Genomic DNA, 72,089 nt, shown 5'->3' with positions numbered 1-72,089 from the left:
CTTGAGAGAGTGGTAGAGAAGAAAGCCTATAGTTCTTTGGATGAGTTCTCCAGCTATAACCAAATACAAGTGCACCCAAATGACAAGCATAAAATGAAAATGAGAAATGGAAGAATGGAGTGTGTTTGCCTACACAGTCATGCCATTTGGGATAATTAATATGCTTGCTACCTTTTAGTGTCTTATGTGTGCCATTTTCATCAAGGACATGCTTAGAAAGTGGCTAAAAGTATTTGTTGATGATCTGTGTATTCATTCCAGTTGGGAGGAAAACCTAGAAAAACTCCACATAGTCTTTAAACAATGTAACACAATATTAATGAGTTTGGGAATCTCCCAATTCCCATTGTTTGAATACTAAAAAGGTGGCACCTAGATAACATGCCCATAAGTTTCTCAAAACCATATGATGTGACCTATCATTCGAAAGATGGCCCCAAATTGGTCCATTACTTTCCATGTGCACATTGATGCATCAAAGTTTGCCATGGGAGTTGTTTTGTGCGAACCTAGAGAGCATAACATGGAATACCCAGTGAGCTTTGCAATCAAACAACTCACTCACACGGAAATGAACTACTCCACAATAGAGAGGGAAGGGATAGCTATGGTGTTTACTTGTTTACTGCTAAGAAAATTCAACACTACCTTCTAGCTACACCCTTTACTTTCTTTATTAATAATCAATAATTGCTTTATCTTGTGAATCAACCCTATGTAGTGAGGGCTGAAATGATGAACGGGTTGCCTCTTACCCATCCAACCTCCAATCCTCACTAAGAGAACTAAAGAGGGGCACCACCTAGCCAAAGGGAGGATGGGCTAGGACATCCATTTTCTCAAAGAGAATCAAGAGAACCAAGACACAAATTTACAAGAGAGAATATATGTACTAGACACCATATTGAAATATAAGAGAGAGAGAGATGAGAGGAGAGGGAGACAAGAGGAGAAGAGGTAGAAGAAGCTTGCCATTATGCTACATGGGATGAGAAGATGAGAAGAGAGGGAGATATTAGGAGAAGAGGTAGAAGAAGCTTGCCTTATGCTACATAATAAAAGAACTCACTCATAGCTTCCCTCAAAGAGATGAGGGTATTCTAGAATGCTCTCATGGACTTGTCATCGTCCTTCCCTTTCCTTTTCTCAAAGAGAATCAAGAGAACCAAGACACAAATTTACAAGAGAGAATATATGTGCTAGACACCATATTGGAATATAAGAGAGAGACATGAGAAGAGAGGGAGACAAGAGGAGAAGAGGTAGAAGAAGCTTGCCATTATGCTACATGGAATGAGAAGATGAGAAGAGAGGGAGATAATAGGAGAAGAGGTAGAAGAAGCTTGCCATTATGCTACATAATAAAAGAACTTACTCATAGCTTACCTCAAAGAGATGAGGATATTGTAGAGTGCTCTCATGGACTTGTCATTCTCCCCCCTTCTCTCCCTCCATGGGCTCTTTATATAGCCTCCATGAGGGATTAGATTAAGCTAATCTTCTTGATTAACATAATCCTAGATGATGTATGGCATCTTTGAAAATATGGAGCATAGTGGATAGGACAAGTCCCCACCTTGGTCATCATGCAAGAAGCCAAGGGTGGTGGTAGACAAAATAGATAAATGGAGCTAGATTACAAGAGGTGGGTGGCCAAAGCACATTATTATAATATATTTACAAGAAGGATAGAGTGGAAAGTTGGTGTGGTGAAAGAGAGAAGAAAATTGCATGTAGCCAGCAGTCTGCGCCTTCGTAACTTCAAATCCGTGAGGAATTTGAAAAAAGTTTCTTCTGCAACTTTGTAGACCAGGTCGAAACCGATCGGCCTCCGCGAGAATTTTCTTGAAATTAGCTTTTTCTTGGGAGTTATTGAGATTATAAAAAAGGCTTCCAAAAGCTGCTTTGACTTTAGTATCCCATATGTATATAAATACATATAAGCATGTGACAAAAGGGGTCCATGCTTGTAAGCTTTTGTGCAAGATCCAAATAACACCATGATGTGGATATTGACTTGTGTGCAAGGGTGAGGTGTCCTCTAATGATGGTGATAGATTCCAAATCTTAGTGATGCAGACGGGGCCCATGTGTAGTTGGAGGCTAGTCCTTTGAAAAATCTATGCATTCACTCAACTCCTAGGTGTAATCCATTTTCATCTTCACTAAGATAACCATCCCTTTGACCCTTTACATTGACATGCCTTCTAAGAACTTGTTCCTCCCATTTGCTAGAGTTATCATAATCGAGAAGCAATGTAGCATACCTAGTGCTTGAAGAGTAAACCCAGAGTGATATGGTAGGCTCTTGATAGGGGCTTTGGCCAAATTTTGTGGTAATAATCCGGGTTGTAAAAAACCCGGATCAGTAGCAATAGGACACATTGCTTGATGGTTACTTCTACTATTATAAATTGATTTCCCTATGGATTTATGAAAGGGCAAATAGCATTACATAGTAGACCATATGGCTCGCATAACCATAGGAGAAGTAGTTGGACAAGGCATTGTAGATGACCCACCCAATGCACATCTTTTTAGAATGTCTAGGGAAAGATATTTGTTTAGAGCAGACCTTACACCTTATTCGGCAGAAAACACAGTCCACATCCTAGAACATGGATTACGTGATCATCCAATTGAGAAGGCTATGCTAAAATGTCTCAGATTCAACTCTATCAATTGATTGTTGGCCAACTCCATAAATTAGGACAGCATGGACTATTGAGGAGATGTGCCTTTTAGCATGAGATGCATGATATGCTTAGAGAAGATCATAATGGAATTGTTGGAGGACACTTCAATGGAGACACTATAGTACCTAAGGTGCTCCAATCACAATTATGATTGCCAACACTATTCCATGATGCAGCTAAGTTTGTGAAGCACTATAATGAGTGCCAACAACCAAAGTTCCTATTCGTTAAGGATAAGATGAAGTTGACCCCAATATAGCACACCAACCATTTAAATAATGGGGGATTAATTTCATTGGCCCAATTAGCCCCCTGTAGCACGATTCTCATGAGTGAGGTACTTATTCATAGCCATAGAATATCTCACCAAGTGGGATAAAGCTCTAGGGAAACTCAAAAAAATGAAGCTAGGACCACTGCCAAATTTCTTTGGGAGAAAATGATCTCATAGTTCAAATTTCTTTGGGAGAAAATGATCTCATAGTTCAAATGTTCCATATAATTAATCAATGATCAAGGCATACACTTCATCAATCAAAGTGATTACCCACACTTCTTATCCACTTTCTTGATAACCCATAAAAAATCCTCACCATATTACCTTGAAGCCAATGGTCAAGCTGAAGCCATAAATAAAATCCCAGTGACTATCCCAACCAAGATGGTCTCTGTCTCACGCAACGACTGGGACAATAATCTAATGGAAACATTATGGGCTTATAAGACAGCCTACAAAATTTCCATAGGATAGATACCATTCAAGCTTACCTATGAAATTGAAGCAATCTTACGAGTTGAGTTATTCATTTCTCGGGTAAGTTACTCATGAATATATGTGTGACGTGGGTTCAAAACAATGTATTTTTAAATTACCATTTTTGAAAAAATTTACATATAGAAGTGTGTAATGTAAAGGGATTTCTTACAAATTGAATAAAAAAGGGCTATATTTTATTTAGTAAAATTTCACAGATAAAAATATTTATAAATAGGGCTTGAACACGTGATGTGGAGGATATACATATAGTAACTTCCCTGAGCTTCATTTCAATCTTCAGAGTAGCAATCGAAGAGAGATGGGATGGCAAGGAAGAATAGACAAATTGGCTAGTAGAACAAGAATGCCTATTTGAAACCTAGCTCATTGCAACACATATATTGATCTATTAGAAGGCACAATGCAAGAGTTGGTTTGACAAGCATTTCAAACAATGTGCCTTTGAATAGGAGACTTAGTGTTGTTATACTCTGTAAAGGGTCAAAAATGAATGATGAATTTTAGGGGGTTGGGACCTTTCAAAGTCTGTAACATTAGTAGAACAAAAAACATGGAGCTTGAAACCCTAGAAGGAGAGGGTATAATATTTTTCAATGGTTGTCGCATTAAGAAGTACTACCCTCTATCACACCCACTACATGAGCCTCCAATGATAACACCACATATGAACATTAGACTGGTAACTATCACAAGCATAGAGGATGAGGATGAAGAAACAATAGCATGATCCTACTTATGCATAATGGTAACTTTCCACAAGGCACATACCTTTGATGCATTAGTTGAGAAGGGAGCTAACAACAACATCCTTACATATGATCATTGGACCCTCATTGGTTAGCCCCAAGTGCAACCAACTAATACCAAACTTAGCCCATTTGGGGGATAATCCTATTCCACTACTAGGAAAGTGCAAGTTAATGGTTTCTATCAAGATTGAGAGCCCTCCCAATAATCTTTTATGTACTACCTAAAAAAAAAGGTGTTGGCAAGGACTCACTTTTGGGTCACACTTTCAAGAAAAAAACTAATTGCAACATTGACAATGACTCTCAGTGCATCCACCTTGCCATAAGCGATGTTAGGATAGTCATGACTTTTAGTAAGTGTACCATGGGTTTGCAAAAGCCAACAATGCCATTAATAGTTAAACCCAATGTCAACCTTAAGGAGGAGGATGGTGAACCCGCACAAATAGCCAGTGTGAAATACTTGCAACACTTAGAAGCCCCAACCAAAGTTTTAATCCAAATAACCAAGTGGATTCCCAAACATAAATCATAACCTACCAAGGGCACATCAGCAAGATCTCATAGCTCTCATATTCCATATACCAGACCAAAAAGAAAAAGCTGATGTTACACGAATAGGCAAAGGACCAAACCGTGATGGATGCCAAAAGCCCTATTGCGTGCCCAAGGCTTCTGCAATGGAAACATCTTGGTGTGGTTTCCTAAATCTAGGAATGGCACACATACCTATAAGCTAATAGGAGGTAAAAATCAGAGTGAGAAAAAAGATGCTCAATCCATGAGCACTCAATGGGTCTATCATCCAAAGTCAAATCCATTACCAATCGGCCTTGCACTAATACCTCTAGTGCATCACCCACTACACAAATAGAGATCCACGCATCCCCTAAACCATAAGCTCAATCACAGGTGATAGATAACAAACACTCCAATGACCACCTCATAGTGGAGCCAATCATAGTTATGTAGTCTAGTCAAGTCAAACATCAACCACCCATAGACCTTAAACCATCTTATTAATGTTGATTCATTCTCAAATTAGCATCCAATATGGCCATGAACATAGGAGATGACCAAGTAACTTATATTAGATGATTGGACTCAACTTTTATGTTGTTTGCTAGAGGTTATTAATGTTTGGACCTAGGCATGCTTGATGAACAAATAGCAAATGGCATATGCTCTTTGCCTTGTTCTTGAGAGAAATTTGAATTCATATTCACAAAAAGTCCCACAGTTGCAGAAGGGTTGATTGCCAGTGAAATCTCCTGAGAACAAGCCTTAAACCAATGGTTAATCACATCCTTCAAGAAATTCCAATATCACCTGATGAACTTGATGAGCTAAAAAACTACTTGAATCCAAATCCAATTTCCAATGTAAATGGTACACTCTCTGCATCCAATGGGAACAAGAGGGTTGTATAATCATGACTAATGTAGAGCAAAGATGTGCCCTCAAGACTTTCGAATATGACCCCACTTACGTGGCCCCAACTTTGTTTACAGTACTGGCCATGATTCATACCAAATTTAGAAGACAATGCCATGTTTCATCTATACTTAGGATAGGATCCTAATAGAAGGATAACTTCATGTTGCTAGCAGAATGAACTTAAGACATCTCTTCACCAATGTATTGACCTATATCACACATGTAGGCATTTTCCCACAAGACATGGACTGCCATGCTACATTGGAGTATAATTCAAATTTGTACCATTGGCTCTTGAAATACTAGAGCACACTAAGAGCATACTAAATGCCCTTACCCCTTCATTCTCCAATCCTAGAAAGGATTCTTGTCATTCCAAGAGCAGAGGGAGTAAGGTGAAAGGTGAAGTAAGGTGAGAGGTAAATATGAATCAAAATACGATCTAACTCCAAATAGAAGGATAAATTGAACTTTTATTTAATGAACAATTCTTCCTGAAGTTCTTATGTGGAATGTATGGATAGATTAATGTGAAAATTTTGCATTCCTTGGCCTATACATTTTACTATTTGATAATCTTTCCTTCTAACTACTTCACTTTCTAAGCAAAAATTGTCCTTCAAAGAGAACTCATTGTGATTTATTGTGTTATGATAGGAATTGAAATGGCAGGACTCTAGTTTTCCCTGGACAAATTGAACAAATATCTCTTAAGCCACAAAGATGCAGGTTTTCAACCAATTACGATACCGAAGCATGCACAACCTAGAAGAACTAATGGCAACAGAGGGTGTAGCCATGTAGATTATCGATCAATGCAATCTAGCCAAGTGCCTCTAGAATTTCAACCAGCAAATAGATAATGACAAGTGCACATAATTTCATAGATGCTTTGATGTCAAGAAAAACAGTGGTATAGTGACGGTCAAAACAAGGGGATGTAACCAAGAGTGTGGAAGTTGTGCTTAGCCTAGGGTTGATTGAGAAAGATCTAGGATTCATGTATAAGCCATAAAAGAAACCAAAGAGAGACATGTATAGCATGCTATGGATGAATAAGCAATAAGTGTACAGGGATGATGGAATCAGCCTAGCAAACATCTTTTAGCCCACTGTCAGATTGCAAGCTAAGATGGTGCATGCTCTCTTCTTGAGAAAGAGGTACAATGCACTCATGAATAGAATAGGGGTACCACTTCTCATTAAGAGTTTTGAAATTAAGGCACTAGATGAAGTAAATCTAAACTCTTATTTCCAGACGACAATCTAGGCATTAGCTAAGATACTGACATCAGCTCCAAGAGCCAAGTAGAGAGAATCCCTAGCAATAAAGGTTGAGTCAAAAAGAAAAAAACCCCACATCCAAGGCATTGAATATAGGTTTCAAGGGAGTGCTAATTGTGTTGGGGGAGAGCTTAGTTGAGAGCGATAGAAGTTCAAGGAGGAGTAACGAGGAGGAGTGAGTGTGAGAGTGTGACGGCTTTTGGGGGAGAGCTTAGCTAAGAGCGATAGAAATTCGAGGAGGAGTGAGCATGAGGGTGTGACGGCTAAAGAGAGAGAATTAGATCAGAGTCAAGTATGATTCGATTAGAGTGTATCAATAAAAATGTGTTGGTACACAAATAATAAGATGTATTTATACTTAGGGCACGTAAGGGTGCATTCACATGTACAATGTGCATGTACTATACATAGGGAGGTTAAACCGGGCCTTTATCCCAACAACCTCCCACTTAAAGGTCAGATGTGAACCTCTAACTAACCCACTCTATGCACTACTCATGCTCAGCTTTGCTTAGACTTTTAGTGAGAACACGATAAGGGTTGTCTTGTGTTTTGATCTTGGTCAATGTGAGTTGATCATCTTCCAAAATTTGTCTAATGAAGTGATATCACACATCTATATGCTTTGTGCATGAATGATACATGGCATTCTTAGCCATATACACAACACTTTGGCTATCACATCCCAAAACTGCAGTACCCATAGACATGGTGAGATCTTCTACAAGTCTACTCAACCATAAATCTTCCTTAGAAGCTTCAGTAAAGCTGATATGTATTTAGCTTCAGTGGTACTCAGTGCAATGATTTTTTGCAACCTAGAATACCAAGAAACAACTCTATGGGCAAATGTGAAGACATACATGCTGGTGGACCTACGAGTGTCCAAGTCACCTGCCATGTCTACATCATAATAACCGTGCAAACTAAGTGCACCACCCTGCCCATAGAAAATACACTTTTTTTGTGTACCCTTAAGGTATCGAAGAATATGCTTGATAGCCTCCCAATGTGCTTTTCCAGGATTTGACATAAACATGCTAACAACTCCCACTACATGAGCAATGTCTGGATGAGTAACAACCATAGCATACATAAGAGAGCCACTAGCTGATGCATAAGGGACTCGCTTCATAGCATTTACTTCCACATCATCTTTCAAGTTGTTGGCTTTGCTAAGCTTGAGATAAGGAGGTAAGGGTACCCCAAAAGGCTTAGCTTTAGCCATGTTAAATCTATCCGGTACCTTTTCAATGTACTTTTCTTGAGATAAAAATAGTGATTTCTGCATTCTATCTCTACGAATCCTCATGCCCAAAATATGCTATGCATTTCCCAAATCTTTCATGGGAGAAGGATGATTTCAACTGATTTTTGAGAGCGTCCAAGCTAGTCTTTCTTTTCCTGGCTAGCAACATATCATCCACTTACAAAACACGTATGATAGGGCTGCCATCTTGTGTCATTTTTCATGTACAAACAATGATCTACATGGCTGCGTGTAAACTCATGAGATAGCATAAAGGTGTCAAACTTTTTGTACCACTGCCGTGCTGCTTGCTTCATCCCATACAGGCTATGTTTTAGCCTCGAGGGGGGTCACTCATGAATATATGTATATATAACATGAGTTCAAAATAAGGGGTTTTTAAAACACCATTTTTATACATTTTTTACATACAGAAGGGTGTCATATAAAGGGGTTACTTGCAGATTCAATAGAAAAGGGTTGTATTTTATTCAAGAAAAATTCATAGATTAGGATATTTATAAATAGGCCATGAACACACGTTATATAGAGAATTTATATATGGTGAACCCCCTGAGGTTTTAGTTTACACACCATCTGCTCTTTTCCACGAAGAACTACAAAGCCCTCGGGCTGTTTCAAGTACATTTCCTCATCAATGTCACCATGCAAGAAAGAAATTTTTACATCCATTTAATATAAATCTAAATCTAAAACAACTTCCTTATGTGCATACACTTTGGCAACCAATCTTGCTTTGTACTTGGGTTTCCCATAAGCTATCTTTACTTTGTACACCCATTTATTTGGAAGTGGGGGCACGTACGCAAGATCCCAAGTACCATTTGCATATAGAGATTTAATCTCTTCTTGCATAGCTAGCTCCCACTTACTGTTGAACTCACATGACTTGACCTGTTTGTATATAAGAGGCTCACCCTCATTTGTAAGCATCACATGATGCAAAAGGAGGGGTCAAACCTATGTGGTTGCCTTCTTATGTGTGTACACATGTGTATCCAATGATCAACATTTTCAGGAATTTGGTCTGCTTTTGGAGGTATATTATTTTCAACATTTATTGGCTACTATAAGCCATGTTCAACATGTTGTTCATACTATACAATGCCTTCATTTTCATTATCAGCACCTACTTTTCATAATCAACAAGCCTATCTTGCTATCCGTGGCCTCCTTGTGCCCCTATTTGTTATCCATCATCATTTGCCTCAAAAATAGCTGACTGATTATCAGTTTCAGCCTGTGGTACAACACCATGAGGCTCATTTTTTGAAGTAATAGGTGGCTGCAAACTCTGAAACTTCACATTTTTCAGATCTTCATTAGAGGTTAAAGTACCTTTCAGCAATTTTGACTCATTAAACACAACATTATGGCTACAAATAAATTTTTTGGACTGAGGCAACCACACTCTGTAGCCAAACTCACCCTCATCTCCATAGCCCATAAAAATGCATTTGTTGGATCTTGGGTCAAGTTTGTTCCTAAGCTCATCCCTAACATGCACAAACACATCGCAACCAAATATGCGTAAATGATCATATGAGGCCGATTTACTCAACCAAACCTCCTCAAGGATGCCATTATTTAAGGACCTGTTTGGAGAGTAGTTGCAAATGTGAACTACAGTTTTGAGTGCCTCTCCCCAAAATGCACGAGGGAGATTAGCAGTGGACAGCATGCACCACACTCTTTCACATAAAGTCCTATTATATCTTTTAGTCACCCCATTTGAAGAAGGGCTATAAGACGCTATAGGATCCCTCTTAATACCATGCAAGTCACAAAAGGACTTGACTTCAGTCGATGTGAACTCACCCCCATTATTAGTTCTCAAGCATTTCAGCTTTCTACGTGTCTAAGTGGTCACAATGCATGAAAAGTTTTAAAAATAGCAAACACTCCACTTTTCTTTTTCAGCAAGTATACCCAAATCTTCTTGGAACAGTCATCAATAAAGGAGGCAAAATATGCAGCACCACCCAACGATTTCACGAGCATACTACATACATCAGAATGCACTAAGTCCGAGACATTGGACTTATGAGAGATACCAGAGTAAAATGAAATTTTTATTTACTTTTCAAACTAGCACTCATTACAAAACTCAAGTTTAGAGCCTTTTTCATCAACCCTCTTTAGAGAGATAAGGACATAAAGTCCTTTTTGGCTCATATGGCCTAATCTTTTATGCCATAACTTTAAGTGGCTCCAAATTTCAGCGACTGCCAGAAAATTGCCATTCAAGGCTTTATAGTGCAAACAATACAAAGTACCCTGCTTAGTTCCTTTTGCAATCAGTATGGAACCTTTTTTCACTTTCCACAAACCACCACCAAACAGTGTGGTGTAGCCATGCAAGTCAAGTTGATCAAGAGATAGTAAACTCTTTTTAATGCCAGTCATATATCTGACATCTTTCAACACAAACTCTTGACCATTGTCTAAAGACAAGTGTACAATGCCAATCCCATCAATGCTACAAGCATGGTTATTTCGAAGATACATATTTCCATAATTGCCTGCATTGAACATAACAAAACACTCCAACCAGGGAGTTACATGGAAGGAGGCACCAGAATCTACAATCCAAGTTTGAGTGACACCATCATCAACTGACAAGAGTGCATCAATCACATCGGCCTTGGTAATCTACATATCTTGCATATGACATACAAGGGCATCATAATCAAGTGCATATAATGCATCAACCTCTGTATCTGAAAGCTCCTCTATGACCACACTAAAGGCCACATTGGCTTTTTCTTTGCCTTTGGTTGCCCCAGATGCATCTATCTTATCTTCCTTCTTCTTTTTATCTCTTGCATTCTTCTTTCTCTCTTGTTCCTTCTTGTAATACCTGCAATCAGGTTTCTTGTGCCCCTTCCGACCACAGTGATAGCAAGTAATGTCACTCTTTTCCTTTCCTTTGCTCTTGCTCATGTTTCTCTATCCCGCATTTGCATTTTTCTTTTGAGCCCTGCCTCTTACATTATATGCTAAGTTATTGTCTTCTCCACTAGACATACGTCTAATTTTTTCATTCAAGATAGAACCCCTCACCCCATCATATGAGAGATTGGGGTTATTGCTGAGTGAAACCACCAAGGTCTCCCAAGAGTTAGGCAGTGTCATGATAAAAAAGATCACCCTCAACTTATCATCAAAGTCTAAATTTGCATCTTTGAACTAATTTAGAATCCTTCTGAATGCACTCAAGTGCTCAGCTGCAAGCTTTGACTCATCCAGTCGCATATTCACCAACTTGTGCATTAAATGCACTTGATTAACACGTGTGGTGATCTCATAGGTAGTTTTCATCTTCTCCCATATTTCATAACTTGTATCTAAACCCTTAATGTTAGTCAAGATGTCATTAGTGGCACCCATCTTAATGTAAGCCACAACCTTTTTGTTTACTCTGGCCCAATATGCATACATTAGTGCGGGTTTATTATCCTACAAAGCATCCTCACAATCCTTTAGGAACAAAAAGCCCTCCATATGGTCTTTGCAGCCATTTTATTATGAACACAAGTGTAAATGCACTAAACTATAGAAGCACAAGCTAAACCAGCAAAATACACTATTGTTCTTTTTCAACCTGGAATAAATCTATGTTATTTGTACATAAACCAGCCACCACATGAGAAAAAAATGTAGAAATTTACCAAATTTTGCACAAACCCCTAAAATTTTAGGTCTCAAATTGCATAAATGTCAAACAATCTCACACAGCTAACCAAAATTTTACCAAACATAAAAAGCCCCAAAATTCTGGGATCCAATGTCAAGATATTTTACTCAAAAAGTAAAATTCTGATTAATTTGGCAAATTTCCAAATTAATTGAGGTCACTACTCACAATGTCAATAATTTTTGACTCGAAAATCACTAATAGACATAAACGATGTCAGATTTGGAAAAAACCCCAAATTTTCAGACTAGATTTGCACAAATCTATGACCTGTGCCTCTAGTGCGTGAACTCCTACCAAGAGAAGGAATTTCCAAAGGGATTTGAAAAAAAAATAAAGATTCTTGATTTTTTTTAAAATGACAGGTCTGTTGACACGTCAGGAAGACCGTGTGTGACGGGACTGGTAGTGTTCTATCACGTGGCACCCGTCAACTCGTGCCGTATCATCTGGTCTGCCTTGTTCTCCACCTAGAGCATGACACGTTGCCTACTGTGCGCCCCCATCACCACGCTACAAGTCGCCTGCCTCCTGGTTGTTGCCTAGTTAGCTACCCTGTTGCACCCCCGTCACACAATAGTCAACCTCATTGGTCACGATTGTTGCGCCTGTGCCTGCCTTGTCACCCTGTGCCACAACTGTTGTCCACTCTGAGCTGAGAGCTCGAGAATCTTACTTGACTGACTTTCTTTAACCTCTAGGTTTGATCTCAGGAAGCCTACACTCTGTGCTCTGATACAAGTTGTTGGGGGAGAGCTTTTTAGCTAAGAGCGATAGAAGTTCAAGGAGGAGTGAGCATGAGAGTGTGTCAGCTGAAGAGAGAGAGTTAGAGCAGAATCAAGTACGATTTGATTAGAGTGTACCAACAAAATTGTATTTGCACACAAAGAATAAGATGTATTTATACTTAGGGCATGTAAGGGTGCACTCACAGGTACAACGTGTGTGTATTATACACGGGGGGGTTAAACCGGGTCTTTATCCGAACAAATAGCCCTAGTATAAGAGGCTGAGGGGGGAGAAAGACAAAGAAGAGGAAGTGGAGGAAATAGTAGACTAATCTTCAATCCATAAGCATAATTTATCCATTATTGTAAGCCTTCCCATCTCTTTCTCTATAGGGAACCTTGGGGAAGAAGAAGCTAATAGATTTTAGCAAAAAGAAGTAAATCAAACAACTAAGAAGAGGGAAGATAACCACCAAACTCAACAACAAGAAACCTCAAGTGACAGAATGGTTATCAAGCACGGGGAGCAAGGTTCCAGCACCATCCACTCGAGGAGAGAGGCAAAGAATTATGTTGAGAATTCCCATCAAGAAGACCATAACCACTAATGAAGAAAAATGGAAACTTGCAAAAACCCAAAGAAGAGTCAAGAAAACTTAATAAAGAGAAACCTAAAAAGAAAAACGAGGAGGAGGAAGAAAGGTTAAGACGAGAGGAGGAGGAGTAGGTGGCCATTTCCATCAGAGGATCAATAGAACAAACCTCTCAATCCCAAGAACTAGCCATGATGAGCCTTACATATGAAAATGTGCCTAAAACAAGTGCTACCACAAAGCGTACCATCATCAATTATGGCTACCATAACCAGCTCAACACAAGGAGCCACAAAAGTAGTAGTCAACAAAAGTAACATAATGGCATGGGTGCAGTATCTACTAGGCAAAGTGCATGAGCTAGCACCAACAACATTAGAAGGGGCCCCAATGATAGGAGCCAAGAGACCAGTAGGAGAGTAGATGCAGAATCCTCCCAAGTCCCAAAGGTGTCACGCCTTGAGGTATCAACCACTTCGATACCGTTGATAGTGTGCAACACACTAAGGAGTATGATGTGCTAGTGAAAGAGCCCTAGAGTCAATGTGATAGAATGAATGAGGAGAGAAAAGTTATGCTTTTTGAGCTAGAAGAAAGAAAGGATGCTTTTGCAGCCTTCCAACTAGAAAAGTCAATGTAAAGGACAATATTTATAAGGGAACTGATGGCACTGAAAGAGGCTTTGAAGGCAAGACATGATGATAAGAATCTACAAGACCTATACAAGGAAGAAAGAGAAAGCTATAGGGAATTAGAGCAACAATGTGCCTTTTACTAAAAAAAAAACAAATGTGTCGATTTAAAAAACAAAGAGTTAAAATAGTAGAGGAATAAGTTGAGACAAGAGATGCAGGCCACAAAGTTGTAATGAGATGAAGAGACTATGAAGAAGATGGCTGAGCTGCAATCTACGGGACCTATACGAGGAAGAAAGAAAAAGCTGCATGGCATTAGAGCAACAATGTGCCTTTAACTCCAAAAAAAACAAATGCATGGAGTCTAGAGGAATGAGTTGAGACAAGAGCTACATGCCACAAAGTTGCAATGAGATGAAGAGATATAAAGAAGATGGTAGAGGTGTAAAATAAACTCTAGCGAGCACTCCATGAGCATAGCATCCTAAAGGAGTAGGTGGAATGCCAAGACCAAGTGTTGAATGCTGAAATGACGATTTTTTGGTTGATTTTTGTTGTTTTTGAGGCCTGAATGGTTGATTTTTGATGGATTTCAGTGATGTTTAGTTGCTTTGGAAATGTTTAAAAGTGTTTTGGATGATATTAATTATGTTTTGGAAGCTCATGATGATTCTCAATAGAAATATGAGGTTTTGATAGGTTTTGTTGAGGTTCTGATTGGTTCTGATACCTTCTATTTAGCTTATGTTTTGTTCTGATTTTCTTCTACATGAAGCATGGATTGATGATTGATAAAGGTTGAGGTCTTTTGAAAGCTTATTGAATGGTTTTTTGATAGTTTGGAATGGTTTCAGTATGAGTTATGAGGTTGTGATGTTTTCCGTTGACCTTCTGAAACCCTTTGATGAGCTTGTGTAGAGCCTTTGTTCCTACTCTACTCCTATTCTGTTCTATTCTGTATGCCTCTATAAGTGTTCTATGGAATGTATGTGTGACTTTTGGAAAGTTTTCTAGCTTTGGAAAGAGGTGAATGTAAGTTCAAAAGAGCTGAAGGAAGTGGAAGAAGTAGATGTTGAAGACTCAAGAGAAGACTAGAGTGAAGTGACAATAGTGAGCTATGAAGAGTCACTGTAGTGGCTCTGGTGACCTTTCATATCAGAGACATCTCTTGGAAGGGGCACCCACAACCTAAGAAGGAGTATTATGAGTGATTATTGAGTATTGTAGTGAGGAGATGATGTACAATTGATTGAGAGAGAAAGAGAGAGTCAGAGATAGCCAATTCTATGCAAGACAATCTATCTATTTATGAGAGATTGAGAGAGAGAACTATGAGGACAATGAAGATGAATCATATGTAATTATTTCCAATTAAAAGTGATGTATTCTTTTGTGTTCTTGTTAGTTTTGATGGATTCTATGAAGATTTTGAAAATTATGGTTGATTCTATCAAATCCATGGGAGATATCCTATGTGAAGATTTGTTATTTTCCTTGTTGTGGTTCTTTAAAGAATGAAACAAAATCTTGTTGATGTTACAGGATAGATTTTCTTGTAGTAGAAACCCCTTTTCCTTCGTGTCTCTCTTGGGACTCCACCAAGACATAAAGAAGATGCATGCAATATGGAAAGAGAAAGAGCACTTAATAGCCATCCCCCCATAAGAGAAAAACTAAAGCCTCAAACAAATGAAAGAGAAAGCTTAAGGATGGGTGGAAAGAAACAATGCTAGAATCAAGGATCTAGCAAAGCGCTTGGCACTATTATAATGCGAGTGCCAAATGGCTGAAGGAAAATCAAAAGAAATAGAAATAGGGATAGGCTTTCTTAAACACTATGTTATATATCACTCAGGCAGAAGAAGAAGAAACAATTGATGGGCTGAAAAGGAAATTAGAGCTCACAAGGACACCATTAAGATATGGTCTCTATGAAAAGACACCCATGGCCAGCACTATCTTAAGTATGAAAGAGCATATGATCAGGGTAGGGTTGTCTAGGACCTACTAGGATTTGGGGAACAAGAGCACATAAATCTACTTAGGGGCCTGTAGAGAAAATTCTTGAAGAAGGGCTTGATTTTGAGTAGGAAAATGATGAGGAAGAGGAGCCTAATGTGCCAAGTTCACCCCCAAAAACTAGAGTCACAAATAGAAGCACATGGCAAAGACTCCACTCCTCAAGAGAGAATTGTGAAAATGAGATGCAAAAGGAGGGAATTGGTGTAGCTGTCACAGAGAGAGCTTTGTTCCAAGCCTTAGCCAGTGCATGAAGTCCCTATCCCTTAACATGAAGAGTGCTTGCTAAGTTAACTAGGCACAAAAACTGACGTTATGGGGGGCAATATGAAAGCTACCACAGCCCATTCAAATTCATCTTCTCCTACCCTTGATCACTTGATCGAGTACTATCACCAAGGGTGGTGGAGGAGAATAGAAAGGGAGTAATATAAAGGGATTATTTATTGATTGAATAGAAAATGCTTATGTTTTATTCAAGAAAAATTCACAAATAAGGATATTTATAAATAGGCCTTCAACACACATGATGTAAAGGAGCTACATATAGTAACTTTCCCAAGCATGCCCTACCTAAGGAGACACAAAGTAGATTTTGATCTAGAGGTGCACAAAATGTATGATTTTCCAAGAATTTACAATGTTAATGCCATGAAACCTAAGGAGTGCATGACCTTTACTAAAAAAGATATTTGCCTATCTATTACGCACTTCTTCGATGAGTTTTTTTCATATCCAGATCCAACATTTATTACCACTTGTAATTATCTGTCTCCTAAGAATCCTTCTTAAGTAAAAGCCCACTGCAAAGGAAGAGCCACTACCGCCCCTTTTTTTATATAAATGTAGGCATATATAGCTATACTATGACTAGACTCGTGATAAGAGCTACCCTTTTGCTAGCCTTTTGTATGAACCTACTCAAGGACATAAGTGATAGTCAATTCAGGAGTTGTAACTGCCCATTCTCGTCCACTACACCTCTGAATGTGAAAGTTAACTTAAAATGCTAAATGCTAAGCTTGTCCTTTCAGAGTAAGTCACTTAAAATGTCCACCCAACTCTGCCCCTACAAGAGAACATGATGCAACTTAGTATCATCTATTGTAAACTTTTTTTTAAAAAAAGAGAGAGAAAAGAAAAAGATTTTTTTTTTCTCATTTATAATGTATGAGTTCCACGAACATAGCATCTAGGGACCATTAAATCCCTAGCCCCTCTTGATTTCACACACTTAGGGCACTTCAAGGGTAGGACATTATACTTGTCTCCCTAAGTCATACATAGCACCTCCCCTTCCCACAAACTAGGTCCTCAAGTGTGAGAAACACCTTAGGCTTTCAACCCATCTCCCAATTCCACCACCACTTGCAAGATGCACCACACAATTGTAAGTCAGACACACCCCCTAGGTAGTGCACCTATTCTTCCTTTAGAGGTACATTCTGTAGCTATGCAACTAACCAACAACTCTAGAGGCTCTCTTCAATTAGTCAACATCTCTTTAGCACCAACAATCACCAATCATATGCCACAAGCTTATCCTACATTACCAATTTTTCAAAAGCTCCAAGTACCATTTCACAGAGCACCCTCAACCTCTCCAATCAATACCATCCAGAGCCATGGGAGTGGCACTTAGCTAGGGGGGGGTAATATTAACCCTCAGAATGACACAAGGCACAAATAAAGCTTAAGAAGGAGCATACGAAGATAACTCAATGAAAAAGAATACCAAGACGTGTGGAAACATTTTTTAAAATCAAGAACAAGACACACAAGAGATAAAGTGCATTTTAGTCCTTTGTAAAAGAGTGCTAGACTTCCTCTTGTGCAAGTTGTATATTAAAAGGCACATGCAAAGGAGCCATGAGAATAGGAAAGAATAGGAAAAGAGTGGAAAAGAGGACCAAGGCCGGATGGCTGGTCATCAAAATGGGTTGGGTGCCCAAGGGGAGAAGCACATGTATTAAATCCAAAAAGTTAATGGATGAGCTCATTCTTGGTATGTGTGCAAAACTAGCTCTCTTCTTGTTCTTGTTTTTGTTTTCTACTTGTGCATGAGATAGGGAGAGAGGGAGTATGAGAGAGGGAGAGTGTAAGTGTGTGAGAGTGAGGGACTGTAGAGAAGCTCTTCTCCTCCTCTTCTCCTCTTCTCTGTCTTTTCTTCTCTTTTCTCGAGCACATGGCTATGGAGATTGGAGCTTGGAGCATGGAGATGGAGCTTGCTTGAGCTAGTGCCTTGAGTCTTGGAGCCATCGAAGGATTCTAGAAAGAGGACTACAATGATTGGATTCAATGGTAAGCTCACTACATCCTTGTGTCAGGACATGCATGGCTATGTGAGAAGTCACCATTGCCACTTGCTTGAAACACTTGACTTAATTAGCGGTCTGTAGGGTCTCAGTGGTTGCTAGTGATAGTGACAACATGCACTCTAAGAACTAGTTTTGAGGGTAGTCCTAGTGACCCTATCCTGCTAGCTTACTAGGCAATTATTTCTAAGAATCTATATTAGTTGTGAGGCTACTAGGGGAGCCTACCACATAAAATAGTAAAAACCATGAATATATCTAAAATATATATAATACGAAGGTGTGTAAAAAGGGATTCTAACCTTGGAAGTGGCATTTAGGCAAAAAAAAAAAGGAATGGTTGGAGTGAAAATAAAAGTGTATAGCAAGAAAAAATAAAAATCATGTCGCATTGTGAAAGCTTGGTAGGTTTTTGGATACCGAGACTAGACCTGAGGCTGATGCCCTATTCAAGAGGTAGGATACAGGCTATATTTATGCATTGTTGTGTATTTTTATTTGAACTAGCTGATGCTCTTTATGGTTTATGTTTGTGTAGATCATTTTGTGGGTTTTCTGAGTCACCCTATCTTGTGGTTGCCAATGAGACCTGAATTTTAGAGCCAAATTTAAATAGCAAAACTGGCCCAAGATTCATAAAAGATGCATTTTTAGCAAAAAATGTGTTAATCATAGATCAAGGAGCTAGAGTTTCCCTAGGTAGATTTTAACGCTGAGAATCCAATGCAAGTGTCTGTATAATTGACCCAAAATCCATAAAAGAGAAATTCTTAGTGAAAAATATGTGGATCATAGATCAAGGAACTAGAGTTTTTATAAGTAAAATTTGATGCCAAAAATTCAACGCGTGTCTGTTCATCAATCAAACTCCATTTGACCCCCATTTAATGGCCGCAAGGTTTGGCATTATGAAGGAGGTAACTAATCCAAAAGCCGAAAAGCAAGTGATAGAGACTAGGATAATAGATTTCGATGCTAAAAATTTACATGTTAGTTGAATCATGAACTCAAGGTCATTTGCTCCTCTAGTTTAGCCTGAAACCACTTATGAGAGAGTGTGAATGCAAGAACATGAACCGGTGTCATGCCGCTACATGCACACTGTGTAAAGAAATCTAGAGTGTGGCTTTCTTATTGATTTAGAGAGACAATGCCATTTTAGACATTAGTATTAGTGTCCATGGTTCAAAAATATTAGATTTTTGGACAAGTTTTAGTCAATTTTTGATATTTTAGATATTATATCTTGTAAAAATCCATAAAACCGTAGACAACTTCTAAATTATGATAGCATATAAAAGAAAGCATGTAGCTTTTAGCTAAATTGAGACAATTTTATGTAAAAAAGAGAGATTGGTAAAATCACACAACACGCGATTGCTGTTTTCACGCAGTGACTATCACTCCAAAGTGGGAGATGAAAGAGTGATCTGGTTGAATTCTGGCCAAGTGTCCTAGTATTTTACCCCCCTTTTGGAGCCAATGGAGGCAACATATTGGAAATTTGAGTAGCATAGAGGAAGGTATTATTTTATACATGTGTTTGTCTATTAGAGTTTTATCTTCTCATAATGCAAGAATAGATTGACATGCTTCATCTCTGTTAGTATTCTTCTACATTTTCTAATTCTTATTGGGAGTGTTCTTCTACATCTTCAATTTTTTTGAACCCCTTCTCTTCCGTCTACTCCTCTCCTTGAATCTACCTTCACCCTGCTGTCTCTTACCCCCATGGTGGACTCTCGACATCGAACTCTTCGACACCGTGTTAGGGGAAGTTTATGCTATCATTAGAGGTGAATTTGAAAAGATATTTGGGCTGATTTGGGGCTGATATCTTCATCCATATTCAGAGAATTAGCTACAACAATATACTTTTAATTAATTTTTTACTCTAGAGAAGACATCTTGCCAAAATATACAAGTATTATGTGCCCCTATGGTAGGGCAATGTTTGTAGATCATTCATAGATGCTTTGAATTGAATTAAGTGGAGATTTTTCTCTTATTTCTTAGTTTTAATAACTTATCCTTATTAGAAACTCAATTTGAAGCTCTCTTGAAGCAAGTCTCTTTTCCCTACAAGCCTTGTAATTGACTCATAAGCTTTTGTCCCTAACAGTCTACATTGAATGTAATCATGCAAAGTTGATTCATGCTATGGCATCATGTATAAATGATAGGATGTTGAGTTGTTTATGATACATGATAGCATATTATACTTGTTTTTTTGATTGCTCTTACAGTCAAGAAAATAAGCTTGATTTGAGTTAGAACTTATGAGATAATACTCTTGTGATATTTGCTAAGAACTTGCAGTTGAAAGCTCTATTAACTTCTTCAAGGACTTGGCTTGAAATTGACATGCTTCATTTCTGTAAGTATTCTTCTACATTTTCTGATTCTTTTTTGGAGTATTCTTTTATGTCTTCAATTTCATCAAACCCCTTCTCTTTTGTCTACTCCTCTCCTTGAATCTACCTTCACTTTGATGTCTCTTACCCCCGTGCTAAACTCTCGACACACTGAACACACTAATATCGTGTTAGGGGAGGTTTATGCTATCATCAGAGGTGAATTCTGGAAGATATTTGGGCTTATTTGGGGCTGATATCTTCAGCCATATGCAAAGAATTAGCTACATCAGTGTTCTTTATATTCATTTCTTACTCTATAGAAGACATCTTGTTAAAATATGCAAGTATTATGCGCCCTATGGTAGGGAAATGTTTGTAGATCATTCATAGATGCTTTGAGTTGAATTAAGAGGAGATTTTTCCTTTATTTCTTGGCTGTGGTAACTTATCCTTATCAAGAACTAAATTTGAAGCTCTCTTGAGAAGCAAGTATCTTTGCCCTACAAGCCTTGTAATTGACTCATAAGCTTTTGTCCCTAGCAGTCTACATTGAATGTAATCATGCAAAGTTGATTCATGATATGGCATCATGTATGAATGATGGGATGCAGAGTTATTTATGATACATGACAGCATATTGTACTTGTTTTTTTGATTTCTCTTACAATCAAAGAAAACAAGCTTGACTTGAGTTAGAACTTATGAGATAATACTCTTGTGATCTTTGCTAAGAACATGCAATTGGAAGCTCTATTAACTTATTCAATGACTTGGCTTGAAACCTTCAACCCTTCTCTTATCTCTATCATCTTCGGAGTCTAAGCTCTTGAACCCCCATACATTATTTTCTCTCAAATCCTTGTGATTGACCGTGATGTACCTCTTGAACCTTCAAACATTCATTGTAATCTACTTATCTCTTAAAGACATATCTCCATCTATCTTGTCGAGTTTTCTTGCCAAAACCCTTTGGTGACCTTCAACCCTAAGCGTTGCGACATTGGTGAACCGAACATGAAGGTCGATGTAAGAGAGCTCCAAGATGGGTGATTCTTTAGGAGATACTCTGCAACAAATGGTGTGCTAACTGCAGCAGACTCAACAACAACAAATCCAAATGTTACAAAAATAACAACAAAGGCAAGACAAAGAGAAGATTGATTGCATAGCTATCATGGCCTTAGAGGAAGTTGGGCGGGAATTAAAACAATTTAATGGTCAAAATGTATTTGTTTTTTTCGCTTATATGTTGAGAAAATGCTCTTCTTTGGTGTAATGCAACATGCATGGAGTTTCTATTTTGCTAGACTAGCCAAGCATGGTCTTCAAGAAAGAATCCATAGTCTTTTTCAACGAGGTGCGGATTGGGCTACATTCAAAAAAGCCCTATGCGAAGAGTTCTTCTTAGAAGACTCTAACTTAATGATGAAGAAAAGTTTCATTGATTGGGTTGAGAAACCCAACAAAGGTTTAGCTGCAATAGCTTTATACCATGAGTTTAAAACTAAATTTGGACAACTTGATGCTGAAGACCAACAAAGTATGGAAGGTCAGAAGATTGAATTATTCCTTAAGGCTACAGATCCCATTCTGCAAGAGAAGCGTGTTGATTGCCTACAAGATGCTACCTCCCAATTAGAAGTCAAAACTGTATGGATAGATGTTACTGATGCAGTTAACATGATTGCTCGAAGAGAGCGGATGCGATTAAGATTAGGCTCTACTTCAACTTCAACAACTCCATTGATGGAGCTTGTTCCACCTTCAAAATCCCCTATTCCTTTCACTAATCAACAGCTCTTTCTTCTCTTGTTCCTTTTGAAAATAATGTCATGGATGAACTCATTAAAAGTATGCATGACCTTCATTTGAATCTTGCAAAAACTAGTTCCAAGATGGAGAAGCTGGATGCCAAAATTGAAGAAGAGGACGATCATCAACTCAAAGACCCATGAGAGAAGGCTATAACAGGCATTGTATTTGGTGTGACAGCCAATAACATAATAAGAGAGAGTGTTCTGCATTCCGTGAGGCTGAAGCATAGAAGCTTGTCTTTTGGAAAGACAAAAAAATTCATGTAGCTGAAACTGGTCTTCCACCGGAGCCAAATTTTGGCAATGTTGGAATGAAGAACATATTAGAAGATTTAGATGTAAAGAATGCCTATGCACCAATTGATGCAGCTACCTATGGGTTGCAAATTGAACCAACTAAATCAAATTTGAAAGCATGTAAAGATAATGTGTAATCTAGAGTATGGATGCATACACTAGATAAAATGGAACGTGGTAAAGCAACCAAAGAAGATTTGGCTAACACTAGTTAGTGCATTCGAGGAATAACTGGTTGGAAAGAACTCGTAGATTCTTTTTCCACCTTTGCATATTTGACTAACATCAATCATAAAGAAGTATTTATTGAAGAAAAGAGAAGAAGAGAAGATCAACCAGGGCCTTCCTCTTCTAGCCCTCCGAAACATGTAACTAGAAGAATGCTTGAACAACCAAAGCTTGCTGAAAATATAATTCCAGATCAAGAGATGGAAGATGCGCCACAAAAAAAGAAGACCGAAGGAAAGAAGAAAGGCAAGAAACTAGGCTACATGCAATATGACATACAATCTGCAATTGATCTCAAACGAGTCCTAGAAGAACGAATTCTGGGAAGCAAAATTGAATTCACCTTAGGTAAGATTCTTGGAATTTCCAAACATGAATTCCATGATATAATTATTAATGTAATAAAAGGAAAAGACAATATGTTAATGATGAAGCTGAAGAAAAAATGCATGGTTTTTTGCAAGTTCTTGGAGTTTTTGAGTAGGATGAAGAGAAGATGACTTCATAAGGAATTCATCTTGAAGCAGTTAAAGAATTAATTGCAGCAATTGAAGCTGAAGATAAAGAAAGCATGAATGCAAAACATAAAGAAGTGAAAGCTGAAAATGTTATGGTCGACTGGTCCAAACCAGTTAGGCAGCCCACCTCTCAAAAGAAAGGCCATCTATAGCACATGCATGAGAGGAGGAAGAGGCTTGGTTCATTCCAAGTAGGCACTACTCCCGTACGCATTGGGCAAGAGCAACAACATAGACACTCGTTAAAGTTGGACAAAAAGAAACACCATGTATTGCACTCTTAGACCATGGCTCAGGGATAAACATCATGGCAAGGAGTCTCTATGAAAGTGCCAAATAGCCCATAGATGTTGATCCATGTTGGCGAATGAGAGTTGCAAACAACTCTTTTGGAGAGTTATATGCTGCATGTCCTAATGTGCATGTAACTATTAGAGACATAAAAGAGATTTTTCACTTTTTTGTTCAAGACTCTTGTAGTTACCCTATCATTCTTGGGCAATCTTACATTTCTGAAGCCCGCTTGGAAACAAAAGCTCTTGATGATGGTTCTTCCTATGCTCGAATCCGAAGTAAGGATAATGAACGAGCTGTCCAATTTCTTACTATGTGTGTTAACCATCATTGAAACAGAGATCAACTACATGATTATCATGTGCCTCCTAATGCCTGAGAATTGAAGGGTTTTCGAATTGCAGTACTATAAAAGGAGACTATGGCAATGTGTCATGTCCTTATGCTACAGAAACTATGTCTCTAGAAAATCTGTATGTATGTATAGCCAATAGTATGGGTTGTTATAAGTCTCTTCCAACCATGACTAAAGCTGAAAGAAAATATTTATGTCATGTAAAAAGGAAGCTGAAAACTTATGACATGATGGCTAAAAACGAAGAGACTTCAGTTTTTTTTTATAGATTGATTACTGCTGACACATTGGCTGAAATATATGCAGCTCCTCATACAGAAAATCAAGCTGAAAATCAGTCCATAGAAGTATGTACATTGGATTTTTATCAAACAGTTCAAGAATTTGTTGAGCAGGAAAACATTGGCTTACTCAACAAGGCTAAAGTGCAAGTGGAGACAAAATATAAGATGGTGGATAAGAAAGTCAAGCCTCTGGCACTCCCATTGCCTCCTGAAAGTGAAGGGCTGGTTGATAGGGTAGCAAATCAGCCAAATCTTCATGATCCTTCCAACATTGGTCACAAGTTCACATCTAAAAGTATAAAAGAGCTCAAAATAGGTGAAAATTCTTTCCTTTCGCCGGCTGAAAAATACTATTGTATGCAAATGGTAATGAAACATGGAAAAGCTTTTGCATTTCAACCAAGTGAAATAGGTTGTGTGGATCCAAATATTGTGGCTCCTATAGTCATTTTTATGATCCCACATGTGCCTTGGAATCTCAAGCCCATTTCTGTTCCAAGGGCGCATTTACCCAAATTATTGGAACTTCTAAATGAGAAGATCAAAATGAGGATTTTAGAACCTTCTTCAATGCCTTACTCAAATCGATGGTTTACCATACCCAAGAAAAATGGATCTTTACGATTCATCCAATATCTACAACTAGTTAATTGTGTCACAATCCAAAATATTGGTTTAGGTCCAATTGTTAATGAGTTTGCTGAAGATTTTGCAGGTAGAAAATTTTCTTCTATGGGCGACCTATATTTAGGATATGACCAATTTCAACTTTCATTAGAAGGCCGAGACATTACCACAATGAAGACATCTCTTGGATTGGTTTGCATGTGCACTCTACCACATGGTGCAACAAACTCCGTAGCCCATATGATGAATGACATGCACAAAGTCTTAAGGGAATTCATTCCACAACTTACTCTTCCATTTCTTGATGATATACCTATCAAGGGATGTGAAGTTAATGAAAAGAACGAGGAGCTTGATGAAGATGACTACATGACATTTCTAGTTAACCATCTTCATGATTGTGATAGGATTTTGACAAGGCTAGAAGAGGTACCTTTTCTAGAGCTAAGTCAATTTTTGGAGTAGAAGTCCTAGTGGTCGGACATTTGTGTGGCCCCCTACGGATGTAAACCTTCACCAATCAAGATAGATGCCATCAGCAGAATGCAAGAAGAATGCACAAATATCTCAAAGATGAGAAGATTTCTTAGTGCATGTGTATTCTATCCCACATGGATACCACATTTTGCTCATATAGCCAAAAATCTCTATCAATTATTAAGGAAATGCCAAAGATTCTCTTGGGGGAAAGAGTATACTCTCATTGTACACAAACTAAAGAAGTTGTTAATTTCAAGCCCCACTTTCAAAAGGGCTAATTATTCAAATGGTCAACCCATCATCCTTACTATGGATACAAGTCCCATTGGGATAGGATGGGCTGTTGGCTAAGAAGAGAGGGGATGTATGTCATGCTGCTACGCACACTGTGTAAAAAAATCTAGAGTGTGGCTTTCTTATTGATTTAGAGATCTAATTCCATTTTAGACATTATGTAGTGTCCATGGTTCAAGATTTTTGGACAAGTTTTAGTCAGTTTTTGATATTTTAGATATTATATCTTGTAAAAATCCATAAAACTATAGACAACTTCTAGATTATGATAACATGTAAAAGAAAGCATGAGATTTTTAGCTAGTTTGAGAGGATTTTATGTAAAAAGAGAGATTGGTGAAATTGCACGACGTGCGATCGCTGTTTTCAGGCAATGAATAATACTCCAAAGTTGGAGATGAAGGAGTGATATGGCTGAATTCTAGGCAGGTGTCCTAGTATTTTACCCCCCTTTTGGAGCCAATGGAGGCATTAGATTTGCAATCTGAGCAGCATAGAGGAAGGTATTATTTTATACACGTTTTTATCTATTAGAGTTTTATCTTCTCATAATGTAGGAATAAATTGACAAGCTTCATCTTTGTTCGTATTCTTCTATATTTTATAATTATTTTGGGGAGTAGTCTTCTACGTCTTCAATTTCTTCGAACCCCTTCTCTTCCGTCTACTCCTCTCCCTGAATCTATGTTCACCTTACTGTCTCTTACCCCCATGTTGGACTCTCGACACCAAATGCATCGACACCGTGTTAGGGGAAGTTTATGCTATCATCAGAGGTAAATTCAAAAAGATATTTGGGCTGATTTAGGGATGATATCTTTAGCCATATTCAGAGAATTAGCTACATCAATGTACTTTACTTTATTTTTTACTCTACAGAAGATATCTTGTCAAAATATACAAGTATTATGTGCCCCTGTGGCAGGGCAATGTTTGTAGATCATTCATAGATGATTTGAGTTGAATTAAGCAAAGATTTTTCTCTTATTTCTTAGCTATGGTAACTTATCCTTATTAGAAACTCAATTTGAAGCTCTCTTAAAGCAAGTCTATTTTTCCTACAAGCATTGTAATTGACTCATAAGCTTTTGTCCCTAACAGTTTACATTGAATGTAATCATGAAAAGTTGATTCATGCTATGGCATCATGTATAAATGATGGGATGTTGAGTTGTTTATGATACATGATAGCATATTGTGCTTTTTTTTAAAATTGCTCTTACAGTCAAGAAAATAAGCTTGATTTGAGTTAGAACTTATGAGATAATACTCTTGTGATATTTGCTAAGAACATGCAGTTGAAAGTTTTATTAGCTTCTTCAAGGACTTGGCTTGAAACCTTCAACCCTTCTCCTATCTCTATCATCTCTGGAGTCTAAGCTCTTGAACCCCCATACATTCTTTTTTCTCAAACCACTATGATTGACCATGAAGTACCTCTTGAACCTTTAAACATTCACTGTAATTTACTTATCTCTTGAAGACACATCTCCATCTATCTTGTCTAGTTTTCTTGGCAAACCCTTGTGGCGACCTTCAACCTTACGCGCTGCAACACCAGTTATTTTAGAGGTTAAAGGTTAATTATTTTTAAAAGAGAAAGGAAACACAAAATCATATCATAAGGGGGGAGGGGGCACAATTTCTTTAACACCATATTTTTAAATTAAAAAAAGAAGATTCGTTACCTAATAGAAACATACCTCCATCTTCTAGCCATGGATTTCTAAATTCTTTGCTTCAGATTGCTCTAGAAGACTGCATGTGATTTGGTGCACTAAATGAAAAGATAGAAATTTAGTCTTTCTCTCTCCTCTTTCTCTCTCACCATAAATATTGTTCATATGGACTGAGAGAATGAGAGGGAATGGACGTCGTTTCATGACAAGATATAAGGGATGGAACAAGGAAGCAAAAGAACCATCAACGGCTATAAAAAAGCATTAGTAGCTTCTCGTTTTCAAAATACGATGGGATGCAGTAGTAGATTATAGTGTAAGCATCTTTTATTGAATTGTGTGATGAATTTTTTATTTTTATTATAAAAATTGATTGTAAATATTTGAATATGCTTGAATATGTCTAGAATTATTAAACGTGATTGAAAATATTTCAATATTCTTGAATATATCTTAATTTATGGAATAATCAATAATTTCAAGCAATTCACATAATGAAAATCAAAATTGTGAAACTGACAATATGAGATTTAGTAGAAAAATGATAATTTTATAGATTATTATAATTCAAATGGTGTTTTTATGGAGTTATATTGAATGTAATGCTGAATCATAATCCACATAAGCTTCACAAATTTGAAAATTAAAAAATCAAGAATTAATATTAAAATAAATGATAAAAAATAATACTAAATAGATTTTTGAATAATAAAAACTGGTTTTCATGTATGAAAAATATGATAAATTAGGTATATGTGTGTGGATGTATGGTGGAGGTAGGGTACGGAAAATTGCCTCAATCTACCTCCATCTTTATGTGAAAGTGTGTATTTACCGCTTTTTCACATGAAAAAAATAAATATGAAATACCCTCATAAATTGGTGTCATTGCCATCATAAGTAAACCACCAATACCCATGGACCACTTATTGTCTTAAGTGTTTCAAGCTGAGAGCTATGCCTACCTCTCAGTACAGCCATGCACGCTCTTCAATACACTAATATAGTGAGCTTATCTTTGAATCCGATCAAGTACCTCATCCCATGAATCCACCAATGGCTCCAAGATTCAAGATGGGCCCTCAAGAAAGCTCCATCTCCAAGCTTCAAGATTTAACCTCCATAGCCATGCATGCTAGAAGGGGAAAGACAAGAAGAAGAAGAAGAAGAAGAAGAAGATGAAGATGATGATGATGATGATGATGAGATGGGAAGAAGAGCTTCTCCATGGTCCCTCACTCTCTTGGTTGATGTCCATCTTAGGGATAGGTGGCCTTGAATCATTGGGTGTCGGAAGAGATAATGGAGATCCCCTTCCATAAGGTGGTAGTCTATTTTCTAGGTAGTAAGGTTGATTATATGTCTGTGGGTATGGCAACCACCTTGGTAATTGGCAATGCACTGCATCATGACCAAACCTATCACAATTGGCAGGGTGGCCTGGATCTAGGATCCATACACTCGATCGAAAGGTGGTTTTCTCTGCAATGCACATAAGGTATTATGGGCCTTCTCATCATCTCTTGAAGATTAGCCAAATCTGGCTTCATGTCCGCCAACTCCTAGCTTTGATTAACTTTCTTTCCTTTCTTCGAACACTTTGGCTCAATCTCTCGCTAGCGGTCGTTGCTCTCTCTAAGGTTATAGAGGTTGCGCTATCTCGGCTTGTGGTCCTTGAGATTCTCTCTTTGAGAAAGTCATCCAATCATATCGATTCTTCAAAGACCCTAGCACATCCCTTTGTAGGTTCGAATCACCCATCAAGGTCTTGTAAAGCTCCTCACTTCCAGTTCCACTTATGAACACAATGAGGACCACTAGTTTGCTAGGTCACACCTGGGCAGCTAGGGTTCTCTTGAAGAGACTTCGCACATGGGTGACATAGTCTCAAATATCCTATTTTTCCTTTTGATTAACATTCATTAGTTGAACAATAAGGTTTTCTCAGTATCCTACCTCAAAGAATCTCTTGATGAAGAGACTACTGAGGTCGTTGAAATTATTTTGTTCGGCATTGTCTAGACTAGTGTACCATGTCCATCCTTTATCCCAAAGGCAAAGACCAAATGCTTATGCGCATTGAGCAAGGTCTATTAGGCTCTTTACCTCGCATACTTGCTCAAACTGCTCTATAAAACTATATGGGTAATTATCAAGCTGTGATGACACCCAAATAAGCATAAAAACAAGGCATAAAAGAATCCAAGCATGCATCATATTTTCATTTTTTGTCAAGAGAATAATACTATTTTGTTGCAAAATCACCAAAAAGAGATAGAGATATGAGGGGGCCACATCCACATTCACATCCATAATTAATAAATGGTACACACAAAAGTGTACATGCATGCATTTGTAAATGGTTAGAAAGAACTCAAATGAGAAGGCTAAATCCTTATGAATACAAATGTATTAAAATTTCAAAGAAATAATATAAATATGAAGGGTTGTGTGTCTTTTGGGGAAAAGGTGAGGTGGAGTGCACGGCTAATTATGTGCCTCTCTCTCTCCTTTCTTCCAAGACACACCCACTCTCCCTTTATGGTGCCAATCTTTTTATGTCCTCTCTCTTATGTCTTTTGTGTAGAAATTTCTCTTTTCCCTTTTGTTCTTGCATAATGGTTGAAGCTATGGATGAAGATGACAAATTGGTTCATTATTAAAAGAGAGATTTATGGTTTCTTTTCAGTTTTGAGATTAATGGTAGAGCCAAATACATAAATTTTGTGTGTTTTTTCCTTAGTTTCTGTGGTTATTTCTATTTGTGGGAGGGTTGTTGTCAGGCTAATACTTGCCGAGCTTCACCCATGCCCGTCTACTCTTTGCAAATTGCACAGGAGGGAGCCTAGCGCTCTTTTATAAAGATTTATGGATGCCTTTGCATATTAAAATGCACCCATTTCATTTTTGCACTCGTCTTGGGTTTTTAAGGTGTCTTTATGCTTTTGGCCCTTTTCCCTCTTATTTTTGTTTTTGTCATGCTACCTATTTCCACTTTGCCTTATATTAAAAATATATTTTTTTCTTTCTTATTTTCATTTTTTGCAATTCTTGCACTGGGGTGAACAATTGACAATATCCGCACATCTATATATTGCGAGTAGTGGGTTCCCCTACACACGCGTACATTACAAGTGGTGGGAGCCCATCACTCTCACTTCATTGCTTATTCTTTTGGTGACATTTGAATAAGGGAAGATTAGTTATACATTGTAATTGTTGGAGCTCCTACATCGTTAGTCTCTTTCTCTTGCTCTCTTTGTCCATCCACAATAACTCACTCCTTCATTACTTCTGCTTGATTGTGCTCTCACTCAGGCTTCTCTCTTCAGATAGTAATAGAGTTTATGCAATGATTAAGGAGAATAAGAGACCATTGGCTTTTTTTAGGAGTCATGGAGCCACTTTTAATGGGAGATGTATTTATCGATGATATTTCCTCAACCAAAGATATGTCACTTTTTTTAAAGAGAGTTTCTAAGTAGAAAATTTGGGTAGTCTAATTTTGTATTTGAAGCATGATAGAAGGTAGAACATGCTAGGCTATAAGCATGTCACATATATCTTATCTAGAATGAATGTGCAAAAAGAGATTTATTGGCAATTTCAATATGAATGCACAAAAAGGGATTTAGTACTAACACATATCTCATGTTGTATAGAAGGTTCATGGAACATGCAACATGGAGGCCATTGCTTGAGGGTTGGCATTGAGACCATGAGTAGGTGGAGACTAGCCTAAGCGATGGGACAAATATGCAGGTGAGTAGGCAAACCCATGGAGAGTAGGGTCATTCTTTTGAGCATCCTAACTTGGATACAGAGGCTAGCAGTGATAACCAAGATGATGATGATGATGGTGATATATAAATAACTAGATGATAATGATGATGGTAGCACAACCTGAGTCACACTCTAGTGCATTAGCCTATCACCTAGCCATTGCTTGAGCTTTGCTTTGGCTTATTATGATTGGCTAGCCACTTGGTTAACAATGTATGAGCTATGCTTTGGTTTATTATAATTAACTTAATTGGCTACTTGGTCATGTATGTATAGTTTTTTTGGATTGCTACTCTAAAGTTCTTATTGTTATCAATACAATACAATATTGTTTTGTTGTAAAGGTAAAAGTTCTCATGATGGGAGATCTTAGGTAGGGATAGTAAGAATCTTGCATTCAAAGTATAGATAAACAATCCATAATAGTCATGTTGGTCAGCAAAAGGAGGCATTCAACCTAGAGGTCTCTTTTCTAGGAACACAATATTAGGATGTTATCCAATTGAAGTAAATATTAGGATGTTATTTAGATCTTCGTCTTCATCATCTTCATATTTTAAACATAGGTATTCCAAATTTTTTCTTTTTATGGGACATCGAAGAAGACGTCTTGGGATTGGGAATCAGATTGATCATCGGCTCACCGATGATGATGAGAGAGAATTCATCCCCTAGTAATATTATAAGAATGTTAACAATATTAAGATGTTATTCAGATCTTCATCTTTTATCTTTATCTTTTAAACATAGTTTCTTTTTATGGAACACCGGGGAAGACGTCTTGGGATTGGGAATCGGATTCTCTCACCTTTGATGAAAAGAGAGAATCCATCGACCCTAGTAATAATACAAGAATAAGAATCCTAATGATATAAGAATCTGTGCTCTTCTTCGTAGCACGCTCAATCGCAGAGGGAATCAGCGGTCTTCTTCGTAGCACAGTACTCACAGAGGGAATCCGGTTCCAAAGCTGACGTCTGGGAGACAGATAAATAGAGCCAATGTCAGCCATAGCTCCCCATCGCCTCCTCAATTTTATAAGTTGCGCTCGCGAACCTGATCAGCTAATTCAGCTCAGGTAAATATATGCAGGCTCTAAGCGCTCTCTCTCTCTCTCTCTCTCTCTCTCTCTCTCTCTCTGTGGAGTTTTGGCAAACCCTCAAACTTGATAATTCCGGTAATTGCTCCAGCAGCTTGAATATGATACCCCAGCTAGCTCGACCCTCACAACGTGGCTTGTAGGTCTCAAGCCATCGACGTGGTGCAGCTATAATATATTTGTGTGACTCTGCAGCAGCTTCTTTGTAAATATCCGGTGTTAAGAAAATGTGACTTGTGGATGGGTGAATCAATCAAATGCTAATGTCAAATTATGGCAGATGGCACAGATGACGAAGGCTACTAATCAATCGGTGGAGATCCATGCCAGTGACTGGAATAACCGGATTAGAGATGCCGCTATAACGATCTCGAAAAAAACTCCGGTAGTAGGTGATGTTGTAAGCATTCTCGTGGGCTTCTTCTGGCCGGAGGACAAGGTCGACGTTTTCCAGGCCCTCAAGGCGGACATGGTAAACCTCGTCAAGAAAGAGATTCTTGCTTACGAACTAAACTTCCATCACTCTCAGATCAACGGGCTCAAAAGTACCATCGAGAGCTACAAGGCGGTATGTATCATTAACACCATTTAATTAATCCCATGACCACCTGCATGCAGAATTATTAATCTTATTTGTCATTGATTTGTGATTCAAACACAATATTCAGCCTAATATTTGCAATTGATCATCTTGTTCTGATTGGTATTTGATCGTCTCGTTCTAATTTGTATTTGCAGGCTCAGACTCACGAGAAGCGCCACTGGCTAAACGCCTGGATCAATGACGCTAACAAATTGAGCATCATCTTTCGAGAGTCGAAAAACAACATCCACATCATCTCTCTCACTGTCACCCTGGCTCTGCTTCATCTCTCAGGGCTGCGGGAGAGACTGAAATTTGGCAAGTGAGTCGGCATGTAGAAGAGCCTAATTACGTGCACCCATAAATTGATCAGAATAGATAAACATATTTCTCCTATTGTGACTTCGTGGCCATATCTGCAGGCTAATCTATGAGGAGGACAACACAAAACAGTGGAAGAAGGAGCTTGAGGATATGTATAAGACGTACATTGTGGATTTTCTCCCGACTATCTTCCGAGAGTGGAAAAAATGGAGGGAAGACCAGATAGAGATTAAAGCATGGGTCTCAATACATGGCGCTGCGTTCGTGGCTAATGCAACGGTCAAGGACAACGTTACAGGTAACTGCAGCTCCAAGGTTATGTTGGTTTGAATTTGGAATTAATACATTGCAGACATGGCGTGATCATTTACATGACAAATCTTGGTTTGTGGTGTCTGCCTAATTTCTGGAGACGGATGTAATGATGCTTTGCCAAAATGCATTGGATAGGTGAGACTAAACGGTTCCACAAAAATGACTATAACTCAACGACACATTTTAAAAGCATCTGTGAAGACCATAAGACGCGGATGAAGAACGACGCCTTTGCAGACATGGCCGGTTGCATATCCACCACATTCGTGTATGACGAGCTCTTACCTGACAAGAGCAGGAATTTTCCCAAGTATGACAAGAACGAGTTCGGTCGGGTGTTCAGAGGTCCATATGCCCAAGATCTTTTCTATTCTGAGTATTCTTACGACAACCACAATACGCGTCCAGATCATGATGACTACTCACCCAACTCGGGTCCCATCACCAAGGTATAATAAACAATATACAGTCGGCCGCGGTGCTGTCGGAGTACTATCTCATGTGCATGCAATAATTATACCGGTCTAGCGATCATGTCCATATTTGTCTACTATCTAATATGTAAGCATCAGTACTAGCAAAACTCGTGATCAGTTGTTGCTATTTCTAATTTTATGATTTTGCAGGTGATCATAAGAGAGTGGAACACCATTGACGCCATGCAATTCATCTATGCCAACCGCCAAGGGCAGTTGGCTGGCAACCCGAATGGCGGAGCGAGGCACGACGTCGATGTGACGGGAAAGCCCATATATGGACTTCGCATGGGGTTCTCTAACAACCTGCTCACTTATGTCCAGATCAACTACTGTGATGGTGCAAAATCAGAAACGTACGGGAACCGTAGTGGCTGGCGATGCTATGAAGCATCTGCAAACGGGCCCTCTGCCTATAGGCTCAGTTCATGGAGCTTCAAATTAAATCGAGGCCCTTCGAATACTCATGGCCCTGGTGCAATCCAGCTGGAATATGCACCGCAGATGGATGATCACTAGCTGCATCTTGTAGGCATGGGGATGGATACTACTAGGCTAATGGGAATTAAAATATAATCATAGTTAGAAATTATAAACCATATTTAGATACATGTATAACTATAAGTAGCTGATAAAGGCATCGTGTCTTTTTCTTTCGGGTGCTCAAATGAACTATGACTCGTTAATATACACCTCTTTTGACTCTAGATTAACCTTGAATCCATATTGTTGTTAATGATGTGGGCTTAGGATACAAACATAGTGACAAACATTTTCGATGAGTTGCATGTTTCTTCCAAGGAGACTCCTCAACAATTGGAATATGCACCATAGATGGATGATCACTAGTTGCATCTTGTAGGAATGGGAATGGATACTACTAGGATAATGGGAATTAAAATACAATCATAATAAGAAATTATAAATCCTATTTAGATACATGTATCACTATAAGTAGGTGATAAAGGCATCGTGTCTTTTTCTTTTGGGTGCTTATGATTAGGTAATATACACCTATTTTGCCTCTAGATTAACCTTGAATATGTATTGTTGCTAATGATTGGTGTGGATGATGAGGGCTTAGGATACAAACATAGTTGCAAACATTTTTGGTGTGTTGCATGGTTCTCCTAAGGAGATTCCTCAAAACAACCTATTTCTCAAAACTAGCCAAAAAGTGATGTTTGACTTTTCAAAACGTCACAACTTTTAGTTTTGTTTAAACTGTTATTGCTAAAAGAAATTGCTTTTCTTTACACATGAATGTACCTCAATATAAAAAATTCTTATACCCTAGAACTTCTAGTTGTTTTCGTACACAAGAGCAGTCGAAGGAATAGCATGGATGCTGTAGTACTTGAGTAATAATGGCTTTAGTCATGTGTCTTTCTTATTATGTTGATGAGGCATATAATCATACACTTGCAATATGAAATCCATGTTGTTCGTAATCTTGGGATTTTTCAGCAACCTTGCATTTTTGGAAATTCTAGTTTTGTGTGCTCATTCACAAGTACAAAATAAAGAAAAGAACTTAACTTGAGGCTAGTATAAACACTTTTAGAGCCTTTTTGTTTAAGACGATGATATTAAATGCACAATAGGATAACTTCAATATATGACCAAAAGTGTCCAACATTTCATTGATCTACTCCACAACATCATGCCAAGTTTGTGAGCTTTCTATGCTTGAATAATGTGCTGATCAAGTTTGTGTAGGAAATAAACTCGTACAAGATCATAGAGCTTTCCTTGAGAGCAATGCCCGAAAAGAGCAAGTAAGTTACCACAAAACATTAGACTTAGAACGAGTAACAAACAATGTAATTAACTCACAACACTTGAAGATTCAGATGTTAATGGGAAAAAGAGTAATTAACTTCACAAGAAGAGTGGAATAATTAACAATACAGGAAAGAGAATAAATCAATTTGCATGGTAATGCAAGTGTAAGTACATATCAAAGCTCACACATCAAGTATTTGGTCAAGCATCCCTTTTCCCATTTGTGTTTTCTCCATGTTCTAAGCTTTGCTCCTCAATCTCCATAAGTTTTTCAATGGATACATACATGTGTGCTATGTGAAGTCGATCCCCTATCCCATTAAATAAAGGGCACGAGTCTTTTTAAAAAACTATCAATCTTTTTAATTCTCTTCCATAATCTTAGTTAGCCCAACTTCTCGATCATGGCTAAGTAGTTTCATAACACCTTAGAGGTCCATCTTATACACGAGGGTTGGAAATCATAATTTCTACATCAATACAAATTTGCCTTTGTTATGTACAATAATCATTTCTAAACCTAAAGATATATAAAAGCCAAGCAATCAAGTGAACTATTGTATCATAATACAACATAATATATAAGTACAAGTACTATATATTGAGGATAATAGAACTACTTTTGCCTCAAAGTTAGTCTAGGTACATTCATTTGTACTTGGAAAAAACTCAACTAATCTATCAATCAATTAGTCTAGCTTTGATAAGGGTTGACCAGTCCTAATCTTACCTACATGCTTGCATACTTTTGTTATGACAAGGAAGGTAAACACATTCTCTACTTTGGATTTTGTGAATTGGTCTTTGAAGATCTTATAACTCTTTACCAAGAAAAAGATATTAGTAGAGAAAAAATATTCCCATATATTTATACATTAGCAGTCACTCTAAGAGGTAGACCAAATAATCCTACTACATGAAATACTCATTCAAGCTCCTTATTGAATGAATGTGCCACACTATTGTGTTGTCATGTGCTTTGGAATATAACACAATGAAGTGGTTTACCACCATAAAATTTTGAGCATGATAATGCAATGAAGCATTATAAATAGTAGGATTATGATGTTGCTGCATAAATTGATGTTGTTGCATAAACAATGTTGTGATGTTGTTGCATCTTGCAAATAAAGTTGTGATGCACTACATCACAAATTTTTTTGCAAGCTACAACAACATTATTTATAGTTTCATGAGTTTTTCTAGTTATTTTAAAAGTCCATTGCATATTTCACATCACCCCTTGATGTATATGATCAACTTTGTTTAGAATCTAGAGCTTACACACATACAATTTTGTATGTACCTTGATGTAGTGTATCAAGCTATTCCAAATTTGAAGCATTGCATCAAGTTAGTATAGGAAATATACAAAGTATTGTGGAGTTGGATACAGTGTATTAGGTTGGTGTAAAAACTTGCATAAATTACAAAGAAACTTGATGTACTATATCAAGTTAGTACGAAAATCAAACAACACATGCTAGAACAAGGGCTATGGGTTGGATTTAATTAAATGCATGTTTTTTTTTGAAGACTTTCATAACAAGTGTTGGTTGACTATAAAAGGAAGTAGAGTTGGCTACATGTTTATAAGGATGTTTGAATTCCTACTATAAATGCTATTATATATGCAAAAGGAAAATGTATGATTGCAAATATTGAAATATGGAACAATAGACACACAAATGTACAGATGTTAAAAATAATGAGTCCAAAGAATTGGTTACAAGTTTGCTTGCATTTAGAGTTGTAGAATTATGCAAGTCCATGAAGTATGCCAATTTGGAAAGCATGCAAAACAACCTTTTTGGCATGACAAAGATGTGAGCAAAAACATATTTAATGTTATGCATGTAGATATTTGGGGCCTATACAAAATATATCTCTTGCTTGGGTCAACAAGTATTTTGTTAGGTTTGTTAATGATTATTCTAGAAAGCTATTAATTAGTATATTTCATGAAGGGAAAGAGTAAAGTATTTGAGTACTTTAAAACGTTCAAGGCTTTTGTTGTGATTAAGAGATGAACAAAGGGAGTATGGATGCATCCCACTCTTCTCATGTATTGACTATTAGAGGCCATCGACATGATGGTAACAATAGTATTGCCTGCCATGGTAGAGACTCATAGAGGTCTCAATCTCAAACACATGGAAATTCTCACAGTAAGTCCCATGGTCATAAGTTCTCATTGACATGCCACGATTGTGGGAAGTAGGGTTATATCATGCCTGATGTCATCATATGTGCAATGATAAGTGTAATGGAAAAAGAAAGGGCAAAGTTTAGGATAAGTGGATGATCATAGCATTGTCCCTAGAAAATCTAGTGTAAAGATTGAAGAAATAAATGTAGTAGAGCTTGATTCTAATGAGAATTGTGTCTTGGTTGCTTTGTCATTTGATATTATTTAGGCTACTAATGCTCTATCTATGTGTTCTCTATGTTGGCTACTTGATTCAAGGGCTTCTTTCCATATTACTCCATATCTTGATTGATTTCATACCTCTCATAGCATCACATGTTTTATGAGATTGGGAGATGACAAGGCTTTGGATATCACTAGCATTGATGATGCTATGTTGCAATTTTGCTACATGTACATCTTTTGTTTTGGAGAATGTACATCATATTTTGGCCTTGACCAAAAGCTTTCTATTTGTTGAACAACTAGATGATGTAGGGCATCATGTCTTATTTGGAGATTCTACATGAAAAATTACTTGTGGTAATATGGTTTTTTCTTGAGGTTCCAAAGCTAGGAGTCTCTATCCTCCTTTTGATTTTTTCTAGGTCTATTGACAGTGGTCAATCAAAATTTAGAGTGTCACATTATATATTGTGCTTAGATTTTGCATTGATGCTTTATAGATTGGAGACATGGAATAATTGTCATCTCGTTGTAGATTCATTGTACTTGGAGATTTGCTCTTCTACCAGTACTACAGAGTTGTCCCTCCCCTAAGTAGGTCTTGAAGCATCTCTCAATACTACCACAAAATTTGATTTTATGGAAATGTAAGATAAGGAAAGGAGATGATTAGATAGAGATGATGCAAGTTTATGTTGAGTTGACTGTTGCGGGTGTGGCTAGAAGTTGGAACTTGAGAGGAGGTGGTTGAGATGGCTTCGTGTTATTGAGGGTTATGCAATCACATGACAGTCTCTTTGTATGGATAAATAGAGAAAGACTTATACAGTTTACTAGAGAGGATGCCTAAAATGCAGGATGCTTGAATCCCATAGGCATAGTGGAGAAAAAGGGAGCCATCATGAGCCTATAAAGTATTGTACTTTCCATTGTACTTTGTCCTTCTAGTCATAGTTAGTGTCATACTCAAGATTGTGTTTATGAGTCCAAGCCTCCATCTTGGAACCTAATTCACTTGAGTAATAGTCGCTTCTTCTTGTCAATGTCATCATGAGTTTTCTCTTTCTCTTCCATCTGCATAGCCATGCTCTAGATCCATACATTTCAACATGGTTTCAGAGTCATGGAGAGCATGGCTCAACTTTGAAATCTCTTCTCTCATCTCCTCTTTATCTTTCTCTAGCTTAGTCCAAGTGGTTGACTTCATTTCCAACTTCAACTACACTCCCTACCTTCATGGCAGCCATAGCTTATAGGAGCCTACCTACTTGGAGTCATCATATCTCTCTCTATGGACAAAATCTATTGAAGCTTCCTTCTAGAGATTTCTTGTTGGACTCAAGACACACCATCCTACTACTTCACAATTGTTATTACATATTGTAGGAGTAGGCATTGCTTGAATTCTTCATCATTATCTCAAAAAGGTGTAGAGCAAGTTGTATTATTGTGGCTGCAATCTTTCATGCAACCATAGGGCTTTTGAAGGCCACCTCATAGGCCTTCTACCCACCTAACATCTCTTGCAATGATTGCTTCTACACACTAAAATTAGGAAAAGACCAGTCGCCCTATCTAAAAACCCTAATCCTCCATAGCTCCTTCAACCTCAAGCTTAAAAATCCCATCAATTTCTTACTCCTCCAAGCCTACTAGAGTTCCTGCCACTCAGATATTGCAGCACGTCGGATTGAAGGTCACCACATGGGTTTAGCAAGAGAATAATGTATGGGGGCTCAAGAGCTTAGACTCCGGAGATGATAGAGATAAGAGAAGGGTTGAAGGTTTCAAGCCAAGTTCTTGAATATAAGAGACAGTAGGATGAAGGTAGATTTAGGGAGAGGAGTAGACGAAAGAGAAGGGTTTTGAAGAAATTGAAGATGTAGAAGAATATTCAACAAAAGAATTAGAAAATATAAAAGAAAACTAACAAAGATGAAGCCTATCAGTTTCTTTCAGCATTATGAGAAGATATAACTCTAATAGACAAAAACGTGTCTAAAATAATACCTTACTCTATGCTTCTCATATCGCCCATCTGATGCTTTCATTGGCTCTAAAAGGGGGGTAAAATACTAGCACACCTGGCAAGAGTTCTGTCAGATCACTCCTTCTTTATCTCCTTCTTCGGAGTGATGTTCACTGCCTAAAAACAGCAATTGCACGTCGTGCGATTTTGTCAATCTCTCTTTTTACATAAATTCCTCTCAAATTGGCTGAAAGCTACATGCTTTCTTTTACATGTCATTCTAATCTAGAAGTTGTCTATAGTTTTATGATTTTTTGCAAGAGATAATATCTAGAATATCAAAAATTGGCTAAAAACTTGTCCAAAAAAATCTAATATTTTGAAGCATGGAGACTAATACTAATGCCTAAAGTGGCATTGGCTCTCTAAATCTAAAAGGAAGCCAAACTTTAGATATTTTTACATGGTGTGCGCGTAGCGGCACGACATCCACCCCCTCCTAACTTGCACATCCTCTGGCATGTGCCAAAGTCTTACGGATTTGCAGTGTCACAAGAAGTATCTTCTACCATGTCAATATCTTCAGCTTCTGCCTCTTCTTCTTCCTCTATGTCTTCATACTCCTGAATTATATTCAAGTCTTCTAACTCTTATGTTGAGTTTTCTCTTTGTTTGAACAGTTTGATTCTTTTTCCAGCTACGAATATCTTTATGTTGGTCCCATCCAATTCAATCAATGAATATGTGGCATTGTCATGAATGACCTTTACCACATACGAGCCAAATCAACGCTTTACCATCTTCCTAGAAGCATTATATTGATTATCTAGGCTTCTGTCATAGACAAGCACCCAATCATTTTCTTGAATTGCTCTTAACCCAAGTCGATGTCGCTTGTCAAACCTTCTTTTGTTCTTTATTCTTGTTGTCTTTAGCTTCTCAATAGCTGCTTGAACATCTTCAGGCCTTATTTCTAGTTATCGTATGTACAAAGTCAGCAACTCTTCTCTATTGATGCCTTTCTCCCAAGGTAGAAGACTCCATGTGAGAATAGATTCTTCAATTGCCATAATTGGTTGTTGTCCATACATAAGTTCAGCTAGTATATAGCCAGTCACTAAACTATGAGTAGTCTGGTCAGCTCATAATGCAAAAGGTAGCATTTTAGGCCATTCTTTGATATTTTCTCTACAAGACTTTGCTAGAGCTTTGAGAATAGGCTGGTTCCCTCTCTCACTTTTCCCATTTCCTTTAGGATTGTAGGTTGATGTTAAAGCCAACTTAACACCCAATTGAGCAAAGAAGTTACATACCTCATCAGCATCCAACTCTCCTCTATCTGCAATTACTTTACCCACACAACCATATCTACAAAATACTTCTTCAAGAAAAAAATGAAAAATATCTTGAGTGGTTTTATTTGTTAAGGCTTTGCCTTCAACTTGATTGGTTAGATCCTCTCTTGCAAGCACTAAATACTGTATATTCCATATCCCTGTAGGCATGGTTACAAGATCAATAATGCATCTATAATGCATAGACAAGGGATAAGTCGTTTGTAACCCATCTCGATGCTTGACCATAGAATACATTTGACACACAAAACAAGTTTAAACAAAATGTGCAATGTCTGGATACATGTTTTGCCACCAATATTTTTCTTTGACTTTACTAAAGGTTCCCCATATGCCTCTATGGCCAGCCCACAGGATCTCATGAAATTCCTTCATTACGTATTGTTGCAATCTTTTGTTACCTAAAACTTGGACAGGCGCTCCTTTCTTCTTCTTTGCGTACTTCCAAAGATATCCTTCTTTAATAAAAAATCCATAAGCTTTCCTCTTGATATGCTTCAACTCCTCATCAGTCCAAGTCTCTTTCTTCTTCATTGTGCTCAAATATTGGCCAATCTTCAACCAATCTTCATCATCATCTTCTTCAAGGAAATGAACTAGAACTTGAGCAATGCAATGAGCATGCTGGCTTCTAGTTGACCACCTTGTTGTCTTCAACTTTGGACCAGTATATGCAGAAATTGAAAATGTATTTTTAGCAGCCATGGAATGAAAATCAGCAAGTATAGATTCTTCAGCTTCATCTTCTTCCATAAGCACTTCTTCATTGTTATATCTTGCACGTGATAGAATGTCAGCAATTGGATTCATCTTTCCTACAATATGCTTTGATTCGGGGTTGAGAGATTTAATATATGCAATCCATCTTAGCATAGCAATTTTGGGTGTATAGCAGTTGGAAATCATGCCCAAGAGTGGAAGACAATCAGTTTTTACCACTATAGAAGCACCTATAAAGTATTCACGATCACACTTTAATGTTGTTACGACTGCCCACAATTCCCTTTTTACTTGTGCATACCTTCTTTGACATTCATTGAGAACTTTTGCTCCAAAACGCATTGCATACCTGTTATCTTTAAGATTCACTTGGCTAACAACCCATTCCATCCCAATGGAACTTGTATCCACAGTAAGGATGATGGGTTGACCATTTCAATGATCAACCCTTTTGAGAGTGGGCGATGAAATTAATAGCTTCTTTAATTTACGCATAGTGAGAGTATGCTCATTACCCCATGAGAATCTTTGGCCTTTTCTTAATAATTGATAAAGATTTTCAACTACATGAGCAAAATGTGGTATCCATATGAGATAGAATATACATGCGCCAAGAAATCTTCTTACGTTTGAAACATTTGTGCATTTTTCTTGCATTTTGGTGATGGCATCTATCTTGATTGGTGAAGGTTTGTGTCCATAGGGGCCACATAGATGACTGACCACTAGGACTTCTTCTACTCCAAAATTTGACTTAGCTCCAAAAAGGGTAAGATGTGCCTCTTCTAGCCTTGTTAAAATCCTATCACAATCATGAATATGGTTAACTACAAATGTCTTGTAACCATCTTTGTCAAGATCCTCATTATTTTCATTGACTTCATATCCCTTGATAGGTACATCATCAAGAAATGGAAGACTAAGTTGTGGAATAAAGTCCCTTAAGGCTTTGTGCATGGAATTCATCATATGGGCTACAGAGTTTGTTGCACCTTGTGGTAGAGTGCACATGCAGACCAATCCAAGAGGTGTTTTCATTGCGGTAATGTCTCAGCTTTCTAATCACTACAAGGATATGGAGGCATAGGGACAGCACTTTTTGATGCAAAATAGTGGTGTCACTATTTGTGTTGCATTTCTAATCACTATAAGGATACAGAGGCATAGCAATGGCACTTTCCGACGCAAATAGCAACGGTGCTCGGACGAAAAAACGCCGACCGAAACCTGAGCGCATTATTTTGTGAAAACGAACGAAAGAGAGAGCGAACTCCATCTTGAATTTAAGAGGGAGGGAGAGAGAAAGATAGAAAGAGGGAGAAGGAAAGCTTCTCACCATCGTCGCCGCCGTTTGCGAAGAAGAGGAGGAAGTGTATGGAGGGCGAAGAAGAACCGTCGTCGTGAAGAGGAGATGCTGAATCCATCCTTGGGCCTTTGCGGTGAGTGAGTTGTTCCCTCTTGCTTTGTTTTTGTTTTTTCTCATTTTTTAAAACTTGTTTTTGTTAAAAATCATGTGTGTGGAGAGAGAAAGAGAGAAAATGAGAGAGGGAGAGAAAGAGAGAAAAGGAAAGAAGGAACGAGAGAGAGAGGGAGAAAACATTAAACATAATAGGAAAAGAGAGAAAGAGAAGGAGAGGGAGGAAGGGAGGGAGAGGTTGTTGTTATTGTTGTTATTTTATTTATTCTTTTCTTTTTTCCTTGTTTATTGTTGTTGTGTTAGTCGTACTAGTGATGGTGATAGTAGTAGTGGTAGTGGTAGTGGTAATGGTAGTGGTAGTTGTTGTTGTTTTATTTATTATTTTTTTGTTTGTTGTTGTTGTGGTAGTCCTAGTAGTAGTGGTAGTGATAGTAGTAGTTGTTGTTGTTTAATTTTTTCTTTTCTTGTTTGTTGTTGTTGTGGTAGCCATAGTCTTGATTTTAGTAGTAGTAATAGTAGTTTTCTTGTTTGTTGTAGTAGTAGTAGTAGTAGTTTTTTTTCTTTTCTTGTTTATTGTTGTTGTTGTAGTAGTGGTAGTAGTAGTGATTTTTTCTTCTTTTCTTGTTTGTAGTAGTAGTAGAGGAGTAGTAGTAGTTATTGTTGTTGTTTTTTCTTCTTTTCTTGTTTATTGTAGTGGTAGTGGTAGTGGTAGTAGTAGAGAGAGAGAGAGATGTTTTGTTAAAGAAAATTGGTAGTAGAGAGAGAGAGATGTTTTGTTAAAGGAAATGAGAGAGGGAGACGAAGAGAAAAAGAAAATAGGAATGAGAGAGAGGGAATAAACATGCAACATAATAAAGAAAGAGAAAAAGAGAGAGAGATGGAAGGAGAGAAGAGAATGAATGGATAAAAAACAAAGAGAGAGTGGTGGTGAGGTCCAGTGCAATACCACGAGATAGGAAACACTTCGACATACGTGAATTTATGGGTGGGTGGAGACTTTACATACGTTAATTTTGCTGAGTTACAAGAGAAGAAATCCCTTCTCAAACAATTTAAGAAAGAAAAAAAGAATGATAATAAAAACAAATTGTTTGTCGTAATGTAGACCAAATGGAAAATGATGAAGGTCATGATGTTCAAGATCGTGAGGCATATCTTAATCAGCATGTCCCATGTCCTTGCTCTCAATGTAAGCTGGCAATTAAACAAAAACGTGGATTGTCTATAGAACACGTATGACGCTTCGGTGAGTTTCAATATGAGATCATTGATCAAGCGATCTCAGAGTTTGAGCAAATGGTAAAAAAGATGTATATCAATCATGCATTGTATTTATAAGCTAATTGAATGCCATATACAAAAACATTGAGTGTGGTTGGCAAATTTTCTATTCATGGAGATGATGTCTCGTTCCAAGGAGGAGTGCACCCTTTGTGGCCAGTTAGAAGAGTTTGTGGATGTACGATGGATGGAGAGCTTGAGCCAATCCACCCACTTGGAAGGTACTATCCAATCTATACCGTCAATACCACAGGAGACAAGAAACCTTCCAAACTTACCTACAATCTTGGAGACTGAGATGGAGGCAATGATCGATGCATTGATGCCCATGGATATCGAGACTTCTGATCCGCTTAGAGAGGAAGTATCAATACCATTATATGATGGGTGCTGAGTATCTCGCCTGAAGACACTGCTTGCACTCCTAAGAATGTAAGAAAAATACAGGTGGAGTGATTGGAGTGTGATCGAGTTGTTCAGGTACCTTGTACGTACACTTCATTGATTTCTTTTCAGCACTATCATTAAAAAATATTCTGCTTTCTCAAGGTTATTGAAGTATCATATATTACCACTTGCAAATACCATGTCTGAGTCTCATAATGATGTGCGACATGTTTTACAAAAGCTTGTCATGGACTACAAAAGCATCCATGCATGTATCAACGATAGCATATTGTTTCGAGGAGAATACGAGACTATGGAGACATGTCCAAAGTGTGGTGCTCACAGGTATTGACAAGACTTGCAAGGAAAAACTATCTCTCAAAAAGTTATTAGACACTTTTTTCTTATCCCCCGCATAAACCACATGTTTCGTATGTCCGACATGGAGAGCTTGACAACGTGGCATGCGTAGAATAGGTCCACAGATCAAGTTCAACGAATATCATCGAATTCATGTGCATGGAGCCACATTGGCTCTACCTTCCTAGGCTTTGCCTGAGAGCCAAGGAATCTTCGGCTCAGTCTTGCTATGGATGGTGTGAATCCATTCAGTCTACGCTCTCAACTTCTTACAATGTGTGGTCTATAGTCCTTGTCAACTACAATATCCCTCCATGGCTTTCTACGAAGAAAGGACATCTCATCCATAGCTTTCTCATTTCCGACCGCTACAAAGTAAAAAATATGGATGTGTATCTTCATCCATTAGTCGATGAGCTTAAGATTTTGTAGGAGGAGGGGATCACCGTGCAAGATATAAGCAAGCGTGATGGTCAACGGTCCGCCAATATTCGATCCATTCTCATATAGACCATGTAGGACTTTTCGGGATTGAGAGAGTGCTCAAGTAAATAGGCTTCCCTTCTCATTGGTAATATCGATCATAGCTCGTTCAAGTTTGTATTCACTAGATGGAGGTGTTGGGATAGGTTTGATTACCTCAGGTTATCATGCATGTCCATTGTGTGGGCCACAGTTAGACTCCCAAAGGTCACAAACCATGAAGAAGATGGTATATCAAGGACACACCCCTTTCTTGCCAGAGGGTCATGAACTCAAGGAAGGTTTTCTTGGACAACCTCTAGCACGTATGAATGCCCAAAGCTGGTATGAGCTGAAAATAGTCCACACGGAGTCACATCCAAACAGAAGACGACGGTTCTTAGTTTTCTACGAGTCGCCGTATTGGACCCACCTAACAGATCAACCACTTGTTGGATCCCATGCATATTTTCAAGAACATGGGCAGCTTGCTATGGGACCACATCACAGGAAAGATAGATACTGTAGGGGCATGAATGGATTTGAAGGAAGTAGACAAGATGGACACGCTTTGGCTGCGCTAGTGCTTATGGTTACTTGTGGCTACCTCACGCTCCTTGGGTTTTTTCCACTAAAGAAGAGTGCATTGTTAAGCAAATAGTCAATTCTATCTGCACTCCAACGGGTATGATGCATTCTCTAAGGTCTGAGTTTTCTAAAGACGACCAATTATTAGGGCTAAAATCCCATGATTGGCATAAGATATATCAGGTTTGTACTATGAATGGATTGTAAGTAGCCTGTGTATTTTGCTATTTGGAGTGTATTTGTTGTTTATAATGCTTCCTCATTTGTAGCATTTTGTACTACTGATCGCAATCGTGAGATGCCTTACTCCAGAAATACATGGGGCAATTTACAAGTTGTTGACTTTAGTGCAATGGATCTCACAGAAGGAGATTAGGGCATCCTCTATTGAATCCGCAAGGAGGGGAGTAGTGGAGGCGGTATGTCTCTTTGAGAAATACCTGCCTACCAGCATGCTCATGATACAAATCCACCTTCTTATGCATCTTGTAGATGAAGTGGAGATTGCTAGACTTGTCCATACATGATGGATGTTCTTGGAGCACTTCATAAAAACCCTGAAAGGCTTTTTGCGGCAACGAGCTTGGCTAGAAGGAGCATGGTTGAAGGTTGGTTGGTGTCTGAGGTGCTAGTGCATATTTCACAATGGCTACCAACAGTGGATTTAGACAACAGTATGCTATGGTCACTGAAGGACGATGACAGATTGATCGGAGATATGATGGTTTGAAATGGGGTAGAAAAAAGAATGGATGTTGCATTCGATGTGCAGTGGTTCAAAGTGGCACTTGAAAGAGCTGGAGCAACAGTTTGACGAGGTCCATCTGGATTTCTTGAAATATATTCCGAAAAAAATGGACCGATTTACATGACACGTTTGTGTTTTCGGCCCATTGTGAACAAGTGCACGAACTCATGTGTTTTTTAATTGTATGTATTACGACGTGGTACATGTTACAATAGTTAAATCTCTCTTGTATGTGATTGTGAATAGGTAATTTTCTATCCAAACCTCCGACAACCTTGATGGTGGTATGTTATATCTTTTTTAGCTCCCCGAAGTGCGAGAGTACATGATCAAATCAATGTTCCAAGAATAGATGAGGACAGTATGCAAATAGAGGGGTCGATATTGCAAGGGATGGAGGCCACCAAAAGCTTGGAGTATGTACAGGAGCCAGCATCGGGTAATAATGATGGAAATATAAGAGTCTAAGAATTCTTTGAGAATGGGGTGGACTCATCCTTTTGTGGTGACATGTCTATCAACCTTCCAGTGTATGCGGAGTTGGGTCAAGAGATTGACATGGGACCATAGGGTACTTCATACTTGGAGCATCAATCTACTCAATTCATTGACGAATCGCTTATAAGAGTACATAAGATATGTATTTTAAGTAAGATCATTTTTTTAAGATTTATATTACTGTGCTTTGTATGATTTATATTGATTATGCTAACATCAATCTTTGTCTCTGCAGGTGACCTTTGTGGATATTTAGATCATCACGATGAGTCGAGGGATGAGCGATGAGGAGATATAGGAGATCTTCACGCATATGTCTCCAGATCAGATGGCGAGATTCGGAGATATGGTGAACTAGGAGCTGTCTTCTCGGACACCATTAGGCCGCTCTATTAGATCTACTTCGACACGCTTTGATGCTTTGATTTCCAACGCAGACGAGGTCAACGCTCCAAACTTGGGCCAGACGGATGGAGTGGTTCAGGGGGATGCTACGGAGACGTGGATGTAGTGAGCCCACGGTTGGGCTTGGGATACAGGTGCTACTCCTCACTCTTCTGGCGGTTCAAGAGAGAGTGGCTCCGGTGGTTGCTGTGGAGGTATCGATGCAGTGTCTCCATCTCGTCATTCTGCTGGAGTTGCATCACCTCTAAGATTTGTCATACCTGTGGGAACGTCTACTCTAGTCACTCTGGCTTTTTCTCAGTCGTCCGCAGGTGGCACCCCTATGGGTGCTACTCCAAGAGATACTACCCCGATAGGTACACCAGATGTATAGGGGTCTCTTGGATATGCCCAGGAGCGTGGTCGCAGGTGGGAGAGGACCCATCTTAGGCATACCCCAAAGGGGTATACCTACCTTGTAGATGATAGGTCAGGAGCCATCATCATGAATAATGAGGGGAGGAGGGTAATGGCTCGTATGAGAGAGTTGTGCTAACAAGTTTTTCGGCACAACATCTTGGATCATTGGAAGAACATACTGGAGGGGAGCAAGGACTACATAGTAGCATCCTTGCATGAGGGGTTTCTGGTACCACTCATAGCAGATAGGTTTTCCACGGGCTGGATGATGGACTGTATGTGTGCATACATATCACATAGATGATTGGACGCACACCAGGCACTCAAGAGTGGGGCTTCAAAGCCCGAGTGGCTAGACGCGGACGACTGGTGCCGACTCAGGGAGGAGGCTACAGATTCTCTAGGACGTTGGAGATAGCACCGTGAGGCGGCAAGGGCATGACTAGAGACCAGAGCCATCCATCATCTTAGGAGTGGTGGTGACAAGACATATCTAGAGGACTTTCTAAGTTTTTCTTTTGTTCTGCTTGCTTATTTTTTTGCAATAACCTTTGTATTGGCAATCATATTTCCACGTTTTTTTTCCATGTTATCCTTGCTATTAGCGTCGCAATTTTTTTTTCCCATATTATCCTTGCTATTAGCATCGCAAATTTACTGTACGCGTCGCTATTAGCGTCGCAAAATGCATCACAAAGCATCGTTATTAGCGTCACTATTTGCATTGGTATCACAAAAATAGTAACGCTAATAATGACGCTAATACCAAATATTCTATGGCGTCGCCAATAATAGTAACGTTGATAATGATGCTAATACCAAATATTCTATGGCGTCTCCAATAATGACATTTTTTGTGACGATGGGGGCAACTTTCTTTATGAACATTTTCGTCGCTTTTAACGTCGGTATAAGGCCTATATCTTGTAGTGAATGAAAGTTGAAATTGGTCATATCCTGAATATAGGTTGCGCATAGAATAAATTTCTCTACTTGCAAAAGCTTCAACAAATTCGTCAACAATTGGACCTGAACCAACATTTTATATTGTGACACGATTAATAGGCTGTAGATCTTGAATGAATCGTAAAGATCCATTTTTCTTGGGCACAGTAAACCATCAGTTTGAGTAAGGTACTCAAGAATGTTCTAAAATCTTCATTTTGATCTTCTCATTTAGACATTCCAATAATTTGGGCAAATGCACTCTTGGAACATGAATAGGCTTGAGGTTCCAAGGCACATGTGGGACCGTAAAAATGACTATAGGAGCCACAATATTTGTATCAGCACAATCTATTTCACTTGGCTGAAATGCAAAAGGTTTTTCATATTTCATTAGCATTTATATAAAAGAGTGTTTTTGAGCTGGTGAATGGTAAATTTTGAGCTCTTTTATACTTTCGGATGTGAACTTGTGACCAATGTTGAAAGGATCACGAAGACTTGGCTGATTTTCTGCCCTATCAGCAAGCCCTTCACTTTTAGGAGACAGTGGAATTGCCACAAGCTTGACTTTCTTATCCACCGTTTTGTATTTTGTCTCCACTTGCGCTTTAGCCTTGTTGAGTAAACCAATGTCTTCCTGCTCAACAAATTCTTGAATTGTTTGATAAAAATCCAATGTACATACTTCTATGGAGTGATTTTCAGCCTCATTTTCTATATGAGCAGCTGTATATACTTCAGTCAATGTGTCAGTAGTAATCACTCCAAAAAAATGCCCAAAATATCTTCATTTTCAGCCATCATGTCATAAGTTTTCAGCTCCCTTTTTACATGACATAAGTATTTTCTTTCAGCTTTAGTCATGGCTGGAAGAGACTTATAACAACCCATACTATTGGCTGTACATACATACAAATTTGCTAGAGACACAGTTTCTGTAGCAGCATGAGGTTCAATCTTTTTACATGATGCAGTACCATAGCCTCCTTGTATAGCAGTGCAAGCCCAAAATCCTTGAATTCTGGGGCATTAGGAGGCACAAGATAATCATGAAGTCGATCTTTGTTTGGATGATGGTTAACACACACAGTAAAAAATTGGACAGCTCATTCATTATCCTTGCTTTGGATTCGAGCATAGGAAGAACCATCATCAAGAGGTTTTATTTCCAAGCAGGCTTTAGAAATATAAGGTTGCCCAAGAATGATATGGTAATTACAAAAGTCTTGAACAAAAAAGTAAAAATTGTCTTTTATGTCTCCAGTAGTTACCTACACATTTGGACATGCAGCATATAACTCTCCACAAGAGTTGTTTCAAGCTCTCATTTGCTAACTTGGATCAACATCTATGGGCTATCTGCCATTTTCATAGAGACTCCTTTCCATTACATTTATCTCCAAGCCATGGTGTAAGAGTGAAATACATGGATGTTTCTTTTTCTCCAATTTTTACGAATGTCTCCATTGTTGCTCTTGCCCAATGCATATAGGAGTAGTGACTGCTTGGTATGAACTGAGCCTCTTCCTCCTCATGCATGTGCTGTAGATGGCCTTCTTTTTGAGAGGTGGACTATCCAACTGGTCTGGACCAGTCAAGAATTACATTTTTAGCTTTCACTTCTTTAATTTTTGCATTCATGCTTTCTTTGTCTTTAGCTTCAATTGCTACAATTAATTATTTAACTGCTTCAAGATGAATTCCTTGTGAAGTCAGCTTCTCTTCATCCTACACAAAATCTCAAAAAACTTGCAAAAAAGCATGCACTGTTTCTTCAAATTCATCACCAACATATTGTCTTTTCCTTTTGATTACATTAATAATTACATCATGGAATTCACATTTGGCAATTCCAAGAATTTTGCCTAAGGTGAATTCAATTTTACTTCCTAGAATTCATTCTTCTAGCATTCATTTGAGATCAGTTTTGCAGATTCTATGTCAGATTGCAATTTGTAGCCTGGTTGCTTGCATTTCTTCTTTCCTTCAATCTTCTTTGCGTGTAGCGCATCTTCCATCTCTTGATCTAAGGTTATATTTTCAGCAAACCTTGGTTGTTCAGGTATTTTTCTAGTTACCCATTTCGGAGGGCCAGAGGAGGAAGGCCCTAATTCATCTTCTCTTCTTCTCTTTTCTTCAATCAAGACTTCTTCATGATTAACGTCAGCCAAATGTGCAAAGGCCAAAAAAGAATTTACCGGTTCTTTCCAACCAGTTATTCCTTGAATGAACTCACTGGCATTAGCCAAATCTTCTTTGGTTGCTTTATCATATTCCATTTGATCTAGTACCTGCATCCATACTTTAGATTGCACATTAGCTTTACATACTTTTAACCTTGATTTAATTGGCTCAATTTGCAGCCCATAGGTAGCTGCATCAATTGTTGCATAGGCATTCTTTACAACTAAATCTTCTAATCTTTTCTTCATTCCACCATTGCCAAATTTTGGCTCCAGTGGAAGACCAGTTTCAGCTGCATGAATTTTTCTGTCTTTTCAAAAGACGTGCTTCTGTGCTTCAATCTCACGGAAGTCAGAACACTCCCTCTTGTCATGTTGTTGGCTATCACACCAAATACAACATCTCTTAAAGCCTTCTCTCATGGGTCTTTGAGTTGATGAGCGTCATCGTTCTTCAACTTTGACATTCGGCTTCTCCAACTTGGAACTAATTTCTGTAAGATTCAGATGAAGGTCACCCATGATTTTAATGAGTTCATCCATGACATCATTTTTAAAAAGAATAGAAGAAGAAAGAGTTGGTTGATTAGTCAAAGGAATAGGGGATTTTGAAGGTGGAACAAGCTCCATCAATGGAGTTTTTGAAGTTGAAGAAGAGCCCAATCTTAGTCGCATCATCCGCTCTCTTCGAGCAATCATGTTAACTGCAACCCTTTTTAAAGCCGCTCCGTAAAAGAAAAGTCTCCCCTCCTGTGTTGGCTGAAGTAACGAAAGTCACTTTGGACTCTCAAAAATGCGCAAAAGTCTCGAAATTCTCTTTCAATTATGAAGGTTCCTTTGACAAAAGAGTGGTGGCGATTAGTAATATCTATCCATGCAGTCTTGACCCCTGATTCAAAGGTAGCATCTTCTAGGCAATCGGCAAGCTTCTCTTGCAGAATGGGATCTGCTGTCTTAAGGAATAATTCAATCTTCTGACCTTCCATACTTTGTTGGTCTTCAATATCAAGTTGTAGAAATTTACTTTCAAATTCATAGTATAAAGCTGTTGCAACTAAACCTTTGTTGGGTTTCTTAACCCAATTAGTGAAACTTTTCGTTGCCATTAGGCCAGAGTCTTCTAAGAGGAATTCTTCGCGTAGGGCTTTTTTGAATACAACCCAATCCGCATCTTGCTCAAAAAGACCATGGATTCTCTTTTCAAGACTATGCTTGGCTAGTATGGCAAAATAGTGACTCCATGCATGTTGGGTACACCAAAACAGAGTATATTTTCAATATACAAGCAAATAAAACAGAGGCATTTTGACAATTAAATTGTTTTAATTCCCATCCAACTTCCTCTAGGGCCTTGATACCTGTGGAATCAATGTTCTCTTTGTTTTTCCTTTGTTGTTGTTGTTGTAACATTTGGATTTATTGTTGCTGAGTGTGTTGCAGTATGCACACCAGCTGTTGTAGAGGATCTCCTGAAGAATCATCCATCTTGGAGTTCTCTTACACTAACCTTCACGTCGGGTTTACCAATGTTGCAACACGTAGGGTTGAAGGTCACCACAGGGGTTTAGCAAGAGAAGTATGTATGGGGGTTCAAGAGCTTAGACTCCAAAGATGGTAAAGATAAGAGAAGGGTTGAAGGTTTTAAGCCAAGTTCTTGAAGATAAGAGACAGCAGGGTGAAGGTAGATTTAGAGAGAGGAGTAGATGAAAGAGAAGGGGTTCAAAGAAATTGAAGACGTAGAAGAATACTCAAAAAATAATAATTTGAAAATGTAGAAGAATACTAACAGAGATGAAGCCTATCAATTTCTTTTAGCATTATGAGAAGATATTACTCTAATAGACAAAAACGTGTATAAAATGATACCTTTCTCTATGCTGCTCAAATCGCCCATCTAATGCTTCCATTGGCTCCAAAAGGGGGGTAAAATACTAGCACATTTGGCAAGAATTTTACTAGATCACTCCTTCTTCATCTCCCCCTTCGGAGTGCTGTTCACTGCTTGAAAATAGCAATCGTGCGTCGTGTGATTTCTTCAATCTCTCTTTTTAGATAAAATCCTCTCAAATTGACTGAAAGCTACAAGATTTCTTTTACATGTCATCCTAATCTAGAAGTTTTTTATAGTTTTATGGATTTTTACAAGAGATAATATCTAGAATATCAAAAATTGGCTAAAAACTTGTCCAAAAAACTAATATTTTGAACCATGGAGACACTAACACTAATGCCTGAAGTGGCATAGGCTCTCTAAATTTAAAAGAAAGTCACACTCTAGATTTTTTTTACACGGTGTGCGTGTAGCAGTACGACACTGATCTATTCATTTTCTAGCAAGTGCAACCCTCATTAAGAAGATTTGGAAGACTGAAGCTCAGGAAGAAGATCAAGCATCAACATTAAGCTCATCAAGGTAGTATCTCTTGATACTTATCTAGTGCTTCTTGGCACTTTTGTTTTTTGGCATATTCAAGATTAGCTCTTTGCTTGTTTTACCACACTTTTTGAAGTTGGTTCTCACTAATGAGAATGCCAAGCATGAAGAGTTTTAAATGGATGCCGTTCATGAAGAGTAATGTAATATTCCGCGTTTTAAAAAAAGAATTATTTAATGGAATTTTTTTTATTCCCCCCTTATCCCTCCAGCCGACTGACGAGCTAGAGGGGGAGGGGAATAGAAGGAGCTATTAAGCTCCTTGGTGGAGCCTTTGGAGGGAGGGAGGACATGCGTGTCGACACACAAGGAGGGAAGATCCCCCTCCCCTCCACTATTTAATCAGGGGGGGCCGCTGGTAAAAGAGGAGGGAGGCTGGAGCCGTGAGAGAAGAGGTCGAAGGAGACAACCCTGCCGCGAGGAGAGTGCCGCCATATCATTGAAAGGAGGGGAGGCTAGAGCCATGAGAGAAAAAAAAGAAGGTTGCTGCCGCCGCTTTGCCATCAGGTGATGCCATCGTTTAGAGGGAGGGAGAAGGTCATGTAGTGCTGCGTGGAGGTAAGGAGCCGGAGGTTGGATCTGCTGCGCCGTCGCCAACAAGCTTCGCCAACCCCTCTTCTTCCTCCACGTGTTAAAAATCACGAGCTGAGAAGACTTTAGAAGCTTCTTTGGAAGCTTCTAAAGCCCCCTTAGGTAGCCCCCCTTCCTGTGGGCTCCCATAAGCCCTTCCAAGGTTTATAATCTCCCCCCCCCCCCCCCGATTTAAGCCCCCATTTCTAAAGGTTCCATCTAAGCCCCTTTGTTCCCCCTCCCCCGGGTTTAAGTCCCCCCCTAAAACCCCTTTTGTTCCCCCTCCCCCGGGTTTAATCCCTTTAAAGTCTTTTTTTTTTCTTTTCCCCCCCCAGTTCTAAACCCTCCCTAGGATTAGTAAATTCTATTTTCCCCTTAAGCCCTTCCCTTAGACTTTGGGAACCTACCCCTGGTTTTAATTCCCCTAAGACCTTTTCCACCCCCTTATAACCCTTCTTCAACCCCCTCATAACTTTCATTTTCCCACAACTCCCTAAGCTTTCTTCCTAATCCCCCCGTATCCCCATTATTATTTTCCCCCCCGAACCTAACCATCATCATGGCCTCAAATGGTACCCCGTAAGGGAAAAATAGCCATGAGATAAAAGATAGGGAGGGAAAGTAGAGGGAGTGAAAAGAAGAAGTGAAGGAGGAAGAGTGGAAAAAGACAAAAGAAAGGGAAGGAAGGAGAAGACGGTGGAATTCCAGAAGAAAGAGGAAAAGGCTATCTCACATTCGAACTACGATGCCGCCGAAGAAAGTCCAAGGCGTAGCTGCGAGAGGGTCATCCCCCAGTATCCATGTGGATATCTCACCTCAAAGCCAGGTTTTTCTTCTTGGCATTAATTCGGTTTTAAGTCGATCATGCAAAGAAAAATTGTTAAGGATAGGATATATTTGTTCGAGTTATTTGTAACGAAGGAGTTTAGGTTATGAATGACAATGTATACAACTTAGCTTTCTTCAAATTGCATCAAGCATTATAAAATTACAAGCAAGATTAACCATTTACTATAGTAATATATTCCTAAGGTGTAGAAATTATATATTGCACCATTAGTCTTATTCCTTTCGCAACGAATCATGGTAAATGGCTAAATTCATGAAAGGTTTCTTTCGATGCTCAAATTATTAGGGAGTTATCTTTGCTAGTTGCACATCTTAGAAAGGAAATTGTTGTTATTTGGCATGAGTTCATCTTTAAAGAAAACGGAAGTTAAATGTTAGGAATCAACAAGTATAAAAATTAGATATACGAACTCATTTGGGAAGAAAATGTAATGGGGAATTGCTGGATGACACTCTATTAATACTTTTCCCTTGCTATTTGAGGAATTGGGGACTAATAAAGTGTGTATACACCTATTTCACAGCTAGGCCTTTTTTGTCCCAAGGAGTATTGTCGCTCTTTGTATCACCTTGGCATTATGCTATATGCCACAATAAACTGTATTGATTGGGAAAGTAAATTGTCACAAGGATAGTAAAACCGTGACAAGACGATTAATATTACCTTCCAAAAGATAATTGAACCAATATAAACATAGAAACATTCATACCCTAACACTTGACTACTTTCCTTACCGTAGGGACAATAAATTCATAAAGATAAGAAACTAGGGTTTTTCCCTAAGGTTCTTAAAAGAAGAAACCCTAGGCCTGACATACGTCAGCTTAAAGAATCTAAACGGATTATTCCATCGCAGGACTTGCGCAACATGTATGAAATCATTTAGTCTTGTGGTTGATTCACAAGGAGAAAGGGGAAAAACTCTCATCAAGGACGGCAGATCCTTACGCAAGTTATCTTGCAAAAAGACATATTTTTGGATATCCTTCTAAATAAGGAAAGTTGTAAACCAGAAACTAGCATATCTAAAGCACTTTAGGGTTAACCAAGTTGGGTATGCCCTAACACCAAAATGTAAAAGGATCTTGCCAATTTACAAGACACCTTGGGAACGAGTGCTGATACACTCAAAAAGGAAAGAACACTTCCTTAGCAGTTTGCCATACAACTGGGTTGATTAATGGAAATGTTTGTGCTTGCTAGAGATTTTAGGATTCTGTTTGAATTATGAATTACAAATTAAATGAGTACCTATACTTCAGGTTAAAAGGCCTGAAGGGAGAGGCAGCTTCAGTTACCCCCGACTGCCTGCCTGACCCTAACCAAGGGGGTTGTTGACCGCACCGGGAACGTGGACCGAACCCGCCGCGAGAGGTCTCTCCGTTAAGCTCTACTTGGAGTAGGAGGACGCTTGGGTGCCAGGGGGGCTCTAGCCGTAAATCCCTCGCCTTCCGAGTCCTGCACAAGAGGCTAACGTGACTCGGGTTTGGATCTCGGGGCCCGCATACTAGTTGACGGGCGGAAGCTTGGAATAGTGATCCCTGGAGATTACTGGATAGCCTTCGGGCGAATTATGGACAAGCCTACGGGCGGAACTCCTTGTATTTCAAAGATAAAATGATAAAATGTAAAGAAAGAACTTGCTTGATATTGTTTTTCTATGTCACGTGATAAGATTACGTGAAGGAACCAGTGCTTAATGGGGTTAAATTAACGAAGCTGATTGTTATATGTCAAATTAATATGTTAGATAATTACATAACTAAAACAAACCGAGGAAAGTGCGGAGGATGGGCCATGGGCCCGTCCTACAGTTGGGTGGTCCCGGTTAGCCGGGAACTTTTCTCAAAAATCTCGAAGAACAACGGAATGATCATCATCATCAAAAAGAATAACGAGAACGATGACCTAGAGTTACATCTTACCCGATTTACACTGTTTTAGGGGAACGGAATGGGACTATGTCTTATGGCAGAGAGGTTGAGCTTTGCATTCCTCTCGTTTCCCATTCTCCTTGAACCAAGTGCAGTGTGAATCCACTTCAGACCTGGCATTTCTGCGTAAAGTAGTTCGCTCGGGTCTGACGCTAGTTGCTGTTAGCTAATGACCCATCAGGAAAACCCTAATTCCGATCGATCCTAAATGGGAATGGCCTGGATACTTCCGCTACGTGGCAGACACGGAAAGACCTAGATTGCAAAACCCGTAACATTCCACGGGAGTGCCAGGCATAGCTTTCTAGACATCCTTTCCGATGGATTGCTAAGACGTGTCTTGGATGATACTAGGGGACACGTTACAAGCAACATATCTCTTCTTACCCATTTACACTACATGGAAGACTTGTGTGCTCTACCTACTACAGGAAGAAATGGAGATGCCTACATCCAAGTGAAATAAATTATTTCATTTCAAGATTTTGAAGAAATTCTAGCTACCTTGGTCATCATGCAAATCTCAAAGGTGGCAGTACCTTTGCTTGAGGGGGACATGAGGACTAATGCAAGCAAAGTCAATGAAGAAGAATACCAAAGAGACCATAAAGAAGTAGACCAAGAAAAAGAAAACCATGAAGACAAAAAGAGCATCAAAGAAAAAAAAGTGGACTACATCAAACAAGAGGAAAAAGAAAAGAAAATCTGGTATGCCTACCATGACATATCTGATGAAGAAAACCACAAGGGCTTGTCAGTTCTTGTCTCCACTTTTTACGAGAATATTTTATTATATGCACTAGCCACAAATGCTCCTATCATAATCCTTGTAAAACTCCTCATGTAGCCTATTCATAACAACCTCTACACACTTAATGACGCCTTGTAACAATCATTGGATGTTTGCCATGTTTGGGTACACCCACTCTTAGCATGATGTTTTGTTTTTCTTGCAACAGCCTCCTTTGGGTTCTTCACATGTTTGTGTTATGCCCACACTTAGCAAGGTTCTACTCATGAGAGTCTCTGTAGACTTAGTGCTTTCTTTACAGTTGTGATTGAGGAGGGGCATTGAGAGTTATGCAATCACACCCATGTGATAGCCTTTTTGTATGTAGTAGAGCAAGACTCATACAGCTTACTAGAGAGGATGCCTGAAATGTAGGATGTCTCAATCCCATAGGCATAGTGTAGAAAAAGGAAACCATCATGAGCCTACAAAGTATTGTACTTTCTTATCATTCAATGATGGAATACCATTATGCTTTGTCCCTGTAGTCATAGTTAGTGTCATACTCAAGATTTTGTTTATGAGTCCAAGCTTCCATCTTGGAACCTCATTCATTTGAGTAACAGTCAGTTCTTCTTGTCAATGTCATGATGAGTCTTCTCTTTCTCTTCCATCTTCCATAGTCATGCATTTAAACACCCTTTTCTCAAAGCTTATGTATCCTATTGTGTATAATTAGGTTTTTCCTTAATTCCTCTTCCATATATACTAATATTGCGGCATAGCTAACTTGCTTTTTGTTTCAAACCAATCCATGTCTAGATTAGTTTTATATGAGTGTGTTTGCTAAAACAGTAGTAAACTAGTATGAGTATTGGAAGATAGGGAATTACATGACACATTCATATAAAATTAATCTATTGTAGCAAACAAACTAGTAAATGTATCTATTGTAGTAAACTAGTATGAGTATTCATAACAACCAGTCTGTTTGCTACAATAGTAGTAAGACTCATTAAAGTAATTGTAATGTGCCCGCTCCTCAAATCATAGGACACGTCTTAGCAATCCATCAAGAGATATATCTAGAAGACACCGCCCGGCACTCCCAAGGAATGACACGGGGTTTGCTAACTAGGGTCTCTCGAGTCTGCCCAACAATGGAACTTATCCAGCCATTCCCACTAGGATCGACCTGAAGTCTGGGTTCCTAGCAATCGAGTCTTCCTAACAGCCTTCTAGTGTTGGTTGACAACTGTTCCACTTTGCGTAGATACAACTGGACCCAAGCAGACTCGCAGACTCATACCACACTTGGTTCAAAGAGAATGGGAAACGAGAGGGAGGCATCGCTCGACCTCTCTGCCTGTAGGGCATAGTCCCATTCCGATCCCTTAAAACAGTATGAATCGGGGTTTCAACTTACAAGTTCTAAGGTTCTTGTCTAACTAACATTCGCATCAAATAAATCCCATTGAGGAAAGCTCTTGGCTAACCGAGACCACCCTTCCATAGGATAGACCCATTGGTCACATCCACCATGCTTCACTCGGGGGTTGTTTTAGTTATCTAATTACCTACCACATTATGTTTGGCACATAAAAGCAAATTTCTTAATGAACCCATTAATCACAGGTTCCTTTACGTAATTTAGGGCACTGATACAAAAACAAGATAAAACAAGATTAAACACTTCCTTAAATTATCTTCAGATTAATGTTTGTCTCGTGCCCATACAGGAGAATTAAGTCTTCCTCTCTGCCGCATCCTCCTATGCCAAGTAATTTCCAAGGAGAGACCTCTCGTGGCGGGTTCGGTCCACATTCCCTGCGCGGATTCATAACCCCCTTGTTTAGGGTTTGGCGGTTCGCGGGGGGTAGCTAGTGCCATCCTTCCTTAATTATCCATTTAGGAAATCAACCACAGCTGAAGCAACCAGCTTAATAACATTTACTGGGGAAAACATCCCTTTTGTTTCCATGGCAATCAGTCATCTCAGACCAGGCCATGCAATCATCAATCACAAACAACTTGGATTAGCATCCAAAACCACATCAAGCAATCACCTTGCTTATGATCCATCTATCCTTAGTACGATTCTCTCCTCTTACCAACACAACCAATCGACATTCACTTGGGGATACCCTTTTCAAACAACCAAACATAACTTGGGTCAGCAATCCATCTTTAACAAGATCAACCTTCGTTAAAACCATTTCAACAGTTCCAAGCAACATGCTTAGCATAAATCAACTACCATAAAGTCCGCTCTCCCCCTTGGGTTAGGGCTTTGCAAGGTCAATTTAACAAATTTCTTCTAGATACTTTAAATGATCTAAGTGGTCTTCCCCTTGATCCTGATTTGATCAAGGCTAACACTGTCCTATTGTTTCAAACATAGACAAGTTTGGTGGTTTGTACAACATTCCTATTAGGATGAAGTTCCTTCCCTAAATACCCTCAGTATTCTTCCTTAGGTCGATTGCAACTCGCAAGATCTGATACCTTAGGAATTGGGGTTTTCCCTAAGTTCGTCTTTGCTTGTAAGGAACAAGAATCTACATAGTAGAGTGCCAATTCAACTCGTAACACAATATTAGTGAGTTTGGGAATCTCCCAATTCCCATTTTTTGAATACTAAAAAAGTGGCACTCGGATAACATGCCCATAAGTTTCACAAAACCATATGTTGTGACCTATCATTGGAAAGCACTTGAAAAATGGAATCTATTGAGATATAGAGCGCTTGATTTGGAGTTATGGTGTTCAAGTTATGACGAATCCAAAGATTTGACCACGTGTCCCAAACTTATGGAAAATTCCCAAATTCTCCAATATGGTGTTTCGTGCTTTTCGAGTTATGGACTGGTGCTCCACCCTTTTCAACGACCTTAGCATCGACTAGGTTTTCATAGGAATTTTCCCCTAGATAGTTTACCAATCTAACTCCTAAATGTTGTTAAGCATTGAGTCCACTAGGATGTCCTTGCCCTAGTATGTAAGTCTCTCCTACCTGGAAGAACAGGAGAATTTTTCCGTCCCAAGTTCTAATGAATTTAAATTATATTTTCAAACTTATAATTTACCATAAATCTTGGGTCTTAGAAAAACCTGATTTTGATCCACAGGAGTTGAGACATTAACAATTCCACTTCATTCAGTCGGCTTCTTTTCCCCTTTTGTACTTCGATCGTCATTAGGGGAGTTTTGAGGTCTCGAAAATGCCTTTTAGGATGTGGAGAGAGAGTGCTCTAGACCAATAAGAGCAAAGCCTCTGTAACGGAACTTCTATTTTTAAAAAATTAAAAAATAATTTTACAAAAATATATAAATATAATAATATTAAAATTTTGTATTTTTATTATCTATTTTTAGTCTCTTATATTCGTGATTATGACATCTTTTGCATTAATGGCATAGCGTCTCGGCTACTTTTATTTAATGATGTTTCTAGATTAATGATAATGACTGATGTAATTGAAATTCAAATTGGTGAAAAGCATGGCGCTCAGTTTTTTCCCTCCTTTATTTTATTCCTCTATTGTTTTTCCCTCCGTTGTGGTAGCCTGGTCCTCTGTGTGTGTGTGTGTGTGTGTGTGTCTCTCTCTCTCTCTCTTCTACCATGGATACAGAAATTCGACCTTCAACAAGGCATCTAAGCTCCCAAATCACATCCATATCAGTGTTTAACTCATTCCAAACTAATGGAAGATGGATTCCTACTATCATTAGCAAAGGTAGTTGGATCACCACGCAACAAGCAAAACGTGGAAAAAGGCAAAGACATGAGAGCTCGTTTATCTCTGCTTGGAAGGGCAGAATCCGAGATTTTGAGCTTGGAGCAAATAAGAATAGCATCAAAGAGGTACTAGTGCAACATGTGTTCATGCATAGAGAGCTGTGTTTGAAACCTCGATCTTCAAAGCTTCCAATGCATAGACCAAATTGTAAGAATTTGATTCTTAAAGTTTTTTCTTTCTTAAACATGGTTTAGGTTTTTCCATTATAATATTTGTTTGTCTTGTAGATGTCTATCCCTTTAATCTTGAGGAATGGCAACTAGTGGAGTTTATAATTGATGTTATTGATGTTATACATGGTTCAATTGGAGAAAAAATTTATAGAGGCAGAAAGAAGACAGAGCTTGCAGAGAATGGAATATTCTTTTATGACCATTCTTATGTTATTACTATGCGGCGTTGCCAATGGGGATCAATAAAATGAAAGGTGAGAAGGATCGAAGCTTGCACGCGAGCTATGGCGGGAGAGCAAGAGCAAGAAAGAGAGAGACAAGAAATGGGAACTCCAACAGTCACAATGTGTGACCGGGCCTTCCTTTATTCAAACTGTCACTAAAAGAATAAAGAATAAAGTGACGTGATGGGCACCCGCCACCTGCAGTGTGCAGTGGCGGGTATTGTCAGTGTAGTAATACATGGGGCGGCACGGCGGAGGCGCCTTTACCCCCAACAACCTCCCACTTAAAGGCAAATCTGCCCCAGTGAGATAGAAAAAGAAAAGAAAAAGACAGTACAACTGTACATAGGTACAAGGGATGAGGAAAGGCGACATCTCATCCAACGCCCATCAACCTCCTAAGGAAGGCAAACCGCTCAGTAGTGAGGCTCTTTGTGAGCAGATCTGCAGGATTCTCGTCAGTGGAGATCTTGACAAGGTCAACAGACCTGTCCTCCACGACACCACGTATGAAGTGATACCTCATCTCAATGTGTTTCGTCTTCGCATGGAAGACCGGATTCTTAGGCAACTGAATGGCACTCATAGAATCCGAATGCAGTGTAGGTGTAGCATCAATCCCAAGGTCAGCAACTAGACGGCCTAACCATATGGCCTCCTTGCAATCCTCAGTGGCTGCAACATACTCGGCCTTAGTGGTAGACAAAGTCGTACACTTCTGAACCCTGGATATCCAAGAGACAGCCCCTCCAACATAGGTGAATACATACCCAGAAGTGGACTTCCTACTATCTGCATGTCCTGCATAATCGGAGTCAGTGTACCCCACGACCCCTGTATCCTGGCTGCCATAGCAAATACACATATCTGCTGTGCCCTTTAGGTACCTCATGATACGCTTCACGGCATCCCAATGTTTGCCAGGTGTAGCCATATAGCGTGCCACAACACCAACTGCATGCGCAATATCTGGACGAGTGGCTATCATGGCATACATCAAACTGCCCACGGCTGAAGCATAAGGGATCTTGGCCATCTCGACCCTCTGCTCATCTGTCTGCGGACAATCGGCCTGTGATACCTTCACATAAGAAGGTAATGGACAGCCAATAGGCTTTACGTCCTGCATGCGGAAGCGCTCAAGGACTTTATGAATGTACTCCCGTTGTGAGAGATACAAAAGCTCCTGATGCCTATCACGCTTAATGCGCATCCCAAGTATATGTGAGGCCTATCCCAAATCCTTCATCTCAAAGCTCTTCTTCAGCTGAGATTTAAGAGCATCTAGCTCATCATGAGCTTTCCCTGCTATCAACATATCATCAACATAGAGTACCAAGATAAGAAAACTGCCATCACCGGCTTTCTTCCTGTAAAGACACGGATCCATAGCACTCCTGCTGTAGCCCTGTGACTGCATAAAGGCATCAAACTTATGATACCATTCCCTAGGTGTCTGCTTCAAGCCATACAAGCTCTTCTTCAACTTGCACACTAGGTGCTCCCTGCCAGGTTCTGCAAAGCCCTTAGGCTAATCCATATAGATCTCATCATTGCAGTCCCCATGTAGAAAAGCCGTCTTGACATCCATCTGATATAGATCTAAGTCAAGCTGTGCAACCAAAGCCAAGACTAAGCACAGGGTGGTCATCTTAACCACAGGAGAGAAGACCTCATCAAAGTCCACACCATGTTCCTGCTTAAAACCCTTTGCTACCAATCTAGCCTTGTATGCCGGCTTGGGGTGTCCAGGGGTACTTTTCAACTTGTACACCCACTTGCATGGAAAAGCCTTCTTGCCCTTAGGCAAGGCAACCAAATCCCAAGTCTCATTCTTATGCAGGGAGTCTATCTCAGACTGCATAGCCCTCTCCCAGGAGTGAGTGTCACCCCTGCGCATAGCCTCATCATAAGTGAAAGGCTCTCCTGCATCTGTAACCAAAACATAATGCATAGAGGGCTGAAATCTATCAGGTGGACGTCTGTCTCTAGCAGACCATCTCACCGCAGGCTCTGCTGCCTGTCTAACTGCCTGTCCAACACCCTGGCCCTGTGGAGGAACTGCTGCAGGCTGTACTACTGGCTGTGGTGGAGCTCTAGGCTCCTCTTGAAAGATCACTCTGCGGATCTCAACCACCTTCTCAGGCTGCCTGTGCATCTTGTCTTCATGGAAGACGACATCATGGCTGCATACTATTTTCCGTGCCTGCGGATCCCATAGGCGATAGCCCATCTCTCCTGACTCACCATAGCCAAGGAATATGTATTTAATGCTCTTTGGATCCAATTTACTCCTCTTGTCCTTGGGCACATGGCAGAATGCCTCACATCCAAAGACACGGAGATGCGCATAAGAGGTGGCTTACCAGCCCAAACTTCCTCTGCAACCTGAAAATCCAATCCACTGGAAGGCGATCGATTTATGACATGCACTGCCGTACTAACTGCCTCAGCCCAAAAACTCTGGGGTAGGCCTGCATGGCTAAGCATAGAGCGCACACACTCCTGAATAGTCATGTTCATGCGCTCAGCCAAACCATTCTAGGGTGGGGTATAAGGGGCGGTCAACTGACGCTTAATACCCCTGTCATCACAAAACTACTCAAAAGCATGCGAGACATATTCTCCCCCATTATGTGTCCTAAGGCATTTCAGCCTATACCCAGTCTGGTTCCCAACAAGAGCAAGCCATCTTTGAAAAACTGCCAAGACATCGGACTTCTGCTTTATTGGATAAGCCCACACTTTCCTAGAAAAATCATCAATGAAGGTAACGAAGTACTTCGCGCCACCCATAGACATGCAAGGCATAGGCCCACAAACATCGGAATACACCAATGCCAAGGGCTCACTCATGTGTGGCCTACCCAATTTCTTATGCGTAGACCTATTCTGCTTACCATAAAGACAATGATCACACGAGTCAAAACATGCATAATCCAAAGGCGGAAGATACTGCAAACCAGATAACATTTTCATTCCCTTCAAAGACATGTACCCTAAACGAGCATGCCAAAGTGATACATGTGGGATAGAACCCACTGCCAAAACATGGTCAACTGAGGACCCAGATACAACAAGAGGATAGAAGCTGCTAGCCTTGGCGCCTCTAGCAAGCACAAGTCTGCCACGAGTAATCTTCCAGGCAGAATCCCCAAAACATACATGAAATCCTGCATCATCCAGCTGTCCTGCAAACATAAGATTGCGCGTAAGTGCAGGTACATGACGTACATCCCTAAGCAAAAAAGAACTGCCAGTGGAAAACTGCAACTGAATATCACCCATGCCCACAATGTCAAGAGACCTGTCATCTCCAAGTCTGACTGAACCAGATATAGTGCGATAAGAGTGGAACCACTCACGGTAAGGCGTCACATGGAAGGATGCTCCTGAATCCAATAACCAGCACTATGCATACATACTAGATGTCTCAATCAAGTGTGAAGCATCAGAAGAACTAGCTACAAGTATAAACTCATCACCACCATCGGACTCCTCAGTCTGCATGACATTAATTTCCTCAATCTTGACGCTGGACTTCGCAGGTACTATGCTGCAATCAGAGGACTTCTCCTGCACTTTATCTTTCCCCTTATCCTTGTACTTCTCATTGAACACAATATTAGTGAGTTTGGGAATCTCCTAATTCCCATTTTTTGAATACTAAAAAGGTGGCACCCGGATAACATGCCCATAAGTTTCTCAAAACCATATGATGTGACCTATCATTGGAAAGCGCTTGAAAAATGGAATCTATTGAGTTATAGAGCGCTCGATTTGGAGTTATAGTATTCAAGTTATGACAAATCCAAAGATTTGACCACATGTCCCAAACTTATGGGAAATTCCCATATTCCCCAATATGGTGTTATTGCGCAACTCATGACACTGTGGTCTAATATGGCCCTTTCTCCCACAATGATGACAAGTGACATTTGCATTGCGCCCACGCGACTTACTACGCGACTTGCCACGAGATTTAGACTAACCCTTCTGCGAGTCACGGCCTCCGCCATTACCACGGTCATACCTGTCATTCCTGCCTCTAATTGTCAAAGCATGACTACCACGAGAGGCATCCAAGTTTTTGCGATTCACATCTTCCTGAAGAAGAGCACTCTCAACATCTGCCAATTTTAGAGTAGCACTAGCGGCACAAAGAGCAGTACGGAAAACATCCCATGACTCATTCAGAGTCCCAAGTAAGAAAAGAGGAGTTACTTCCTCTCCAAAGGTGATATCATGTGAAGTCAGGTTCTTCAGTATAGCATGGAACTGGCTCAAGTGAGCAGACATAGTCGCATTATCCTTCATGCGCAGATCCATTAGCTGCTTCAACCAATACATCTGACTCGCGGGAGTTTTCATAAAGATTCTTGATCTTATTCCATAGATCCCATGCACTATGTGCTTCCTCAAATACATTATAATGTACCTGTTCAGTGAGAGACAATACAATCGTGGACTTGCATAGCTCATCAAGTTCAAGCCAGTCGTCATTGTCCATAGTTTCAGGCTGCTCCCCACTCAACCAAAGTGGCTTAATCTGAGATTTCTGCACCAAGACCTGCCAAATTTGACTCTTCCAATAATAGTAGTTGGTACCATCCAACTTTGTAATGTTAAAGATGGCACTATCATGCAAAGATGACGCCATTATGCAGGCTGGAAATGCCCCAATAGCCCAAAACTGCTTGCTGTTTTAATGCAGAAACTGCCCAAAAATGACCAAAACGGGTCCAAAGGGCGAGCAAAGTGTGTCAAAAGTTGCTGCCCACTTAGTACTAGGTGCGGTACACCAAATTAGGATATTTCAGTATGAAAAGTACACCTCAGTCCACCAATAACTGCTTCCTGTAATAAATTGCAGGTATGCAGTCTAGAGAGCAAACTGTCCCATAATAGGATCCAATGTCAAGCAAACAATGCTAGGTCCAAAGCCGGCATGAAATGGACTAAGCAAGGCCAATGACAGTGAAAAGAACATGAGCTCAACACCGAAGCATGTCAAAATAAGATCTGCCAAGTGAAAGGCACACCCCCAGACACTCTAGCCAAAGTGTTCCTATAACTGCCAAAACCTGACACAAATAGGTGTCTGCTAAAAGAGAAAGATCCAAATATGAGACTCATCTCATAAGCATCCTGTGAACCAAGAGTACATCAATGCATATCCATAAAGATTGGAGTATGATCCCAAAGTCTCAATGCGTATGTAGCTGCTCAAGACATAAACTGCTCCAAATACATGTAAGTGCTCCAATAGCATGCAACTGTCAAAGGTCAAGCAAGCATGTAAAATGCTCCCACTGGCACAAAAGGCGTACAAAGCAAGCTCAGAAGCTCAAAAAACCCAAGAGAAAGCACCAGTGATAAGTGACCCTGTCAATGCATCAAGCGCATCCAAGAGAGCATGACATACATGAAGCACCGGTCGTATTAACCATGAAGCAATCCATAAGCCCAAATAAGCTCTCGATCAACTCAATGACATCCAAATAGCAACCAAGATCAGTGATCAAGTAAGCCGGGAATGCTCAAATACATCCAAATCCAAGCTCCAAATGTCAGTATGGCATACACGAACCAAATAGCATATGTCACGAACCAAAGCATGTAATGCAAAAGCCTAACTGTCAAGCAGAGACATGAGGCATAGGCGGTCCACGAGCATGCCAAGTCGGTCCAAATGCCAGTGAAGACAGAGCTAATGCGAAGCTCAAAAGCATCCCATAATCTCATACATATGCTCCAAGTCGTCCCCAAATGTCAGAGACATCATGCCAAAGCTCAAAGCATACATCCGGTATCGGTAGGTAAGTGCCAAAGCATGTAAAGTACCTTCAGCCCACTGTTATTCTAGCATGTATTTACTATTCTAAATAGTAGATTTCAGCCCCGAATTCAAGCCAAAATCATGGTCAAACCAAATGCATACATCCCCAATACATCCGGATAGGAAGTAGACCGCATACGGGCATCAAATAGCTCCAATGGAATGAGACATAAGCAACAAATGTCAGTGTCAGGGGTGCTGCCCTATTTCCAGCACTGTTATGTAGTGAATGACAATTTCAAAAATGAGAATGATCAGATCCCAACCTCAATGTCAAGCCAAAGCATCAAAATGACATCCAAAAAATGGCTCAAATGCCCTCCAAATAGGCCAATGATGAGTGCTCAATGAGCAACAAAGCATTCAGCTGTAAAACGTGGAGGTCAAAGTCTGAAAATGGGCGCCAGATTTAGCGTGTTGAGGCCTGGAGTGCTGCTGCCAATCACGTGGAGTTATGATGGTTGGGGGGCTCCAAAATAAGCCCCAATAGGCCACACACAAGGGCTTGATGAAGATCAAGTGGTTGCAGCTTCAACACGTGAGAAGGGGAGGGCTGAATAGGTACGCTGAAATCAGCGTGAGTTGCTGGAAAATGGTTGCTGATCAACGTGGATGAATGTTGAGTGCGGGGGGGCTCAATGATGGCCCAAGGTAGGCACATACCAAGCCATGAAGGCCCAATGCAAAGGGGAGGGAAGATATGAGCTATGGAGCTCAAGAAGAGTGGCTGCCCTTTGTTCCTGCCCTGTTTCAAACTGAGAATACACTCAAATGCCTGCAAATGCTGAAGCAATACCTCAAGGTCAAGGCCCTGATGAAGCTCAAGAAGGCCGGGATGGAGCTCGGGAAGCCGGGGAGAGTCGAGAGCTCGAGAGGTCGGCTATGGCTGTCGGGATGGAGACCCAATGTGTGAAGCGAGTCGATGCGAAGGTCGGGAAGCACCGAGTCGAGATCGAGTAAGAGAATGCCAAGCTCTGATACCAGTTGAAAGGTGAGAAGGATCGAAGCTTGCACGCGAGCTATGGCGGGAGAGCAAGAGCAAGAAAGAGAGAGACAAGAAATGGGAACTCCAACAGTCACAATGTGTGATCGGGCCTTCCTTTATTCAAATTGTCACTAAAAGAATAAAGAATAAAGTGACATGACGGGCGCCCGCCACCTGCATTGTGCAGTGGCGGGTACTGTCAGTGTAGTAATACACGGGGCGGAACGATGGAGGCGCCTTTACCCCCAACATAAAACTCCTTCCTTTGCCAGATTTTTCAAGCTAGTGGCCTTTGCCAAGTCCAGCTAGTAGTGAGGGCTATAGATGTAAGATATTTTCTGAGATCCAAAAAGCACTAAAATCTAATATCTCAAGTAGGCTAAGCAAAGTTACTTTGTTTATGCCTATTAATATATTTATTGATTTCTTCTCTAATATGGAGATAAGAATAACAAAAACCATGCTTTCAGTGAAGAAACTAACATATAATCATATCATACAATTTGTTGATGAAGGATGGGATACAAGGATAGAAGGAAAAATTATATGTAAGATAGATCAAGACTCTATAGCTTGTAAATATATGATTGCTACTCAAAATTTTATCCTTAGCTTTTACTATATTCGATGGCATTTTATTGGTAGTAGTCTAGTTGCTTTAAACCAGAATCTTAATGATTTCAGCAAAGATCCTATAGTGGATCTTGATATCTGTATTATTGCAATCTTAAAGATCAGAAAATCATGTACGCTACATCAAGTGAGGATGGATTTACAAAATGAAGACATTGAGCTACCATGCTCCTTTGTATTCCAACTTGACAAGAAACGAGTAAGTTTTCACATCATATTATATCTACTTAGATGTATATCAAGATCTCACTTTCTAACTAACTAACATTTGTAATTTATTTTTTACAGATATCGAAAAGGAGAAAATAATATACACTGCAAGGACATTCAAGAAAATATATCTTTACTATCAATATACAATATATGTATAAATTTTGTAGCAGATGTTTATCTGCCATCTCTATGAGATATACAAGGGCTGAAGGGCAAATTTCTATATATTAAGGCTTACAAGGCGATATGGCAAAGCTATTTCTTTTTTGGAGAACTATCCTTTCTAGGAGTCCTTTTGCCTTTCTTTGATGTCTTGGGTATAGAAGGTGTTGAAGCTGTGGCTTCACCTTCCGTGGTTATAGGCACCGCATCTCCTTCATGGTGCAAATCCCCACCAATCTCTGTTGTTTGTTGTATACAATTGACCATTATATACTTCAAGATCTTTGCTTTGACATACCAAACATGCTCAGATGCATAGCAATCCTTTGAAAACTGTCACACATTTATAGAATAAAGAGTTTTAGTTCATTATCATCAATGGAATATTTGCAATTAATATCTATCTTAAAGTTTAGCATCTTTCATATTACCTTTACATGTTTATCATCATTAAGATAAACAAAGTTAACCATTCTTCTAGCATTTGCAATCACCCTCCAGCCACAAGAATGGCTATCATCCTGATGGGGACACTGCAACCACCAAAACAAAGTAAAACTATAAAGAGGACGGATGGTAGTTCATAGAATAAACTTATGTTTCAATTATTTTAATGAATAACTTATTGCAACTTGTCTATATTGCATTGTTGCAATTAGCAAATCAGATGGCATAGGGGGTCTTTTCTCTAGCTCTTCAATTAATCTTTTGGCACCTCTATATATAACATATGTTGAAAGTTAGAGTACTTACAAAAAAAATAATTGAAATATCAAGGAGCCCTTGGATAATATAACTTACAATTTAGCATTTCCATAACTTCCTTTCATATAGTTGATTAAAAAACATTGCTTATCCACAAGGTCTATTGCAATCAAGCTCCAATGAGAACTAAAAGCAATCATATCTCAACAAATTAGTAGGATAAAATCTCAAAAACTCTAATAGAATATTGAATCACTTATAACTTTTCATTATATGGAATTATAAGGAGCTCCAAAGTATCGAAGTCAATCAGATTGAACCAGTGCTCAATAAAACTTATATCAAGCTAGTTCCTCATAAAGAATGAGATAGATGGATCAAGAACCTCAATTTTTTGTTGTATATCCAAAGGAAACTCATGCATTATATACCTAGAAAAGGCATAGAAATAGTGAGTATAAACAAGAAAAATCTTATTGTTAAAAAAATATCAAAAATGATAAGTAACTATGGATGGATATACCTTAGGCCAACAAGAATAATACTGTCATTTACTTCTCTTCTTTTATCCTTTAGAATCTGAACACATACAGCATCAAAGGAGATAACCTCAGTTCTTTTACCTAAGTCACTAGGTAAGAAACAAAACACACTGAATCCTTTTGGATTAGCTGCTTCAAGAAGGGTGGCTAGCTCATTTTCAAAGGACTCTAGTTGCTCTGTTTCCCTTTCTTCAGCCCTTTGCCTCCTATACTCTCTCGATTTATCTGTGTGTTCCTCTTTAGCTTTCTCCTCTTTTTCATGTTGCCTTGTATCCCTCTCATGGGTGACATCCTCAACCCTGAGACCAGAATCATCTTTCTTTCTCCTAACTGGGGGCACATTAAGGATATTAAATGTCTTCACATCAGTGAGGGGAATTGGCTCAAGGACCTTTGAAAATCTATATC

The 72,089-nt window shown here is 39.1% G+C and overlaps 1 protein-coding gene and 2 long non-coding RNA genes across 6 annotated transcripts; all 3 read left to right on the top strand.

The window, feature by feature from the left end:
• The first annotated feature begins 32,231 nt into the window (after positions 1-32,231).
• Positions 32,232-34,715, top strand: LOC148021436 (uncharacterized). 2 transcript variants are annotated; one of them, XM_087699307.1, is made up of 6 exons: positions 32,232-32,289; positions 32,591-32,878; positions 33,049-33,215; positions 33,316-33,515; positions 33,668-33,981; positions 34,159-34,715. In XM_087699307.1, the coding sequence occupies exons 2-6, from the start codon at positions 32,591-32,593 to the stop codon at positions 34,525-34,527; spliced, it is 1,338 nt and encodes a 445-aa protein (XP_087555433.1). In that variant the 5' UTR covers positions 32,232-32,289; the 3' UTR covers positions 34,528-34,715. The 2 variants fall into 2 exon arrangements, with proteins under 2 accessions (XP_087555433.1, XP_087555434.1); XM_087699308.1 differs by lacking the exon at positions 32,232-32,289 and adding an exon at positions 32,372-32,388.
• Positions 34,716-34,861: 146 nt separating this feature from the next.
• On the top strand, positions 34,862-49,546 carry LOC148021435 (uncharacterized). 2 transcript variants are annotated; one of them, XR_015694720.1, is made up of 5 exons: positions 34,862-43,253; positions 43,371-43,650; positions 47,759-47,893; positions 47,984-48,103; positions 48,188-49,545. It is a non-coding gene; the product is annotated as an uncharacterized LOC148021435 (long non-coding RNA). The 2 variants fall into 2 exon arrangements; XR_015694719.1 differs by having other exon boundaries at positions 47,984-49,546.
• Positions 49,547-53,601: 4,055 nt separating this feature from the next.
• LOC148021434 (uncharacterized) lies at positions 53,602-70,746 on the top strand. 2 transcript variants are annotated; one of them, XR_015694541.1, is made up of 3 exons: positions 53,602-54,300; positions 70,160-70,258; positions 70,348-70,746. It is a non-coding gene; the product is annotated as an uncharacterized LOC148021434 (long non-coding RNA). The 2 variants fall into 2 exon arrangements; XR_015694542.1 differs by lacking the exon at positions 53,602-54,300 and adding an exon at positions 55,422-55,717.
• The last annotated feature ends 1,343 nt before the right edge of the window (positions 70,747-72,089 follow it).

The sequence above is a fragment of the Lygodium microphyllum genome, chromosome 18, assembly GCF_053477565.2.
Source record: "Lygodium microphyllum isolate KBCC chromosome 18, Lygodium_microphyllum_v1.1.10, whole genome shotgun sequence".
In the NCBI taxonomy this organism is placed as follows: domain Eukaryota; kingdom Viridiplantae; phylum Streptophyta; class Polypodiopsida; order Schizaeales; family Lygodiaceae; genus Lygodium; species Lygodium microphyllum.
This window is presented reverse-complemented; position numbering and strand designations above follow the sequence as displayed.

Coding starts and splice junctions, on each gene's coding strand:
- LOC148021436 (XM_087699307.1), top strand. CDS start 32,591: ATGGCACAGATGACGAAGGCTACTAATCAATCGGTGGAGATCCATGCC. Junction 32,879..33,048: donor CCATCGAGAGCTACAAGGCG/GTATGTATCATT, acceptor TTGTATTTGCAG/GCTCAGACTCACGAGAAGCG. Junction 33,216..33,315: donor GAGAGACTGAAATTTGGCAA/GTGAGTCGGCAT, acceptor CCATATCTGCAG/GCTAATCTATGAGGAGGACA.